The sequence below is a fragment of the Entelurus aequoreus genome, linkage group LG22 (assembly GCF_033978785.1).
Source record: "Entelurus aequoreus isolate RoL-2023_Sb linkage group LG22, RoL_Eaeq_v1.1, whole genome shotgun sequence".
Classification (NCBI taxonomy): Eukaryota; Metazoa; Chordata; class Actinopteri; order Syngnathiformes; family Syngnathidae; genus Entelurus; species Entelurus aequoreus.
This window is the reverse complement of record NC_084752.1, coordinates 21,404,283-21,476,371: the sequence shown is the minus strand read 5'-3', so window position 1 is coordinate 21,476,371 and position 72,089 is coordinate 21,404,283. Positions and strand designations below refer to the sequence as shown.

Genomic DNA, 72,089 nt, shown 5'->3' with positions numbered 1-72,089 from the left:
ATGCGTTGAGTAGTTTCTTGTAATAAATAATATTGAGTTAAGTAAAACTGCAGTTGCATTAAATATTTTCTGTCAAAATTAAAATACCTCGATTAAGTGCTTTGACACACATCGTTTCCCAGACGATGTTGAGGGCCATTCAACATGTTGTAAATAACATGTCACTATCTTACGCCTGTGCTAAAGTGGGTTTATCCCAAATAATGTATTCATGATTATTGAATGTTATTTTGTAAAAATCCTTATGATTTTTTTTTTTCCACTATGGCAAAACTCAACAGCCAGAAGCAGGACAGACTAACTTCCAATCAGGGCTGCAACAACTAATCGATTAAAATAGATTATTAAAATAGTTGGCGATTAATTTAGTCATCGATTCGTTGGATCTATGCTATGCGCAGAGGCAATTATAATAATTTATTTTTTATTTTCATAAAAATGTATTTATAAACTGCAACATGCTCAAACAGCTGAGAAACAATAATCAAAATAAGTATGTGCCAGTATGCGGGTTTTTTTCCAATAAAATACTGGAAAGGATAGAAATGTAGTTTCTCTTTTATCCGATTATTAATCGATTAATCAAAGTAATAAGACAGATTAATCCATTATCAAATTAATAGTTTGTTGCAGCCCTACTTCCAATGGAGACAAAGTTGCTGAATGCAGTAGAAGACGACGTTCAGATAAAGAAGAGACATCAGAGAAGCGACCGTCTGACAATTTAGACAAACTAACATCAAGCGATGAGGTGGAGACCGGCCTAGTTACACTGTTCCTTACACCCACCCACCCACTTCCCCGTCCTGCCGCCTGTCCCGGGAAACGCTCCCTCCCCCTATAGAGACAACACCTTAGCTAATAAACTTTCTGGGGGAACCACTGCATATTGATTTTGTAAATGACCAGACCCCAAACACATATTGACTTTGACCAAAGCCACACAACATTGACCTTGTAGATAAATGGGTTATACTTTTATAGTGCTTTAATAATAATAATGATAATAATAATAATAATAATAATAATAATAATAAAACATTTGATTTAGTATAGCGCTTTTCAAAGCACTCAAAGACGCTTTACAGGAGAAAAAATTAAAATATGAAACAGTTTAAAGTAATATAAAATACAGGAAATATAAAAGCAGTACATTGTAAAATACATAATACAGGACAATTACAAGACAGGACAATTACAAGACACAGAACACTAATCACTGGTTAAAAGCAGATCTGAAAAGGTGTGTTTTGAGAAGGCTTTTGAAAGTGGGAAGGTCTGGGCAGTCACGGATGGGTTTGGGAAGAGTGTTCCGGGGGGTGGGAGCAGCGATGGAGAAGGCTCTGTCAGCCCAGGTCCGGAGCTTGGTTCTGAGTGGTGGGGAGAGGAGGTTGGCATCAGAGGAGCGTAGGCTGCGTGAAGGGGTATGGCGGTGAAGCAGGTTGGTGAGGTAGCAGGGGATCTGGTTGTGAGGGCTTTATGGGTGAAGAGGAGGATTTTAAAGTGGATCCGGTGAGGAACGGGGAACCAGTGCTTTTCTACCTTCAAGGAACTCAAAGCGCTTTGACACCATTTCCACATTCACACTGATGGCGGGAGCTGCCATGCAAGGCCCTAACCGCGACCCATCAGGAGCAAGAGCAAGGGTGAAGTGTCTTGCTCTAGGACACAACGCGGTTGGTAGAAGGTGGGGATCGAACCAGGAATCCTCAGGTTGCTGGCACAGCCACTCACCCAATGGCGCCACACCGTCCCCAAAATGACAAAAACCAAACACTGACTTTGTAGAGGACAAACAAAAATATTGAAATCTATAAAGCAACACACACCCCCACAATATAAAATTAGCAACTGTCACACCCCGCCTCAGGTGAAGGTAATGTAACCATTGTAAACCGGACTTCCAAACCAAGGATGGCAAAGCATGCAGTTGTAAACACTTTGCATTTATTTAAACCCCAAAGTGTCAAAAGGTGAACAACAACAACAACAACAAGAAACCAAGCACCAACATCTCCGCAGATGTTTGGTGATGCATGGAGACCTGAGCTCCTGGTCAGGACAGAGATCTTTTTGTAAATACACCTTAAATAAACCATCACAAGTCTAGAAGTATTCACATAGTACTTCTAACACCCAGCTTTGACAACCATAGTTGGGCCCAACTTGGGCCTAATCAGTGAGGGCAGGTGTGTTCACCTGCATCAAACACTCAGCCCCACCTTGACTCTCTTAGCCAGCAGTAGAGAGCCATGGTGAGTGACAGCTTGTCATTTGTTTGTTAACTGCATGTTTGAAACTGACTCAAGTGATTGAATGTGTGTTGTTTGTTCATGTTGTGTTCATGTGCAGTGCGGGGTCAAACTGTCACAGCAAAGCAACACAAACACAATAGAAAGCAGCAAAAGCACACAATAAAACAGCAAAAGCACACAATTGAAAACAGCCAAGCACACAATAGAAAGCAGCAGAGTGAAAAAGACAAAAGTATTACTCACTGTGAACAAAAACGGTCCAGTCCGCCTCAGTGTCAAAAGAATATTGATGAAGCACTGAAGGAGGGACTCAGGTGGAACTAAATAGAACTAATTAAACCGGGAACAGGTGTGCTGACGGGACATGGAGCAGAAAGTAAAGGTGCCGCAAATGACAGAGACCAAACAGGAAACAGTGACAAAACAAGAGCACCAGGACAGGAAGTGATTTCAAACACAGGAAAACCCAAACATAACCAAACTGTCCGTAGCACTTCTGACTCATGTCTACATATACATATATATACATAGTGTATATATATATATATAGATGTACTCATATACATATATATATATATATATATATATATATATATATATATATATATATATAGATGTACTCATATATATATATATATATATATATATATATATATATATATATATATATATATATATATATATATATATATATATATATATATATATATATATATAGATGTACTCATATATATATATAGATGTACTCATATATATATATATATATATATATATATATATATATATATATATATACATACTTTATATATATCAATCAATCAATCAATGTTTATTTATATAGCCCTAAATCACAAAAGCCTCAAAGGGCTATATATATAGATGTACTCATATACATATATATACATACTGTATATATATATATACATGTACTCATATACATATATACTGTATATATATATATATATATATATATATATATATATATATATATATATATATATATATATATATATATATATAGATGTACAGTGTGACTCTTATTCTAATGAATGCATATTTGCAATTGTTATTTTTTAAACCTCCTATTGTTCCTATAAACCCTATGATAACTACCGTATTTTTTGGAGTATAAGTCGCTCCGGAGTATAAGTCGCACCGGCCGAAAATGCATAATAAAGAAGGAAAAAAACATACATAAGTCACACTGGAGTATAAGTCGCATTTTTGGGGGAAATTTATTTGATAAAACCCAACACCAAGAATAGACATTTGAAAGGCAATTTAAAATAAATAAAGAATAGTGAACAACAGGCTGAATAAGTGTACGTTATATGACGCATAAATAACCAACTGAGAACGTGCCTGGTATGTTAACGTAACATATTATGGTAAGAGTCATTCAAATAACTATAACATATAGAACATGCTATACGTTTACCAAACAATCTGTCACTCCTAATCGCTAAATCCGATGAAATCTTATACGTCTAGTCTCTTACGTGAATGAGCTAAATATTATTATTTGATATTTTACGGTAATTGGTTAATAATTTCACACATAAGTCGCTCCTGAGTATAAGTTGCACCCACGGCCAAACTATGAAAAAAACTGCGACTTAGAGTCCGAAAAATACGGTACATGCATGTGTGTTTTATAGCCTACAGCAGTGGTCCCCAACCTTTTTTGCACCACACACCGGTTTAATGTATAGGCATTATTTTCAGGGACCGGCTTCCCACTTGTGCAAAATACAACTCACTATAACACTGATTAATGGGAGCCCTGGGCTTGTTTCTTTGCATTGAAATGCTGATGGAAATCAGCCTTTGGCTACAATCTGTCACATTTATATTTGATATGTTCATTAATGTGCATTGTATCATGTCACAAAGTTATAACAAATGGCAACTTCCAATGAGGAGTTTTATTGTACATCATTGGTGTGTCTAGTGCACAGGTGTAAAACTCAAGGCCCGCGGGCCAGATCTGCCCCTCCACGCCATTTTATATGGCCCGCAAAAGCCTGGAAATTATATGTGTCAATAAAATACCTTATATTTTATTTCTTTACGTTCTTATTTTCTTACTAAAGGTATTAGGTTTTTTTCTAGTTTGACAGGGAAAAAATAGGGTCCAATATTGCAACAAATATATTATCTAACTTTGTTGGTCAAAATCCAAATAAATACTTAAATATGTGCTTAACTTATGGTTTCGAAGCAAGTTATCCATCAAATTGTACACTATAAAAATGACCAATAGATTTTACTGTAAAAATTTAGGGAGTTTTTTACAGCATATTACTGTAAGTTGAAAAAAAACCCCACCAATGTTAGTTTTTTTACAGTAATATTCTGTCGACTGAGCTGTATAAACAACTTTAACACTGTTACAAATATGCGCCACACTGTGAACCCACACCAAACAAGAATGACAAACACATTTTGGGAGAACATCCGCACCGTAACACAACACAAACACAACAGAACAAATACCCAGAACCCCTTGCAGCACTAACTCTTCCGGGATGCTACAATATACACCCCCGCTACCCCCTACCCAAACCTCAACCCCGCCCCACCAACCCCGCCCACCTAAACCTCCTCATGCTCTCTCAGGGAGAGCATGTCCCAAATTCCAAGCTGCTGTTTTGAGGCATGTTAAAAAAAATAATGCACTTTGTGACTTCAAAAATAAATATGTCAGTGCCATGTTGGCATTTTTTTCCATAACTTGAGGTGATTTATTTTGGAAAACCTTGTTACATTGTTTAATGCATCCAGCGGGGCATCACAACAAATAATAATGTGTTAATTCCACGACTGTATATATCGGTATCGGTAATTAAGAGTTGGACAATATCGGAATATCGGATATTGGCAAAAAAGCCATTATCGGACATCTCTAATTATAATTATAACATTGCCAAACTTTTAAAGATTAAATGTGCTTTACAAATGCATCCAATTGCACGAAGAGTAGTCTTAATTTTCTAAATTTTCTTTGGGCTTTTGCATGGCAGCACTTGGCACTGATAGAAAATTTCCTTTTTTTTCTCTATTTTTCTCAAAGGGGGCTCACGTCCCTGCATATAGCTAAAGGCAACATTTGTATCAGACCTAGTTAGAGTGTGCAAAATTACCCGACAAATTTGATGGTAGGTCAGATGTTTGTTTATTACAATAATGCTAAAGTCACGACTATGCAAGAGAGCATGTACTATAAATAGATACATGCTTGCCTTGCTTCATTTGATACAAGGGAAAATATTAATAAATGGCATATTGCAGTTAATTAATAACGTGAGTTATCTCATATCGCTATTCCACAATGACTATCCTTCTGCAGATTCTGAGCTGTGTGGGTCAGCAGATATGTTTTCTGGTGCGGATCCGAGCACAGATCCATTTAGGAATGAACCTCTGGCGAATCCCCAAGAAAACGGACGGGACTCGACCAGTCCGGAGATGTTTGATCTGTCTCGACTCGCACCTCCCGTCAGTGCTGCACGTGTGTGTCGGACGCCTGAGGCCTTCCTCGGACCGACTGGGGCCTCCCTGGTCAATTTGGATGCCCTGATACCTGCAACGCCCCGAAGCAAAATGAAGAACAACCCCTTCCTCTCAGGTATTCCAAAACTTACCGGGCCTGATCTACTAAAGGTTTGCATGTACTAAAACACGTGCAAACTTGATGACGCACGCAAAGCTGATCTGCTAAAAGTGGGCATCTCTTAAGTGCACAGAATAAGGTCTGCAATCCATTTAGCGTGTCTGTCTTCATTAATATGCAAAATACATGCAGATAATCAAAACTCCCTGTCAGGTTTAAACACTGATGACATCTATTAAACAGACGAGAAGCAAGGAATCATGCAGAGACATAGTTCAATTTAGCTCATATGAGGAGAGACGTGTTTTGGGCTGTACTCTAGTTACAGATCCAAACTACGTTCTAAAAGTCCAGCCCACGTGCTTCCTCTATTTATTTGGGAGGTCCCTGGTTACATCACTGAAGCTGTTGCTGAGGGAAGGGGGGTAATCTCAACAGCTCCAGTTAGACACAATATATGACTATTAATAAAATGCAAATGTCTTGACGCTGGTGATATCGCCCTATCTCTGCTTTGTCTGCGTCCCGGTACTCTATGTCCGGCCTTGGCAGTCAGCAGGCCGAGTCTGGACACAACACTGATACGAGACTACATGCAATCTTTTGGATTGCCAGCTTTGCACAGATAGAAAAATACAGCTTAAGCACAATTGATAATAACTATAGCAACGGCCCTTAAGCATAAAGTTGTGTGATAATATATACATGATTATTCTAACACGCCCACAATGCTGGGAGGAGACGATGCAAATGTAATTATTTAGCACACACAATATGATTTCCACGCTGGAAATCACTGAGCTCCTGAGAGCGGCTCATTCTTTCACAAATGTTTGTAGAAACAGTCTCCATGCCTAAGTGCTTGATTTTATACACCTGTGGCCGGGCCAAGTGATTAAGACACCTGATTCTCATCATTTTGGATGGGCGGCCAAATACTTTTGGCAATATAGTGTATTTGGACGGTCAGAAATGTAAAAAAAAGTTTGAGACATATTGTCTATTCAGCAATTGTCTTTTATAATTTTATTGCTGCTGGGTGACTTAAGGGGCTGATTAAAATTAATTTATTTTGATGCATTTTGGTGTCGGCTTTGCATATGTTTCTGTTGTCTAGATTGCGATTCAGAAAAAAGTGTTACAGATTATAGATGTGTGCAGCTGGCTCAACACATCGCACACAGGTAGGAGTGTGATAACATGAATGTGCAAAAAATGATCAAGTGTATTTTATGGTAAAAGCCCCATATGCGCGAAAAATCCTCCTGTAAGTAAGGCGGTCTGCACAACTTTTCAATTGCACATGCAGTGTTAGTAGATAACACGGCCACTAATAGTACACACCATTTTATCTATATCTTAATCAGTAGTAAATCAGGCCCTTAGCATTTCTGTCTTCATGAATATGCAGAATATAAGCTGGGTATCAAAACGCCTTCACTACTGGGAGGAAAAGATGCAAATATATTACTCAGCATGCGCAATCAACACTCATCATTCTTTTGCGAGCACTATTTTGCGTTTTATTTAGCACATCTAAAAAGTACGTGCTAACTGACAGTTATGCACAAAGGACGTGCTCATGCTGCAAAAACAGACGATGGACAGAGAATCCTCCGTCCTACGTGTGGGTGTCAACATATTTGGACATATATTAGCCATATTGTCTTTTTAGCAACATCCTTTTATAATTTTATATCCGCATGCTGGGTGACTTAAGGGGCGTATTAAAAGAAATTCAATTTATGTGTTTTGGTGTCCTGCATGATGTTTGTTTTTTCACATAGAATTTATATTATCTATAAATATATCTCCTATCTGAAGAAAAAAAAATAGGATGCATTTTTTTCATCTTGAGTGCAGTAATTGCAGCCTCTCTCTCATGAGCGCACCTGGGTTTTAATGTAAGTGCACTGCAGGACTGCTTCTAAAATGCCCATAAAATGTGGTACATGACTCCTGCTTAGTTGGTCTGCACCAGTTGTAAAATGCACGTGCAATATTAGTAGATCCATCACTTACGTGATCTAGACAAAATTTGTTGAACGCTGGCCTGACTCACTGTTCCTCTGGCGTAAACACGGGTCGAGGACACGATCAGGAGCACCGAAACAAACTCGCTAGTTAGCATAGTTAGCATCATCGAGGTAGTTGCTTGTTGTTGCCTACTTTGCTGCTAATCATATTTGGATGATTACAATTCGAACAATGTTAGTTCCGAAGCAGTTGTAGTTCTAGATCATGGGTGCCCATTACGTCGATCGCGAGCTGCCCGTCAATCGTGGAGGTTGTGTCAGTCGATCGCCAGTCAGGCATTGAAAAAATAGACCTAAAAATTTGCGATCATCAATCTTCACTAAGACGTCACTTTTGTCTCTTGATTGACATTCACAACACCCGAGGGTCTTGTGAGATGATGCTGCCAGATCATTATTAAGAAAAAATGACCGACAGGAAGGCGAGAAACCCTTTTCATTTAAACAGACTCTCGCGCCGTACCTGCCGTCAAAACTCTGAACACCGACTGCACAGTTCCTATCTTCACAATAAAAGCGCTGCTTCATCCTGCCTGCACTAACAAAATAAGAGTCTCAGAAAGCAGTATTTTTTGTAAAGTGTATAAAAAGGAGTATGGAAGCTGGACAAATAAGATGCCAAAAACCAACCACTTTATTGCGGTATTGGACAGAAAGGAGGGTTTTTTTTCTTCTCCATTTGAAAATGTGGGCAGCACGGTGGAACAGGGGTTACTGCATGTGCGTCACAATACGAAGGTCCTGAGTAGTCCTGAGTTCAATCCCCAGGCTCAGGATCTTTCTGTGTAAAGTTTGCATGTTCTCCCCGTGACTGCGTGGGTTCCCTCCGGGTACTCCGGCTTCCTCCCACCTCCAAAAAAACATGCACCTGGGGATAGGTTGATTGGCAACACTAAATGGTCCCTAGTGTTTGAATGTGAGTGTGAATGTTGTCTGTCTATCTATGTTGGCCCTGTGATGAGGTGGCGACTTGTCCAGGGTGTACCCCGCCTTCCGCCCAAATGCAGCTGAGATAGGCTCCAGCACCCCCCGCAACCCCGAAAGGGACAAGCGGTAGAAAATGATTGGATGGATGAACGTTATCAGCACTACTGTTTATCAGCACTACTGTCTGATTCCAATCAATGCAAGTCATCAGAATCAGGTAATACAACAACTTATATTCTTGTCTTCATAGGAATCTATATGTGTTAAGCATGCTTGTATTATCATCAAACACCTTTAACTTGTTAACAAAAACATCTCTTTCATGAATAAATAACAAATAAATTATATACATGAGTGAGGTAGATCTGGACTTGATCAATTGAAAAGTAGCTCGCCTGCAGAAAAAGTGTGGGCACCCCTGGTCTGGAGCATTTATTAGAAGCCAGCGAGAAGGTGTATTTTTGACAGATTGTAAACAAAGGTCACAACACAGGAAGTATATTACCTGAGAGGGCGTGGCTACAGGATAGAGTTGCCAAATAGGTGATGTTTTCTGAGTAATCCATCCACCCATTTTCTACCGCTTGTCCCTTTTTGGGGTCGCGGGGGGTGCTGGAGCCTATCTCAGCTGCATTCGGGCGGAAGGCGGGGTACACCCTGGACAGGTCGCCACCTCATCGCAGGGCCAACACAGATAGACAGACAACATTCACACTCACATTCACACACTAGGGCCAATTTAGTGTTACCAATCAACCTATCCCCAGGTGCATGTCTTTGGAGGTGGGAGGAAGCCGGAGTACCCGGAGGGAACCCACGCAGTCACGGGGAGAACATGCAAACTCCACACAGAAAGATCCCGAGCCCGGGATTGAACCCAGGACTGCTCAGGACCTTCGTATTGTGAGGCACATGCACTAACCCCTGTTCCACCGTGCTGCCGTTATCTGAGTAATTTCCATGCATATTATAGAATTTGACATTACCCTTTTTAGTGATAATAATGTTAGTAAAGTATCTACTAAAAAAAACTTATGATTCTGTGTGGGACATGTAAATATCAAAAAGGCAGCCAAAAGAGGTTTGTAGTTCAGAGTAAATCTAAAGGTAAAATATAATGTAAAAATGCAGGAAATGTAGTCTTGATTTTCAAAATGTTCTTTCAGGGTTTGCGTGCCAGCACTTGGTGCTAAAGTAAATGTTCTTCTTTTTTTCGTCAGGTTTCCTCCTTTTTTCTCAAAAGTTGCCTGTCCATGGCAAGGAACACGCCCACCAATAATTTCATAGACTGAACACGCTGATCTTAGTCGATCAGGCCCTCGCTGTATGAAATGTTCACGTGTAGTTTGCTAACTTCCTGAGTGTCCTCCACAGGTCTGAGCGCCCCATCTCCCACAAACCCCTTCCACTGTGACCAGCCTCGCCTTACCCTCAATCAAATGCGTCCATCCTCTACGTCTCCTATGCCCCCCCACATGATATCCTATAGTCCCTCGCTTCCACTCCCTCTCCCGCACAGGGGGGCCGCCCTACCCTCGTCGCTCACACAACCACCTGCCGGACTCATGGACCTTCCCTCCAACCTCCCCCGGCCCCTACTCCCTCTTTCGCCCAGGCCGGGGGCCCGTACACAATCCCCAGCACAGACACACGGCCACAACCCCTTCCTCTGAGACTCATTTCATGTGGACGAGGATGTCATTCTTCTCTGCGTGCACATGGAAAAGTGGACTGGATGTACTCAACATATCAGCTGCTATATGTAACCTGAACTCTTGAAGAAATGCACACGCACTCACCTATCACTACGCTGTCCTAAACATATTTGTTTATCAGTGCCAGCTGATAAACAAATATGTGAACGCAGCTTGTATTTACAACTCCGTACAGTAGATGGCAGTGTAACTCTGCTTCTTATCACACAGGCATCAATACCAGTGATTGTTGTTGCAAACTATGTAATGTAAATTAGACTGTACAAAACCCAAAACCAGTGAAGTTGGCACGTTGTGTAAATCGTAAATAAAAACAGAATACAATGATTTGCAAATCCCTTAACCTATATTCAATTGAATAGACTGCAAAGACAAGATATTTAATGTTCGAACTGAGAAACTTAATTTGTTTTTGCAAGTAATCATTAACTTAGAATTTAATGGCAGCAACATATTGCAAAAAAGTTGGCACAGGGGCATTTTTACCACTGTGTTACATGGCCTTTCCTTTTAACAACACTCTGTAAACGTTTGGGAACTGAGGATACCCATTTTTTAAGCTTTTCAGGTGGAATTCAACAGTCCAAGGGTCTCCGCTGTGGTATTTTAGGCTTCATAATGCGCCACACATTTTCAATGGGAGACAGGTCTGGACTACAGGCAGGCCAGTCTAGTATCCGCACTCTTTTACTACGAAGCCATGCTGTGGCTTGGCATTGTCTTGCTGAAATAAGCAGGGGCGTCCATGATAACGTTGCTTGGATGGCAACATATGTTGCTCCAAAACCTGTATGTACCTTTCAGCAGTAATGGTGCCTTCACAGATGTGTAAGTTACCCATGCCTTGGGCACTAATACACCCCCATACCATCACACATGCTGGCTTTTGAACTTTGCGCCTATAACAATCCGGATGGTTCTTTTCCTCTTTGGTTTCCAAAAACAATATGAAATGTGGACTCGTCAAACCACAGAGCACTTTTCCATTTTCCATTAGTCCATCTTAGATGAGCTCATGCCCAGCGAAGCCGGCGGCGTTTCTGGGTGTTGTTGATAAATGGCTTTCGCTTTGCATAGTACAGTTTTAACTTGCACTTACAGATGTAGCGACGAACTGTAGTTACTGACAGTGGTTTTCTGAAGTGTTCCCGAGCCCATGCGGTGATATCCTTTACACACTGATGTCGCTTTTCGATGACGCAGTACGGCCTGAGGGATCGAAGGTCTGTAATATCATCGCTTGCGTGCAGTGATTTCTCCAGATTCTTCCTTCTGGTGATATTACGGACCGTAGATGGTGAAATCCCTAAATTTCTTGCAATAGCTTGTTGAGAAATGTTGTTCTTAAACTGTTCGACAATTTGCTCACGCATTTGTTGACAAAGTGGTGACCCTCGCCCCATCCTTGTTTGTGAATGACTGAGCATTTCATGGAAGCTGCTTTTGTACCCAATCATGTTCCCAATTAGCCTGTTCACCTGTGGGATGTTCCAAATAAGTGTTTGAAGAGCACTCGTCATCTTTCTCAGTCTTTTTTGCCACTTGTGCCAGCTTTTTTTAAACATGTTGCAGCCATCAAATTCCGAATGAGCTAATTTTTGCAAAAAAATAACAAAGTTTTCCAGTTCGAACGTTAAGTGTCTTGTCTTTGCAGTCTATTCAATTGAATATAGGTTGAAAAGGATTTGCAAATCATTGTATTCTGTTTTTATTTACGATTTACACAACGTGCCAACTTCTCTGGTTTAGGGAATGCAGTAGATGCAGTCCTCTAGGACAGGGATCCCCAACCTTTTTTCTAGCAGGGACTGGTTTAATGTATGCACTATTTTCACGGACCGGCTTTCCACGTGTGGCGGATAAAAACAGCAAAAAAATGAGCATGAAAAATAAAACCACCATAACTTTGGCTACAATCTGGCACATTAACATTTTATATGTCCAATATTGTGCATTGTCCCATGTACTGTAACAAAGGAGTTGTAATGTACATCTATTAACAAGTTTATTGGTGTGTTTAGTGGGACAGGCAAAAGTTAAGTCAGAGAAAATGTGGTAGTCTATAAATTAATTCATGTTTCTGTGCGGCCCGGTAGCAAATGCGTCAGGGACCGGTACCGGTCCCCGGACCGGTGGTTGGGGACCACTGCTCTAGGATACACTGGATTTGTGGTACAGTAGTACCTCAACTTAGGAGCTTAATTGGTTCTGTGACGGAGCTCTTAACTCAAAATAATTGTATCTCAAATCAACGTCGCCCATTGAAAATCATTTGTGGTGATTGGCCCTCCAAAACAGCACAATTTTATCATGTTACATGCCTTTTAAAAAAAAAAAAAATCATGTTCAGATAAGAAATATCGTACAAAAAAATACAACAGAATGTACTGCTAACAACTACATTAGTTTTATGAAATAGTAATAATGATAATAATAATAATAATAATGATAATAATATACAGCATTTACCTTGGAGAGTGGACTTATATCTAGTATCTCCTTCCAGCTCAATCAAACACACCATCAGCAGCTTTTCCACCTATTTTCATGGATACATGTCCACCATTTTAATACTATTTTAACATTCTTAGCTGGCATGAGACTCAATCTGTTTAATCATGGGGCAGACGAGCAATGATATACGCTCAAATTGCTTTGCCAAGTTGGCGACACGCTCCGTCGTGTTTTTGATGATTTCTTCCTATAATTCAGTCAATATCATCCACCTTATTTGTAGTTGACTTTATTAAATATTTGGGCAGCATTTTACTAAACAAAACCAGTTTTCTTTTAAGTAATATAAAAATGCATCAGAGCTGTTTTGTCTATTTTATGGAGGAATTTTGAATTAAGAATCATTTTGAATCGAGAATAAGTTCTGAATGGAATCGTTACCCCCAAGAATGGAATGGAATCGTGTGTTGCCCAAAGATCCCCAGCCCTAGTCTGCACACATCTTCATACACTTCAGCTCCCAACCTAAGCACCGCCTGACATGATTGTTTGTTCTTATTAGTACAAAGTTACACTTTTAGCGTATTGTTGCTGCTTCACCGACAAAAGAATGAATGCAAATCTCCGCCATGGAGAACCCACCTCTTCCAACACCTTTTTTATCCGTCATATCTTCAGCTTCATTGAACTATATGTGATGAGGGTCCAAAATGTATGTATTTTGCATAATGTATTTCCCTTATTGTTATGGTTGCAGTGGCCATTGAAAACTGGACAAAACCAGCCTGCTCCTTCAAATTGATCACTGATTGTACCCTAATGGGCCTGCATGCATGTCCCTGCAGCAGGCCCATAATGCATAAATACTTGCTTTGTCTATGTGGTTGAGTCGGATCTCAGGGCCGCTCTATTGCTCTCTTATGGAGAGTGGGATTTCATTTTAGAGGAATAATGTCAAGTGTTTGTGTTAGTACTGTGTTTGTGCCTCTCTTTGCTTATATTGCTGAAGATTGTGTTTCAGAAAGAGGTATTTGACCATCACTGCACTGAACCTGGACGTGAATGTGAAAAACCTGCTTAAGTCACACACAAGCCTAATACATCTGTATTTATTAAAGTCATACCTATTCAATATTATGAGACATTATGCCAATAAATCAATAGATTTGGATTATAAACCGTGTTGATTTCATTCATTCAAGTATAATCTCATGTAGGAACATATTTTGGGTCCATCTGAGGCAGGGGTGTCAAACGTACGGCCCGAGGGCCGAATCAGGCCCGCGAACAGGTTTTATCCGGCTCGCGGAATGAGTTTGCTACATATAAAAATTAACCGGAAATTTTTGAATGAAAGAAAATGCTGTTCTAAATGTGTCCACTAGATGTCGCAATAGCAATTCTTTGTATCTATGTAGATGATGCTACATATGTACAAAATAAACCACATGATGTTAGTACATCAGTCGAGGAAAAAGATCAAACTACATAAATAACATACTGTAATTTGATTTTGATATAATTTTTTGGTAACACTTTAGTATGGGGAACATTGATTGATTGATTGATTGATTCACATATTCACATATTCACCATTAATTAGTTGCTTATCCATCCATCCATTTTCTACCGCTTATTCCCTTCGGGGTCGCGGGGGGCGCTGGAGCCTATCTCAGCTACAATCGCGCAGAAGGCGGGGTACACCCTGGACAGGTCGCCACCTCATCACAGGGCTAATTAGTTGCTTATTAACATGCAAATTAGTAACATATTGGCTCCTAATTAGTCATTATTAAGTACTTATTAATGCCTTATTTTGCATGGCCTTATTATACAACCTAACCCTAACCCTAACCAAACAACTCTAAATTAAGTCTTTGTTACTTAGAATATGTTCCCCGAGTGTCCAAATAACTCTAAATTAAGTCTTTGTTACTTACAATATGTTCCCCATACTAAAGTGTTACCAATTTTTTGTGTCTTGATAGATTGAAAATTAACACCAATGAGTTGACTGATGAACATTATCACATAATTTGATCAGAAAATATAAATAACGACAAATAAAGATAGAATACTATTAACCGCAGCATGTAAGTGTAAAAAAAACAACATTATGATTTGTACAATTTCAGAATGTGCTTGTTCTATTTTTAAAACAAATAAAACAATCTTAAGTTGCCTTTATTTTTAAGTTATCGTGCCGTGATTTTACCAGTCCGGCCCACTTGGGAGTAGATTTTTCTCCCATGTGGACCCCCATCTAAAATGAGTTTGACACCCCTGAGGTCTATCCTTGCAAAAACCCATACTTTTAATGACCACTAGATGGCAAAAAAGGCCCATTGGGCTATTTTCTTCTTCACCCCTCATTTATTTTATTTACAAAAATCACACATAATATTATTTTAATAAAAGAACAGCCCCAGCCCAATCCAGAGCCTTACAATATTTAGGATAAAAATTATCAAAACAAATGAGCAGAAAAAAAGTAACAACAAAAATTAACAATATCAATAGGTTGATTGGCAACACTAAATTGGCCTTAGATGTGAATGTGAGTGTGAATGTTGTCTGTCTATCTGTGTTAGCCCTGCGATGAGGTGGCAACTTGTCCAGGGTGTACCCCGCCTTCCGCCCGAATGAAACTGAGATAGGCTCCAGCACCCCCCGCGACCCCAAAAGGTACAAGCGGTAGAAAATGGATGGAGGGAATAACAATTACATCAACATGATAACAGTGATTAAAACAGTGTGCCCAAACTTTTTGACTAGGGGGCCGCATTGGGTTAAAAAAATTTGGCCGGGGGATCCGGGATTTGTGTGTGTGTGTGTGTGTGTGTGTGTGTGGGTGTGTGGGTGTGCGTGTGTGTGTGTGTGTGTGTGTGTGTGTGTGTGTGTGTGTGTGTGTGTGTGTGTGTGTGTGTGTGTGTGTGTGTGTGTGTGTGTGTATTTATATACATATATATGAATATATTCCTCACAAACTAATTGACTAAAACAGGCATGTGATTTGACCACAATGAAAAAGACTGGAAAAATTTCCGGGGGTCTGGGGGACGAAGGCCCCCAGCCAGGTCCAACCAGACAAGGGGGGCAACGCCCACCGAAGCTCCTGGTTTTTCACCAATTTAACATGCTAAAATTAACAAAGACAGCACCATTTGAAGAAAATATTTTAGTGTCTAAAGACATGAAAACATCATTAATAGAACATACATAACCCAATTATCCTAATGAATCACTAAAATTTACATCTTGTGTTCATTTCACATCCACAGGTGTCAGTGTTATTATCTACAGTTTATTTACAGTATTACCACATTACTTCAGTTCACATTAGCTTTCTCGGAGAGCCCAGCCCTAACATGAGCTTTCCTTGCAAATGTATTTAACAAAATACCAAATGTAAACATTTCATTCTTTTCGCCAAAATAGGATATTATTTTATGAAAATAATTAAACGTGTTTAGTATTGTTTACTCATATTTGAATATAGGAAATAATAATAATGTGAGGACACTGACATATTGCATGAAACAAGTGTGAAAATATTTACCTTCAAGATTGTTACACCACTGACAATAGTTTCAAGAGACTACATAAGAACTTAATATTACAAAATAGTATTATATGCAAATTTATTCAAAATAAATTGTTAACTGTATTCAATAATGCGACTCTTTGAATTTCTGTAATTTCATAATATATTTTCACGTGGCTTTTTATTTTTAGAAAACCCATTTATATTTCGCAAAGCAATAATTGGTTAATATTTAAAACAAACATGCGTATTTCGCAAGCAAATATTTTTTAGCTTACCTCATTATTAACAACCCTGTCTGCAACTGAAGTGGGTTGTTTGGGTGGATCTTTCCTCTCCATGCATAGGTGGATTAATGACCGGGCCTACCGGGCCCAGGCCCAGGGGGCCAGAGGCCCCAAGGGGCCAGGCCAACTTGGCCCCGCGGCCGCGACCCAAGCAAAACTACTTTTGCAAAAATAATAATCTTAAGCCCCAAGGGGCCAGGCCAACTTGGCCCCGCGGCCATGATCCATAGAGGGTAAGAGGCCCCAAGGGGCCAGGTCAACTTGGCCCCGCGGCCGCGACCCACAGAGGGCCAGAGGCCCCAAGGGGCCAGGCCAACATGGCCCCGCGGCCATGATCCATAGACGGTCAGAGGCCCCAAGGGGCCAGGCCAACTTGGCCCCGCGGCCACGATCCATAGAGGGTCAGAGGCCCCAGGGGGCCAGGTCAACTTGGCCCCGCGGCCACGATCCATAGACGGTCAGAGGCCCCAAGGGGCCAGGCCAACTTGGCCCCGCGGCCACGACCCACAGAAGGCCAGAGGCCCCAAAGGGCCAGGCCAACTTGGCCCCGCGGCCGCGAGCCACAGAAGGCCAGAGGCCCCAAGGGGCCAGGTCAACTTGGCCCCGCGGCCACGATCCATAGAGGGTAAGAGGCCCCAAGGGGCCAGGTCAACTTGGCCCCGCGGCCGCGACCCACAGAGGGCCTGAGGTCCTAAGGGGTCAGGCCAACTTGGCCCCGCGGCCATGATCCATAGAGGGCCAGAGGCCCCGAGGGGTCAGGCCAACTTGGCCCCGATCCATAGAGGGTCAGAGGCCCCAAGGGGCCAGGCCAACTTGGCCCCGCGGCCACGACCCACAGAGGCCCCAAGGGGCCAGGCAAAATTGGCCCCGCGGCCATGATCCACAGAGGGCCAGAGGCTCTCAATCATTATTATCAAAGCTAATTCTCAAATTGGATGGATCACACAACCTCACTCACATATTCTTTATCAATTATTAAAGGTTGTTTCTGAATTTTGATCACAGAACTTAATGCAAATATTCTTGATTGATTGACAAAGCTCATTCTCAAATTTTGATTACACAACCTTACTCTGACAAATTATCATTATCAAAAAGCTCTATCTCGAATTTGGATCACAGAATCTCACTCAAGTATTCTTAGCTGTGCCCCTCCCCCATCGAGTCTTTCATAAACCGGTCTGTTCTTTTAGAATCTCCTCATTTGGTATTTTGAACTCGTGAGAGACTGCTCAAAATTTGGTTTCCTTTCCCTCAGTTCAGACTCAGAGATAATTTGAAATCATTCAACAAGAAGTTTAACGCGCGCACACACACACACACACACACACACACACACTTGAGTTGAGCATTACTTGGAAATTCTTATATTTTCCATTTTGCTGTTATTATCAGCATCTTCCCATTTTGTCCTTTTCTTTCGAGAAAGTTTACAGTCTGACATTTGTCACTGCTGTCAGTTAATAACTTTTTGGTCTTTGACCCATTTTGTCATTTTCTCGATTCGATCGTCACTGACCACTCTCTCCTGTCTGGCAGACATCGTTGCTGCCATCATAGCTAGCAAGCTGCCTGCAGCGGGTCATCCCTATGTTCCCCGTCCCTATGTTACCCGGGTCCTATGTTCCCCTCTACCGGGGAACTAAGGACCCTTTTTAAAAAAAAGGGTTCTATGTTCCCCGCTGCGGGGAACGTACAACACTTTTTCCAGAAAAGGGTTCTATGTTCCCCGCTGCTTCCAATGCGCGACTAAGTAAGACGCACGCAGACACGCATGACAGAGACGCGTTTAAGTTGTCGAAGGAAGGAAGTTCGCGTTTGAGTTGCTCTATCTGCTGCCGCACGCCCTGTGACAGGTTAGGTTTAGGGATGGTTTTGGTCAGGGCACAATTTCGCCAAAAAAGTGCTCCACAACGCCCTGTGACAGGTTAGGTTTAGGGATAGTTTTGGTCAGGGCACAATTTCGCCAAAAAAAAGTGCTCCACAACGCCCTGTGACAGGTTAGGTTTAGGGATGGTTTTGGTCAGGGCACAATTTCGCAATTTCGCCAGATACAATGCAGGGAACATAGGACCCTTTTTTAGAAAAAGGGTCCTAAGTTCCCCGGTCGCATACAAAGACCCAGGAACAACCGGGGAACATAGGACCCGGGGAACATAGGACCCGGGGAACATAGGCACGCTCCCGCCTGCAGATAGCAACATTTTGGTGTCCTTTGGGAAAATATTTAGAAAGAAGACAAAAGTACACACAGTTGTACAACTATTATCTTTATGATCTTTTTTTTGTTAGTTTCTCTGTTACTGTGTGTGGCCAATTAAGCGACTTTTGGCCATACCTGGCTGGTGACATTTAGCGACTTTCTGGTTGATGTTAAGATTAATAATAGCAACAGTTCTCTTCATCTTAATGCAATTTATTGTGTCTGTCTCTCCACATTTTGCCATTAGGTACTTTGAGCTCTTGTTGGTCAGTCACTCTAAGGTACATTGTTGCTGCCATCATAGCTAGCAAGCTGCCTGCAGATAGCGACATTTTGGTGTCCTTTGAGAAATATTAAGAAAGAAGACAAAAGTACAAGACATTGTACGATTACTATCTTTTTAAAATTATTTGTTTCACTGTGTGATTGACCGACTTTGCCGCTAGATTTCGCGTCTTTTGGCCATACCTGGCTAGCGACTAAAAACATCATTTAGCGACTTTTTGGTTGTGAAGATAAGTGGTAAAAGCAGATCTTCCTGTTGGTCTTCCCACATTTTGCCATTTGGTACTTTGCACTCTTCTTGGTCACTCCAAGGCATTTGTCCCTGCCTTCAGCTAGTCACTTGGCTCTTTTGGAATATATTTCACTGTAATTGGCTCTCTCTCTCTCTTTCTCCTCAGTACAAATCAGCCTGTTCCCTTGCCATTCATCACTGACCACTCTGCTCTCCTGTCTGTCAGACATTATTGCTGCTTGCAGATAGCTTGGGGTCCTTAGAGAAAATATCAGAAGAGAAAAGTACACAATTATCTTAATTATCTTTTTTATTCAGTCAGTCCTTCAGTGAGTCCCAGTGTGTTGGCGATTAAGCAACGTTGGCATTCAATTAGCGACTTTTGGCCATACATGGCTGGCGACTCAAAAAACTAGAAAAAAAGTACAAAAAGTTGTACAATTAATATCTTTATTATCCTTAATTCCCCTGAATCCTAGAGTGTGTTGCAATTAAGCAACTTTGCTGCTAGGTTTAGCGACTCTTGTTTTGGGCATACCTGGCTAGCGACTACAAACATTATTCAGCAACTTTTTGGCTGTTAAGATTAACGTTAATAAATTAAATCCTAATACAATTTATTGTGTTGGTCTCGCCATCTTGCTATTAGGTACTTTGAATTCTTGTTGGTCTCTGCTAAGGTATCTGGCTGTTGTCTTTGCCTTCAGTTAGTCACTTGGCTCTGGAATATATTTAACTGTACTTGGCTCTCTCTTTCTCCTCAGTACAAATCAGTCTGTTCCCTTGCCATTTAGACATTTTCTTGATTGGATCATCACTGACCACTCTGCTCTCCTGCTGTCTATCAGACATTGTTGCTCCCATCATAGCTAGCAAGCTGCCTTGGTGTCCTTTGTGAAAATATTTAGATAGAAGACTAAAGTGCACAAAGGTGTACAATTATTATCTTTTCAAAATATTTGTTTCACTGTCAGTGTGATTGACCGACTTTGCCGCTAGATTTCGCGTCTTTTGGCCATACCTGGCTAGCGACTGAAAACATCATTTAGCAACTTTTTGGTTGTGAAGATAAGAGGTAAAAGCAGATCTGCCTGTTGGTCTTTCCACATTTTGCCATTTGGTACTTTGCACTCTTGTTGGTCACTCCAAGGCATTTGTCCCTGCCTTCAGCTAGTCACTTGGCTCTTTTGGAATATATTTCACTGTAATTGGCTCTCTCTCTCTTTCTCCTCAGTACAAATCAGTCTGTTCCCTTGCCATTTAGACATTTTCTTGATTCGATCATCACTGACCACTCTGCTCTCCTGCTGTCTATCAGACGAATCAGTTGATTCTCTGCTCTCAATTGTCTATGCTAGTAAGCTGTTATTCTCTGCTTTGGAGTGTTGATGCTGGGTTGCTAGTTTTCTAAATCACCTCACACACTTGAAGGAAGCAGCACCGATCATAAACACACAAACAAACTCACACACACACACACACACACACACACATAGTTGGTTTATCTGTTGTGATAGGCAAAGAGCCAATGTGCAAAGAAAGAAGGGAAATATGGATCATAAACGTTTAAGTGGAGGAGCTAGAAAAAAAATTCAGCAAGAAAAGAAAAAAAAGGAATCAGTTTTACTTGAGAGTGTTCCAAATATCTCCAGCTTCTTCAGTACAAAGACATCTGCTGAAAGCAATTCTATAAATGCTACTGCAAATTCAGCTAAGGTTAGCAATGCACCTGAGCTAGCATGTAGCTCCCAAGATCCTGAGACCACTACAAGTGTAGACAGTGAACCAAATGCTTCTGATGCTTATGATTCAACCAATTCAGCAGTAGCCAGTTGCTCGGATGAATGTGAGGTCACTGCACCTCTGGACAGCATAGAAAATGAGCTGAATCTTTCTTCAACACCATCTACAGTGACAACTCTACCTAGTGATCCCGCTAAATGGGCTGAGACCCTCACTGAGTCAATGAAGGAAGTTCTTATTCAAAGAGGTGCAAAATCATTTCACAACCGTCACAGCCATTATCCAGCTTCTGTGAGGAACAGTGGGCTAGGAGGCAAAACCCGATGCCTAAACAATGAACATTTTACTTCACACTTGCCCAATGGACAACGAGTACAAAGAGAGTGGCTGATGTACTCTCCCTCTACTGGTAATGTTTACTGCTTTGCATGCAAACTGTTTTCCCCAAAAACGCATTCTTTTGTGACAGGCTATTGTGATTGGAAACACTCAGAAAGATTTGGTGAACATGAGCGAAGTGCTGAGCACATAACCTGCATGCAAGCAGTCTTGAACCGCGCCAAAGGTGCCACAGTTGATGCAGACCTGTTCAAACAGTTTCAGGCAGAGAGCAGCTATTGGAGGCAGGTGTTACAAAGAGTTGTTGCAGTCATTAAATTCCTTGCAGAAAGGGGCCTTGCATTTAGGGGTAAAAATGAATCGTTAGGGTCTCCTCTCAATGGGAACTACCTTGGTATTCTGGAGGTCCTGGCTGAATTTGATCCCTTTCTAAAGGATCACATCAGAAAGTTTGGGCAGATGGGTCGAGGTAATACCTCATATCTGTCCTCCACCATTTGTGAGGAATTCATTGAATTGATGGGTGCAAAAACCAAACAGGCTATAGCAGATGAACTGCAAGCAAGCAAATACTACTCTATCATTGTGGATTCAACCCCAGATTTATCTCATGTGGACCAATTGACATTCATATTCCGTTTTGTTAGCAAAGAGGGCAGTGTTGTTGAACGCTTTGTGGGTTTTGAGCCCATTACTAGCCATACAGGTGAAAGTTTGGCTAACTGTGTCATGTCTGTGTTGGAAAATCTAGGGTTAGAGCTGTCAAATTGCAGGGGGCAGGCTTATGATAATGCCAGCAACATGTCAGGGAGGTATAATGGGTTGCAGGCTCACTTAAAGAAAAGCAACCCATTAATACACTATATTCCATGTGCAGCTCACTCTTTGAATTTGGTGGGAGTCAACAGCATTGACAGATGTGGAAATGAAGTCTCTAAGTATTTTGACTTGATTCAGTCTATTTACAACTTCACAACTGCATCCACACACCGATGGGACAGGGTATTTGGCAATTCCAACATAGATCTCACACTTAAAGCTTTATCCAACACGCGTTGGAGTTGCCGTGCAGAATCTACCAAAGCACTGTGGCAGAACTACAGTAAAATAAAAGCAGCACTACAGGTTATTTCCACTGATGACACAGAGAAACGAGACACACGAACTGAAGCTGACAGTCTAGTGCGGAAGCTGGATTCACTTGAGATGGCCTTCATGGCAGGCTTTTGGGACACTGTTCTGTCCAGATTTCAGGCCACAAGTCTGCAACTTCAAAAAGCAGACATGGACCTTGGTACAGCAGTTAGATTGCTGGAATCTCTGCGCACCTTTGTTCTCTCCCAAAGAGATCTATTTGATCATTTTGAGCAGAAAGCCTTAAACATGTTGGGTGGCACCCCATCTTACAGGGCTGAACGGACGAGGAAACGTAAAAAGTTTGCTGATGAATCAGCATCCCCAGATGTTGTGCTTGAGGGAAGGCAACTGTTTCAAATAGAGACATTTATTGCCTCTATTGATCAACTGAGTTCAAGCCTTAATCACCGTCTGGAGGCCTACAAACATCTGAACAATTTGTTCAGTGTCCTTTTCTCTTTGGATACAGAGTCCAATGCTTCAGTCCTTCACAAGGCCAAGATTCTCACTGAATCATACCCATCTGACCTCAATGAAAGTCTTGGACAGGAGCTTATACAGTTCAAATCTTTTATACAGCTCAACAACACTGATGAGGAGAGGACCCCTTCAGGACTGCTCAAAACAATAATACATTTTGCTACAGCCTACGTTTCCTAATACATACATTGCGCTACAGATTTTTCTCACTCTACCGGTCAGTAACTGTGAGGGAGAACGCTCATTCTCTCTTTTGTCAAGAGTAAAAAATGAGCTGCGCACAAGAATGACTCAGAAAAGATTAAATGCGTTATCTCTAATGGCAATTGAGAGTGAGCTGACAAGAGAGTTGGACTTCAATGATGTGGTGGATGATTTTGCAAAATTGAAAGCACGAAAGAAACCCCTTGCTTAAAGGTGCACTGTGTAAGATTTTTAGGTTATTTCCAGAATTCACCCATTCACTAATGTTAGGCTACCTGTTTTCATGAATACTTACCACCACCATAAAATTCTAAGTATCCATTATGACTTGGAGAATTGCACTTTTGCCATTTCTGGGAAGTGTCACCTGGATTGTGAAGATAGGATTGACTTTAGGCAGAAGCTTGGTGCTTTCTCTGGCAAACTGAACCTCAAGCTTCATTCTCTGCAGCTTTGCATTCTTGTGCAGACTTTCATCCACAAGGAACTTTTCAACTTCCCCACTATCGTGAAGGGGCCATCAAAAGATTTCAGTGTGTCCAGCATGTCTAGTCTCTTACTCTCCTTTCTTTGAGCCATCTCTTGTTTCTCATCTGCCCTACTCTCGAATTTTGCCTTCATGAATTTACTCCAGTTGAGTTCAACCTCCCTTTTTGCTTGTGCTGCTGCCTTGAACCCTCTGAAGCTCCTGGCTCTTCTGTAAAATTATTGACCTATTGACTGCGTTCAGTGTGCCCAACTTCTTCAGTTTGTAGTCCACCTTGCCACATTGTCTCTCCATCCCAATGTTGTGCACAGGGGTGCCATCAATGTTACTAGCCTGTTCACTGACAGGGTCCATTGGGAAGGTCTCCTCATCCATCCTCTGCCTGGCCAGGACAGTCTTCAGATGGGGCAGCATGAGATCTGTCAGCTGCTTCACTTCATCCAAGTATTCGGCAGCCACGTCTGACACTGAGTTCAGGACATGTCCAGTGCCTGTCCAGCCACTATAGCATTCTTGGAAATGGGCTATCTTGACCTGCATGCAGCCCTTGTACCATGAACTGGCCTACACCTTTCTTTGTGGTGCTCTCCGATGCATGTTATCATTTTACCTTTCTCCTTCTCCTCAAGCTTAACCACAAATAGATACAGACTTTGAGCCTCAATTTGCTGCACAGCTGCCGTTATGCCAATGTGTTTTCCTAAGATATTATTTTATTTTTAATGATAGAAGGGAGGAAAAGGGGGCAAAAATCATGTCCGATTTAGTTTTTTGGGTGGGTTGGGGGGTTTATTTCATGATAGCTACCAACTTCCAATACATAATATCTCTCAAATGACCCAATGCACCATCACTGAAGTGGGCGTAATCATTTTCAAAAATGTTTATTTTTAGGCCATTTATCCCCTCCCCCTGTGTCTGTGTGAAACCTGTGCTTGTCAGTGTCTGTGTGGTATACCTAATAGTGTGTGTGCAGTATGTGCACTCTTCTGTACAGTACAGTGTGCATGTCTGTTCACAGTATACAGTATTTCTTGCATAGTGCGTGCGTGTGTGTGCGCCCACACGCGCGGGGGGTTGAGGGGCCAAGACCATGTCAGGCCCAGGGGGCCAAAATTTCTTAATCCGCCCCTGTCTCCATGTAAACAAAGGATGAAGTCCGTAAGGTTTGCTCACTTTCGGTTGACATCCAAAAGTACCAGCTAGTGAAAACTTTGTTTTCCTTGCTTCAAGTTGTTTCGTATGTTTTTGGCGTTTCACATGTACTTCCAAAGCCTTGAAACCTCGTGATCCATAGTCAATATTATCATGACACCACGTGCACAAAACCTTTCCGGGACGATCGATTTTCCAAATAAAATCACCGAACAAAGTCGTAACTTCCTTCTTCCCTTTCCATCCAGTCTCATCGAAACTTATTTTTGACATGTTTATCAATTTATTTTACTCGTAAAGCGTCCTTTCTCTCAAGAACCGACATCGTTTACATATGGAAAATGGCGGTATGATTAACGTCATCATTCATAACAGATGTCCTGATTGGTCACAAGGAACATATCGACCAATCAACTACGGCGTAATATAAACTACGTCTCGAATCTTGAAAAAAAAAACGAAAAACGGGAGATAATTTTTTTCCCCCCGAGATTAAAAAAGACGGAATTCCGACTTTAGACGGAAAAATCACATGCCTGCTAAAAGAGTGCGCACTTGCCGCGCAATGATGTCACGTTATTGATGGGAAAATGCATTTTTAGACAATATGATTTGCCTGAGCGGCTAGGAGACCCTGAGAGTAACAAGCGGTATAAAATAGATTAGAATGGACAAATACATTTTAAAAAAACTTAAACTTCAAGCGGGCCGGGCTTTGGAAGCCGGCGGGCCGTATTCGGCCCGCGGCCCATAGTTTGGGGACCACTGATCTAACTATTTTCAGAATGTGTTTGTTCTATTTTTGTCCGAAGAAAACAATCTGAAGTTGTCTTTATTTTTAAGTTTTAATGCCATGATTTTTTGAGCGCAGATTTGCTCCATGCGGCCCCTGATCTAAAATGAGTTGGACATCCCTGATGAACAGTATTACAGTATATGTAATATCTGCAACAACAAAAAAAGGGCAGCATAAAATAGAGAGTAGATCCAGCAGAAAATAAACATTATAAACAAAGAGAGGTAGCTAACATAGAAGCGGTCGGACCAATTTTTTTAAAAACTTGAGACTTCCCGGATGCCGGATTTTGGACCCTGGTTTGGGGACCGCTGGATTAAAACAAAAACAAAAAAACATTAAACAACAACCAACAAAATAAATGGCGATAACAGTAATTGTACTGTATCATAATTGTTATTATCACTTATCATTTCCATCACAATCACAGCCATGAATAATAAAAATTAAAAAAACAACAGTCACAATAATTGGCTTCCACTTGTATTTATCTCATGAGCTTGACAGCCACACTGTAGCATTTCTTCATAACAAGGAAGAAAGAGTCCCGTTTTAAGTTAATTAGTAAAAACAAATGCGTATAGCAGATCCCATATTTTAACATATAACTATCAAGATTATTTAATCTAAATGCAGTTGTTTTTTTTTACTTTTCTATTGCATGTGCACACCTTCCTAAAAACTGAGTAAAATGATATCATTGAATCATGCACTTGCAATGACCAACCCTTTTTTCTAACATCTGGTTCCATCTAAATATGAAAAAATAATAATAATAATAAGGTGCAGTCTGAGCCCAGACATCAACAGCTGCCGCTTGCATTGCATGCGACAGTGCTGTATAGAGTTAGTTTGGTGAAGAGAACAGACAGCAAGAAAGTGCCTGTGAGAATTGACACTTAATATTTTGTAACGTAAGAACACATCCGGTGCACAGTTCAAAGGGCACAGCCATCATAGGAACACATTTGGAATTATTCCTAAATTAAAACAAAACCCCTGAGAGAAGAATGTAAACAATAAAACTTTGACATAAAATATTTTTCCATCTCTGTCTGCTACTGTCCATCTCCATTAGTCCAAATTAGACATCTGGTTTGCTTCTCTTGCCCAGGGCCAAATTCTAATGGTTTGTCTGGACCCTTGCTATTTCTTTCCAAGGCCAACCTGTAGCATAACCCAGCCAAAAGTTCTCATGATTACACTTATCATGCACTCAAGCATGAGAGTATAGTTCCTAGGTTTGGCATCGGTCCTTTGTCCCATGGAGAGGCGAGTTATTCCTGGCCGGCAATAGGATGAAAAGTCTAAAGAAGCATTGTAATAAAAGACAGTCTGGTCAATGTGGAAAAAAAGTAGTTTTATGCACATGATTTTATATGCATAAACATAAGTTTTTTTTTATTCAAGTCTATGCCTCAAATGTATATCTAAGTGGTGCCCTGATTGAAGTGTACATATTACATGTTTATGTGCATGTGGAGGAAGATGTTAATGAGAAACAGGCTAGGAAGCAGAGAGGATGTTTAACTTCCTTGTAACAAATACAAGTTACTTGTTTTTTTTAACTTTTATTCTGTAGCTGAGCCTAAAGTTTGCTTTTAAGTGTCAAAAATCAAAAACATTATGGAAAAGAATACAATAGTACAGGAAAGGCGCCTCAAATGATTGACAGGAGCAACAGCAAATCCAGTGTTGCAGAATGTCTTCGATTAACCAATCAGCGTGAAGAGGTTGGTTGCATGCGGAAGTCGTATCACGGTGTGAAGTGGCGTTTTGAGGCTTACTACTGTTTAAAAGACATGATATCAATTTAGTAAGTTGGACATTTAAAGTAAAAAAAATACCAAGTTGTTCCGTAATCGTACGTGTTTCTGTCAAGATGATATGAAACCATCATTTGATTGACAGTAGCATCAGCGAAACCAGTCTTGCAGACGTTCTTCGATTAACCAATCAGCGTATGAGGTTGGTTGCGTGCGGAAGTCGTATCACAGTTGTCTCCCTATGTGTGAACTGGCGCATTGAGGCTTACTACGGTTTAAAAGACATGCTATACATTTAGTAAGTTGGACATTTAAAGTAAAAAAATAACAAGTTATTCCGTAATCGTACGTGTTTCTGTCAAGATGAAATGTTAGCGTCATTTGATTGACAGGAGCTACAGCCAATCCAGTCTTGCAAACGTTCTTTGATTAACCAATCAGCGTATGAGGTTGGTTGTTTGCGGAAGTAATACAACTGTTGCCGCCTTATGTTTGAACGAGCTCTACGCGTGTAAAAGTGGCCATTTGACGCTTACTACGGTTCAAAAAACATGAAACAGAGTCGGTGAGTTGTAAATATGAAGTAAAAGTTAACAAGTAACCTTTTCCTAGTAGTTTGTAATCGTTCGTTTTGCCTGTCCAGGTGAGCATGGAGAGTCCCAAGGGTTCAGAGGTGGAGTCGGGAGTGAGCATGAACCCACACAAGCGCCTTTGCACCGCTAACAATAGACCAGGAACAGCATTGAGTGAAGTAGTGGACGTGGTGGGTGTATAAAGAGCAAACTTGTTTTTTTCTAAACCCCATGAGTCCGCCAACTTTCCCAGCTATAGTTTATTTTGGACATAAAGTCACGCCTAAGTACACTATATTGCCAAAAGCATTTGGCCACCTGCCTTGACTCACATATGAACATAAAGTGCTGTCCCGTTCCTAACCCAAAGGGTTCAATATGATGTCGGTCCACCGAAGGGGCCAAGCCCAACTCCTGAAAAACAATCCCACACCATAATTCCTCCTCCACCAAATTTCACACTCGGCACAATGCAGTCCGAAATGTACCGTTCTCTTGGCAACCTCCAAACCCAGATTCATCACTCTACTGCTCTAGAGTGCAGTGGCGACATGCTTTACACCACTGCATCCGATGCTTTGCATTGGACTTGGTGATGTATGCCTTAAAGGCCTACTGAAACCCACTACTACCGACCACGCAGTCTGATAGTTTATATATCAATGATGAAATCTTAACTTTGCAACACATGCCAATACGGCCGGGTTAACTTATAAAGTGCAATTTTAAATTTCCCGCTAAACTTCCGGTTGAAAATGTCTATGTATGATGACGTATGCGTGTGTCGTCAATCGTTGAAACGGAAGTATTCGGACACCATTGAATCCAATACAAAAAGCTCTGTTTTCATCTCAAAATTCCACAGTATTCTGGACATCTGTGTTGGTGAATCTTTTGCAATTTGTTTAATGAACAATGAAGAAAGTTGTAGGTGGGATCGGTGTATTAGCGGCTGGCTGCAGCAACACAAACAGGAGGACTTTGAGGTGGATAGCAGACACGCTATCCGACGCTAGCCGCCGACCGCTTCGGTGATCGGGTGAAGTCCTTCGTCGCACCGTCGATCGCTGGAACGCAGGTGAGCACGGGTGTTGATGAGCAGATGAGGGCTGGCTGGTGTAGGTGGATAGCTAATGTTTTTAGCATAGCTCTGTGAGGTCCCGTTGCTAAGTTAGCTTCAATGGCGTCGTTAGCAACAGCATTGTTAAGCTTCGCCAGGCTGGAAAGCAGTAACCGTGTTGTTACAGGTCCGGGGTTTAATAGTATTGTTGATTTTCTGTCTATCCTTCCAGTCAGGGGCTTATTTCTTTTGTTTCTATATGCAGTTAAGCCCGATGCTATCACGTCAGCTCTGTAGCTAAAGTGTTTCGCCGATGTATTGTCGTGGGGATAAAAGTCACTGTGAATGTCCATTTCGCGTTCTCGACTCTCATTTTCAAGAGGATATAGTATCCGAGGTGGTTTAAAATACAAATCCGTGATCCACAATAGAAAAAGGAGAAAGTGTGGAATCCAATGAACCCTTGTACCTAAGTTACGGTCAGAGCGAAAAAAATACGTCCTGCACTGCACTCTAGTCCTTCACTCTAACGTTCCTGTGACGTTACGCTACTTCCGGTACAGGCAAGGCTTTTTTTATCAGCAACCAAAAGTTGCAACTTTATCGTCGATGTTCTCTACTAAATCCTTTCAGCAAAAATATGGCAATATCGCGAAATGATCAAGTATGACACATAGAATGGATCTGCTATACCCGTTTAAATTTAAAAAATTCATTTCAGTAGGCCTTTAAGAGCCCAGCACTAATACTGTGCACCACAGGAGACAATAAAAGGAACTGGAAAAACTTGCCGTTACATTCTTATCAATGACAGAGCAGGAAGGGGCTAGGAGAAGGAATGCGTCTGCGGTAAAATTTCATATGAATTACCCCGTCATTCATGAATTGACATTTTACAGTCAATTAGCAACGCAAAACGAGCCCCCATGGATCGTGGATGCCTGGCTCTTGCAGAAGCTCTCGCATGACCTTTATGAGAACAATTGGTACAGAAATTAACTATCCATTTTCTATACCGGTCTTGTCCTCATTAGGGTTGCGTGAGAGCTGGAGCCTATTCCAGCTAACTTGGTGATACACTCAGGACTGGTCACTAGTCAGTAGAACATGGGTGTCCAAAGTGAAGCCTGCAGGCCATTTGTGCCTTGCAGCTAGTTTTTTTTATGCATCTCTGTATCCATCCAAGAGTGGACAGTTGTACCAATGTCGTGATCGGCAAATCTATAAATTGCTTATAAAGTGGATTTTCCACTTTAACTGCTAAAAATAGCGGCGACGTTCATATTCAAGATATATATTTAACAGTGTGTATTTTGAAAATATGAATTCTGATACTTTTGGAGAGTTTCATCTGCATTTTGTGAACGCCTCCACACAAACATCTTGCAGACAGACTCAAAAACCGGGTGTGACTGTGAAGAAAAATGTACGCAGTTTACTCCAGAGCATATTAAATACATATTATATAGACCACAAGAAAGTGTTTTAAAGTACCGGTAGATTAAAATCATCATAGGTCCCCTTCATTGCCAAAAGTGTTTGTTTTCTCTGTCTGATACAAACAAACAATTATTCACTCCAATTATGTTTTTGGAATTGAAACTTGGGTACATAAAGAAAACGCACATGCATATATATTTGTGTATATAAATATATGTGTATATACTGTATGTATGTATATATAGATGTGTACATATATACATATTAACCTATATATGTATTTATATATGTATATGTGTACATAAATAGATATATTATTATATACATTTTTAGTATATTATCTATATATATGTATGTGTGTATGTATATACATGTATATGTGTGTGTGTATACATATATATATATATATATATATATATATATATATATATATATATATATATATATATATATATATACACACACACACATATATAGCCTAAACATATGTGTACATATACACTACCGTTCAAAAATTTTGGGGTCACCCAAACAATTTTGTGGAATAGCCTTAATTTCTAAGAACAAGAATAGACTGTCAAGTTTCAGATGAAAGTTCTCTTTTTCTGGCCATTTTGAGCGTTTAATTGACCCCACAAATGTGATGCTCCAGAAACTCAATCTGCTCAAAGGAAGGTCAGTTTTGTAGCTTCTGTAACGAGCTAAACTGTTTTCAGATGTGTGAACATGATTGCACAAGGGTTTTCTAATCATCAATTAGCCTTCTGAGCCAATGAGCAAACACATTGTACCATTAGAACACTGGAGTGATAGTTTCTGGAAATGGGCCTCTATACACCTATGTAGATATTGCACCAAAAACCAGACATTTGCAGCTAGAATACTCATTTACCACATTAGCAATGTATAGAGTGTATTTCTTTAAAGTTAAGACTAGTTTAAAGTTATCTTCATTGAAAGTACAGTGCTTTTCCTTCAAAAATAAGGACATTTCAATGTGACCCCAAACTTTTGAACGGTAGTGTATATATACATCCATCCATCCATTTTCTACCGCTTGTCCCTTTTGGGGTCGCGGGGGGTGCTGGAGCCTATCTCAGCTGCATTCGGGCAGAAGGCGGTGTACACCCTGGACAAGTCGCCAACTCATTGCAGGGCCAACACAGATAGACCTATTAATATAATATTATACACATATATAGTATCATATTTATATATAATATAATATATATACTGTACATATATGTTATATATGTATACAAACAAACATACACACAATTTATATACAATATATATCCATACAGTTAAAAGGTTAGTGTACTTATATAGATATTAAATATATGTGTAATGTAATTAAATAAGCATCTAAATAAATTTGATATCGAAATCACTACGCTAACTTCAGTTGTTATTTTTATTTATTCCAACTCTGTCTGCTGTCTCAGAGTGATCTGTGATCACATTTACACAGCTGTTTTTACACGTAATTGGCCATCGCAATGCTTTAAGTCTGCATATTAATTGCATACCAAATTTAACAGAGACGTATGCCAAAGATTTAAAAATACAGAACAACCTTCAATAAAGCCATAATAATAATTGGGTAATCGCATATATGCTGTTTTATGGATGCATGCGCGCACGCACCCACATGGACACGCGTACACAAATACAAACATTACAACGCTTTTTTCGCCACACAGCAGAGAGTTGATTGTGACAATTGTAACAAACATCAATTGTACCAAAATAACACTTCCGTTTGCATTGATTAAAGCAAGCTGTAACAGACTGAACAATAACACATAACTTCAACTACTTCAACTTTAAAACCCCCAACCCCCACATCAGGTTCTGACGACAATATGAAGTATAAACGATTAAACATTGAATATTAAGAGCCTGTAAATGTTCGACTCATAACTTATTTCCCGGACGACCTCCATAATGTTTTCTAATCAGTCAATGATCAAGCAGCCAAAATGTGCCAAACATGGGGAACTGTATTTTGCATATCACCCATCAGGGACTGTAATGGATTTTGTATATGTGCAATGAAACAAATGAAAACACATGGTCATTGACCAACAATTCTACCTTTGCCCGCAAGAGTGTGGCAAGTTTGCAGCGATTTAATTCACAGGTGATCCAATCTTCTTGTTTAACGTGTGATGTCTCGCGGGCCGCACTGAAGACTTGGCCCGCGGGCCGTAGTTTGGACACCCCTGCGACTAGCCCCACTGTGCTGCGCTCTTGTAAACTATAATGAATGAAAATCATCAACTCTTCTGTGTTTCTCAGAGTATCATCATGCCAATGTACAACGCCTCCCTTTGGCTGGACGAGTGTCTGCAGGCCATATTTGACCAAGACTTCACCGGGTCAATGGAACTTTCTGTTTTCGATGACGCCAGCACTGTATGTTTGACTTGGTGTTTAAATAATAAGTACACTGTTTGGAAATGTGAGTGGTATTTTAGATATTGTATGTTTTTTCTGTGCTTTAGGATGACTCCAGAAAAGTGGTGGAAGCTTGGAGGCAGAAGTTGGAGGGGAGGAGCATCTCAGTGGTGATCAGTGGCCACAACTCACAGCAGCCAAGAGGAGGTCTGTTGTGTCGCGATGAGCTATCAGTGTCTGTCTCAAATAGAATTTGCCAAAAGATAAGCGATAAGATCAGCTCTGTCTTTGGATTTATCCCCCCACCTCAGTTTCCTACATACTGTAGTTTACTTGACATACCGGTACTATCATGGTGAAACAAATAGCCCCTTGGAAACAATTAAAAGTGCAAGGGGCATGTTTTAAGTAACATTCTACCATTTTCAACTGTGATGTAAGTATAAAAAAGTTAACTGCTGTATAATTACAGGGGTCTTATGGTTATTTTAGTCTACAGTTAAAACAATTCCTTGTGGTCTGGATAATATGTATTTGATACGCTTTGGTTTAAATTTTGCTCCACAGTCACTTTTTAACCCATTTTTATAATTTGTCTGCAGATTGCAAATGAAACCATGCCCATCCTCTCCAAAATGATCATAATTTGTCTTTTGAAAATGTATATTGTTTAAATAAAAGCCTATAAGTCGTTACCGCTTTTTTTCGGACATGGTCGAAAATAAACTTCATAAACATCATATATTGTAGATTCACCCGGTCACAAAATAAGGTACACTTTCACACTCTCTGATCGATTCAGACTCTGCATAAAAAAACCTGCTTTTTTTCCAGCATTTATATCACTGCATGCCTTACATCGTGTTATTATGCAGATGCCAAGAATATACGATAATACTTTATCCTACCATGTTGTATGTGGGATTCTCTGAGAGTTTGACTTTAAAGTCCATATAAGCATGTCCACCTCGCTGTGACATCACAACGTAGCCAGACTGCAAAACCCTGCAAACAGAGGCATCCAAAACTGCCTGCAAACTCACATCAAAATGCATGAACCATATGACTTGACACTTTGGCCTTGTCTATTGCGAGTATCATTGTAACAATATTTAGTCAGAAAAGATTAAATCAGATCAAATGAAATTTATCATAGACCCCTTTTTCAAATAAGGGGGAAACGAGTAACTCTTTGACACAACAAAGTAAAACCTACTGTTGGAATTTTAGGGCATGTCCGAGTCATGAGAGCGTACAGGTAGTGCCAAATCTATGTGTTGCTCTCCTTATTTTTTTGTGAATGTATGTAAACATTGGAACATTTATTAAGACCACTGTAGGTGTGAATCAGCAAATAATGAAAAGAGATAGTTCCCAAACACCAAAAAAACAGTGGTTTAGCCCCAGAAACTTTCTTTCCTGGCATAAGATCATGTTTAATGGAATAATAATTAACTTTAGGTAAACACTGATGCAAAAGTAACTAAAGTCATGTTTTAGTATGTTGAACTACAGAGGTCTGCAAGTTCTGCTTTCATTATTTTCCTACTTAAATGCGTAAATACTCAAAAGACATTCACTGTAACAAACATAAAGAAACATTGTTAATTTGTCTTTCAGTGGGATATGCAAAGAATAAGGCAGTAGCGCAGAGCTGTGGAAAATACTTGTGCTTTCAGGATGCAGTAAGTGTGTGCATGTTTGTGTTTGTTGTATTGATACGTCTGTCGTCTTCTAAGGTCAAACTTGTGAAAACTTTGAAATCCATAGGCCGCCTGTAGCCTCATGACACAACCCAAATTAAGTTAACCTCTCGTTGCTGCTACTTAGTATTGCTTTCTAACTGCATGTCGAGGAATTTATCTTATTTTCTTACCAATAGACCGTTTCCAGCATAAAAGAGTGCCTGACAGTCAGATTGCTTTCTCAGAAAACAATGTCCTCCATTAGCTCGCTTGTACTTGTCTCTGCTCGGCTGCTCGTTACACTTCAAGTCCTTCTGCTCAGTCAAGAAGTAGTCTTTCTTTTGGACGTCGTCTGGCACATGTTAAATGTTTTTACAAGTGTGATCTTTTCCTCCCACATGCATGATTACATACATTCAGAGACAATCAGTTCCAGATGAGGCGATGCAAAAAAATCTGCTCCGATTCCTTCCTGAAAGGTTTTTGTCCTCTTAGAGCAAATTAAGGTCGAGATGATTTGGAACCAAGATACTCCTGCAAAGAAAAAAAATATATAATACTTTAAAACAGCAAATATTATACATTGTAGGCCGATTGTGTCCTGACTTTCAATTGGCATGAATTATGCATTACTGATACTGTGTGTGTTGCAGGATGACGTCATGTTGCCCCAAAGGGTTCAGCTGCAGTACAAGGCATCTGTCTTTCACTCAAACTCTGTAAGTGATTTTTACATTCACTTCCTTCCTTTTTCCTCACCTTGTTTTTTTTTTTAAATCTACTCTCCTTTCTCTTTCCATCCACCGTCTTTCACACAAACCCCCAGCAATGTGGCTTCATTTTTATTTGCATTATGTTTTGATGTGCTTCGCAGAACTGTGTGCCGCAAGCGCACCAGATCCAAACATTAAGACAATGTGAGCAACTGTGTCGGGTGCCACGATGTTGGCACGCAGAGCGGTGTGCGTATCCGGTGTTGATGCTTTTTGTGGCCTTGCCGGGTCAGGGGTCTAGGGGTCATGTGTGTGAGGGAAGTGAGAGAGACTGCACAGAGACAGCAGGCTTGCCGCTCTGCACAAACAGCCTGTCCCTTTCTGTTACGCCTCTCATTTTTCACGAGACGGCACTGAGTCAAAATGTAAAACATCTTTTTTAATGGTCTGATTGTAGACTAGGTCATTAGTTAGCAGTAAGAAACAGCACTAAGTAACAAAGCCAAACAAACCCAATAAGAAAGAGAGAAAAATACTAACAATGCGGGTAATTGGAATTGGGTCTATTCAGTCCATAAAGCAGTCTAAAAAACATCCAAAACCCTCTGACACCATTCCATGAAAATGCTGTAAGTATGCATATAACGTAGTAACAAACACATTCATAATACATTTAATACTTACAGTGTTTTGCTCATTTTAAGCATTACCGGAACATCTTTTTTTGGCTGCAGTGATTTCCCAAAACACATAGCACCGACGCTACCATTGCTATGAGCAACAACAACATAGAGAGAACGTTCTGTGTTTGTTACACTAACGGTAGACTTTGTGAGAGCTTTAAACCATTACCATGTAGCAGTATTGCTATGGATAAATAAATAAATGAATGAAATAAATAAATCCAACAATGACTTACAATGTCCGCTCTCACTGGGATGTTGACCGATAGGATGCTGTATCTTTCAGCTTGTGCTCTCCTTCACCTGCTAAATTCATTATAAGCCTCACTTTTCCGATAAAATCATTATTTCCAGTATGTCGTGATGGTCTTATGCTGCGTTCAATTTGTTAAAGTAAAATTGCACTTTTTTTGAAATTTTGCGAAGGGAATAAGCTGTAGAAAATGGATGGGATGGATGGATTAACAATCACTATTAAAGACATGATGACAGATTTTGTTTGTTGTTTTTTTTAATGCATTCTAACTTGTAAATAAAAGTCCACCTATAGCGGAGCTAATGGATGGTCCTCTATTTCGCCCATAAAATCCAATAAATAACCATTCAAAATCCGCCAACAATACTCCATTTACATTTCGTGACATGAATATTAACCAAGTATTAGTGATATTATTATTTTAAACACTAACACAGACAAACTATTTATAGTGGCGCCGTGATCACTACCGTGTGTGCCTATGCTTACATCATCAATGGGTCTGCTGCTTTCTTGCTTCCTTGCTCCCTGGAAGTTTATTGTACATCATAAATTATGCCTCTCACATGGACAGAAAAAGTCTGAGGACGTATTCTGACAAGTTGGTACACTTTGACAGCCGTTTAGGACCGAAAAATGGTGAGAACGACGCGAAAAAACGCTCGGTCCACCCCCCAACCCCGTTTTTTGTGATGATTATGGTCATTCTTCATTTAAATGTGAATATATGAACATCCTAGCAGTCGGCATCCTAATGACAGCAGACATAGTACTGTAAGTGATGTTTTATTATGTTTGTTGGCTCTCAACAAGTCTGCAGTCCTTTAAGAGTCAAGTTGTTAGCGTGTGGATTTTCAAAGTTGGCTAACTTTTCAACTTTGTGCCACAACTTTCAACAGCAAAAGCTCCGTCTTCTTTTTTATTTCATGGCTGGTCAATACCAACGTTATTAGCAGCTCAAGCTAGCTTTTAGCGAGTAGCTACTCGCAAGTGATCAGAGGAACAGTGTGAACAAGGCAATGTGTTCCTACGCCAGAAAAGTAGTTCCCCAGTGTTTGCACTTACAATAAAAATGTTGCTATTGCTTAGTCAATATTCCGGTCACTGCATGTAATAGAAGCATTGTTGCCAGTTTTTAGACGTTTTTTGGGAGGGCTTTATTGGCGGAACAGTTGAATCCCATATACCTGCATTATTGGCTGCATCTTACTGTCAGTTTTTTGCTATTTAAATGCACAGAAAAGGGAAAGACAAGTGTTCTTGTCTCACATAAGTATTGTGAATGATGGGCAAAATAATTAAAAAGTGCAATTCCTTGTTACCCTTCTGCTGCAGAAATGCCTGACATTAGTCAATAGGAGTCATTAAGAATCATTAATTTGAGATATTGTTGAGGCCAAAATATCCCAGCTTTTGATATTATAAATTTACTGGATTTTATTCTTTTAGGACATCTGAATATCCTGATAATTTTTTTCTATTTCACAATCACACACTAAAGGGCCATGCATGATGCAATATTTGCTTCAAATGTTTCCACGAGTTACTGAAAAGAAACCATGTTAACCTTCTCATAAATGTGTGTTTTCATTATAGCTGATCGGCTGTAGAGTCCAAAGGCTTCCTGAGGGATCCACAGAACGTTATACCCGCTGGATCAACACGATCACACAGGATCAGCTTCTCACACAAGTAAGCACGATGGGCATGCTGTCGTGTGTATGAGTGTCTCACTTTCTGAGGGGTCATGTGCCAGCCTACTGGCAGGTCGGTCTGAAACCGGATACAAACAGCACATCCCTGCTGTTTCCACGGAAATGTGGCAGCGGACTGGACAAAGCCTAGAGTCACTAGTGGAAAGTGTTGGTTTTTAAACTGGAATCGTACTGAAAGTTTACTAAGTAGTGGGATAGTATTCCAGTTGCAGGGGACATCTGGGTGTGCTTACTTGCTGCAATAGTACATGACGTTCACATCCACCATGCCAAAATATTCAACTCTATTCCAGCTGGCGTGTATTTGTCTTGATGGATACGGGGTGAGTGCGGTGAGCCAATTAAACTAGAGATCTGCTGCAGGAGACCGATCCTCCAGCACTGATTAGTAGTGAACACATTGAGTGAGGAAACAAAACACTGTCTTTCTCCCAGTAGATGCTGACAGTACAAACTGCTAAGTAGAGTTCATCTAAATAAATACTGTTCTTATTTTGACAGAACAATAACTCCAGTAAGTTGTAAGGTAGGTGGAGAATTGTGATTAGAGGAGCAATTTAAAAAGAATCTGCCCTTTGTTCGCAACAAACTTAGCCATCAGAGACAGATATCCAATATATTGTATTACAGTAAAGGTCTGACTATTGGCACCATCCATTGGAATTGTGAAATCAGAACATGGTGCATTATGGGTAGGTAAGGTCTAAATGTTGAACTAAATTGTTTTAAGGGGTTGCATTTCCAGAAAGCTAAGGCCAGACCAGACCAGACTTCTCCTTTACTATTAGTCTCAATTTGCATGTTCCGGGCAGCCAGCATCCTCTACAGTAGACATTTGATTTTGGTCTATTTATTTTGTCAAAGTTACCAAAGCAATATGTTGTTTTAAAGACCTTCTGCAAAAAAGCTACTCACAGATAATCTCTTTAAGCACTCTAGTCTTTTTAAGAATCTGCTGTATAAATGTGAGTCCAAATGATGAAAAAGACAGGACCTAAAATGGAACCTTGAGGAACACTACGAGTATAACCAAAGAAGTTGAAAAAATTACTACTGACTGCATCTGAAGTAAACAAGCTACAGCAACACCTTAGATGCCAAAAAAGAGGTGCCTTTAAGAATGCCTCAGTTTCGTAAATCATTGGTTTGATATTCTAGCAATGTTAAATGTCAATGGAAGGATCTGCCAATGTGTTAGTGGTCCAAGTTCCTCTATACAACAGGAGCACCCTAGAGTTTTTAGGAATTGGCGGCCAAAATTTTGGTCTCCCAAGTTTTGAACTGAATTCCAGGGCCGGATTTGGCTACCGGGCCGCCAGTTGAATAGGTCTAAAATGTTTTTTGTTTGAGTTGCAATAGTTTCCAACTGACCCGCATGGGGACGAGTTGGCTTCACAGTCAGGCGATCGAGGGTTCAAATCTCTGTTTGGGAATGCATGTTAGGCCGCCTGAATCCTCTAAATTGTCCATTGTTGTGGTTCAAAGTTTAAATGTAGTGCAGAGGACATAATTTAGTAGGCAAATTATGAAGGCCCTTTTGTAGTACAATATTTTTTTTTTGACTGTATTTGTCTTGATGAACCACTTTCAGATGTTGTGCAGCAAATTTCATTTTACATTGTTATGCAATGACAATAAATACATTAAATTCTATACTGGTCTATTATGTACTTGTGTACAATTATTTATCAGGTATTTACAAAGCAACAAACGACCTACCTTGATGCAATAAACATTGTGTATACTGTATTTCCATTTATGAAGCATTGGAATGTAGTGTTAGAGCTACTCTTGCTGTCTGAACCAAACACATGAGTGTCAACAGGGCTACAGGTCGCGCTCCTGCACACACACACATAAACGCCATAAGTTCTTACTAGGTGTTCTGGGAATGAGATCATTCTTTATTCTGCAGGCTTTAAAGCAATTAATTTTACTTCCACTCTTAGCTCGCTTCACTCCATTTCTACACCTCCACTTGCTCGGTCAAGAAACAGAGTGTAGGTAAGAGGTAAAGCAGAGATTTACTCAGGGTGGTGCTTGTTTAACGTGATCCAGGCAGGACTCTTGAATGTGCATCTGCAGGACATTAGGTATGGTTATCAATAACCTTCCAAACCCAGTTGACTACTCACATCCACAGCCTTTCTCATGCTTTCCCAAGCATTCTTATTTATCCTACTCATGCTTTTGGCCATAGCTTGCACGAGCAAAGAGTTGAAATATTGCAACAGAAGAACCATATGTACGTAGGTGGATGCACATGCACACACGTTCAAATTTAGCAGATTCTATCCAGCTGACTCGCAGAGCCCAGATGTGTTTTTGCAGTGTTCATCATCTGCGATCCTTTTTGAGTCATGTGAAGAACACACACATTCACACGTGTGACATACAGTAGGAATGACAAGATTAACCTGGAATGACCCCCACACACAAAACACAGCAACTGTCACAGGACACCCAGAAGATGGAAGTAAGAACAATGAAGGGTTGTGAAACGAATGCGGGTGGGGGTCTATGACGATATAAATATAGAGCTTGTAATGAGGTCCTGGTTTGTTTAAAGAGATGAAAAGTCAGTCAGATTGTTTGTGCCTGTTTGTATTTACCCTGCTCACATCAGGAAGCATGCACCTCTCTGGATTTTGTTTAACGTGGTTTGTGGGAATGAAAATGATCTTCGGCACATTCCCAACTGAGTGGTCTTTTTGAAGCCGCTTCCTGCTGATGCTGCAGCTCATGCAGATGATAAGTTTACTGTTTAAAAGACGATTTGTATTTTAATTAGGGATGTGTGTAATAATTTCACTTTTAAGTAACAGTTTTAAAATAATGTTGTTATACTTTGTTCAAATCGAACAAAATCAGTCTGGTCAGATAACAAACATGATCCTAGATCAATGGCTAAAAAAGAGGTTTTGTTAAAAGGGAACCGTATTAAACGCTTGATCCGACCGGCAAGTTGCACTGTCCAGATGCAGATAATTTAGCATCCTCAAGTGATTCAGTCTGTTACGGGGTCCAAAGAGAGCAGCTTGTCATCACAATTACCAGCATGAAAGTGAAACTGTGTGTCAACACGGAAAATCCCACACTAAAGAAAGTACTTCCCGTTAAAAAGAGAAACCACCAAAATGGCTTTGAGTGGATCAGGAACACATTTGAGGGACAAACAACACATTGAACTTGCCACTTGTACTAAAATTTCTAATGGTACCTCAACTTATTTTAAATCAGCCTTGCCCATTGAATTGAATTCAAATCAATTTAATCGGTGCTTGGCCCACTAAACAATTTTAACATGAAAAATGCCTTTTAAAAAGAAAAACTAACTTTTGGATAAGAAATATTGTATGGAAAACAATATGATAGAATGTAGTACATTCAAAAAACTACAGTAGTTTTATGAAGTATTTTAATAATAATGTACAGCACTTACCTTGGAAAATAGACCTCTACAAACACAACATCCACAGCTTTTCTATATTTTCATAGGTAGTGTTTATATACTATTTTATGTTTTGGCTGGTGTTAGACTCATTCTGTTTCAGTATGGTGCAGACTAGCAGTGTTACGCTCGTACTGCTTTGTCAAGTCAACTACACACTCTGTCACATGTTTTTTGAAGATGTCTCTCTTTAATTTAATGAAGATCATTCACTTCTTATCAGCACTGTTCTTCACCCTCATGGTTGGAAAACAAAGCTATATTAATCTTCAGCTATAAGTAAATGATAGTGAGTAAGACCAGATGTTTTGAGCGGATCTTATGGAGTTCACTGTGACATTTGCTAAGCCAGCTAATGGCAGTGATACTTGCACGCAACTTAAAGCATAACAATCAGCCTACTGAAATGAAATTTTCTTATTCAAACGGGTATAGCAGATCCATTCTATGTGTCATACTTGATCATTCCGCGATATTGCCATATTTTTGCTTAAAGGATTTAGTAGAGAACATTGACGATAAAGTTCGCAACTTTTGGTCGCTGATAAAAAAAGCCTTGCCTGTACCGGAAGTAGCGTGACGTCACAGGTTGAAGGGCTCCTCACATTTGCACATTGTTTACACCAGCAGCGAGAGCGATTCGGACCGAGAAAGCGACGATTACCCCATTAATTTGAGCCAGGATGAAAGATTAGTGGATGAGGAAAGTGAGGGTGAAGGATTAGAGTGCAGTGCAGGATGTATCTTTTTTCGCTCTGACCGTAACTTAGGTACAAGGGCTCAATGGATTCCACACTCTCTCCTTTTTCTATTGTGGATCACGGATTTGTATTTTAAACCACCTCGGATACTATATCATCTTGAAAATGAGAGTCGAGAACGCGAAATGGACATTCACAGTGACTTTTATCTCCACGACAATACATCGGCGAAGCACTTTAGCTATGGAGCTAACGTGATAGCATTGTGCTTAACTGCAGATAGAAACAGAAGAAATAAGCCCCTGACAGGAAGGATAGACAGAATATCAACAATACTACCAAACCCTGGACCTGTAACCACATGCTGTACCGCCTGGCGAAGCCTAGCAATGCTGTTGCTAACGACGCCATTGAAGCTAACTTAGCTACAAACCTCGACAGAGCTATGCTAAAAACATTAGCTCTCCACCTACGCCAGCCCTCATCTGCTTATCAACACCCGTGCTCACCTGCGTTCCAGCGATCGACGGCGCGACGAAGGACTTCACTACGATGATCGGTGCGGTCGGCGGCCCGGAGACGGAGGAAGTCAACCCAAACAGGTGAGGACAGCGGCGCGGCGGCGGACGGCGTTGTAGCTTTCGACGACACCCCGGCCGCCATCAGAGTCGGCAAGAAACATATATCTCCCCAAAGTTACGTACGTGACATGCACATAGCGGCACGCACGTACGGGCAAGCGATCAAATGTTTGGAAGCCAAAGCTGTACTCACGGTAGCGCGTCTGCTATCCAACTCAAAGTCCTCCTGGTTGTGTTGCTGTAGCCAGCCGCTAATACACCGATCCCACCTACAGCTTTCTTCTTTGCAGTCTCCATTGTTAATTGAACAAATTGCAAAAGATTCACCAACACAGATGTCCAGAATACTGTGAAATTATGTGGTGAAAACAGACGACTTAAGCTGGCCACCGTGCTATTCCAAAATGTCTGCTTCAACCCGTGACGTCACGCGCAAACGTCATCATACCAAGACGTTTTCAGCCGGAAGTTTCCCGGGAAATTTAAAATTGCACTTTATAAGTTAACCCGGCCGTATTGGCATGTGTTGCAATGACATGTTAAGATTTCATCATTGATATATAAACTATCAGACTGCGTGGTCGGTAGTAGTGGGTTTCAGTAGGCCTTTAAGTTAAAGTACCACTGTATTTCGATTCAAGACACTGACAAAAAAATGTCTTTATGTCCAATTTAGTTTGCAGATTTCTATATGTTTGATATTTTCTGGTATTTAATGTTAACTGTCTCTCTATCTTAGGTGTACACCTCGCATGGACCAACTGTCATTATGCCAACGTGGTTCTGCTCAAGACACTGGTTCTCCAATGTTGGATGGTTTAGCGAGGAAAGCAAGGTAAGAAAGGGACTAGTGTGGCACAGACCTCCATGTTAGTGTAATAGAGGCCAGCCAGTGTGGCTGTGCAAGTGTCCGCTGGTAAACCTCACTTCCTGACGCCTTGAGAGGTTGCGGTGGATATTTGGTTGACAGTCGCGCTCTCATTTGGAGGACCCAGGTTCAAACGCTGGGCAGAATGAAAAAGCTGGACCTGGCAGATAATTTAAGAACAAAACAAAGTGATCAAGCTGATACCTACTGTATATCAAAACTTCCTGCTTAGCTAGACCGATATCGATTACAGATAACTTATTGTTCTAAATATAGATTGAAGTAATTTGTGAACATTTGGTGGTAATAAAGACTCAAACAAAGGTGGATATGACAAATTGTACTTGTAGATTTGTCCTGACCAAATATGACATCACTACTGAGGTAGAGCTAACATCACGTCCAAAAATCAGTGAATCTTGTGTCCTGATTTCCAACTGTGTGTGAGGGATTGTGGCGATTGTCATATTTTGCTAGCAAACTAAAATAGCGGCTGTTCAGAATAACAAACTGAGGCTCCAGGTAGTCTGGTTCCGACAGGATCCGTTGTCTCCAGCGATAGTGGAGGTTATCTCTGCCTCCGTTTATACTGAACACCAAATCTGATTTTTTTTTGCCCTCATGACATAGATAGGATATTTTTGCCAGTCTAAACATTTCAAAGTGCTTTATATCTGATATTTTCACATCAGATTTGGGCCACATCAGGAGGTCGGCCGAATCTGTTTTGAATCTGATCTTTTAAAATGTGACTGCAGTCTAAACGGCAATACGACCTGTTAGCGACTTTTGCGTCATCTTTGCGAGCTACGTCATTCGTATGCGCAGGAAAAGACGTCTGAGTTTTATCTTGCACAAACCACCAATAGCTTAATTGATCCCAACAAATTCTGGAAAGTCATAAAAATGTCTTATGGAAGTGAAACCACAAATGAGCTGCCAACTTGTTTTGTGAAACACCCCTGTTGTCTAACTGATAAATCAGCAATACTTAATTGTTTTAATGAACCTTTTATTTATTGTGGTTCTTTATCTGACTCCTTATCTCCACATCCAAATCAGCCAAATATCCGGAAGGTCTGCATGTCACCATCCTTAAGAGAGCCTTACAACAAGTAGATCCTGGTAAATCTGCAGGTCCTGACAAACTTGAGCCCTTCATTTTAAGGGCAGCAGTTGATTTTATTGCAGAACCTCTCATGCATGTTTTTAAACTTTCCTTGTCCATTAATGAGATTCCTAACGTGGAAATCGGCCTATGTTTTACCTTTGTTGAAAGGAGGTGATCCCACAGCTGTTAACAACTATAGACCCATCTCCAAGTTAAAGTTAAAGTTGAAAAGTTTGATAGTGAACAACTTAAATAATTCTTAAACCCCTATGGTCTGCTCAATCAGGTTTTAGAAAGACACAGAGCACCTTAACCGCTGCTATCAATGTTGTGAATGACGTTATTGAGGCATTGGATTGTAAAAAATATTGACCTTTCAAAAGCATTTGATATGGTTAACCATATCATTTTGGCAGACAGACTGCACAGGATTGGCTTATCTCACTCAGCATGATGTAAAGTGGTTTTCTAATTATCTGTCCGATAGAATCCAAAGCGTTCAGTTTGCTGCATCCTCCTCGTCTTTCCTCCCTGTATTAAAGGGTGTACCTCAGGGTTCCATATTAGGTCCGTTGTTGTTTTCATCTATGTAAATAATCTATGTGTTAATGTGACAGAAACCTTTACTGAAAACCCATACTGATACGATCCGATATCTCAATTTTATGCCAATATCGGCCAATAATATTGTTCAGCTGATATTATCGGACATCCTAATATGTCATTTTTGGTCATTCTGATTATGACATACTTTATGATTCGTGTTCGTTAGGCTTGCTGTGTATTTTGACATATGTTTTTAATGAGACAATATTGTAATGCACCAAGCGTTACCTGAACTGAAGTTGACTTGAATTTTTTCCCCCCTCATATTGAAATGTAATCATAATTATTTATTGCGTCCTCCAATCTCATCTTCTTCCACTTATCATTTCCACCTTTCTCTTTCACCAGGGAGTCCCTGAGGACTTGATCTTCTTTTACCAGAGTCTTCGTCAAGGAGGGGGTGTGACCAGAGTTGACCAGTGCCTGGTGGTGTACCGTTACCATGAGAAGGCCACCACACACTCTGTGAAAGAGTCAGTTTTACTGTACACTCCCCTCCTCTTAGCTACACGTATGCTCAGTCTAAAACACACACACACACAATACATGTGTGCGGAGGGTCATCAAATGCTCCAAATTGCAGTTCTATCATTTTCCCAGGATGTTAATCAAGAGTTTCCAACTGTGCTCTTTGAGAAAATCAGTTTCCCAGATTTTCCCTTACTCCTACACCTTCTTTCTTTCTTCTCATCTTCTTTTTTTGGATCTCTGTCTTCCATTGCTCCTCCTGTATACATATATACAGCATATTGTATCTCTGTGTGTTGACTCGAACCTTTCCCAATCATCCTCCTTTCTGTCATCGTCTATCATCCGTCTTATTTCTGGAAGCCTATTTAAAGCTCGCCTTGCCTACTTTCCCCTCTCCCCCAACTCCTTGACACCTCTTGCTATCCCCTACTTCTGACAAGTGAAAGCAACATTTTCTTCAGCACTGCATACATAATGTAGGCCATGTCCACACGAACAAGGATACCTAATAAACGCATACTTATATCTGCATTTAGGCCTTTTGTCCACATGCAAACGCATATTTTTGTCTTTAAAATCTTACACTTTTGCAAACGCTGGCAAAGGTGAGGAGTTCCAAAATTTTCCACTCAGCGTATGCGTGTACATGGCTCAAACGGAGACTTGTACTCATCTTATGACATCACAATTTTTAAACCTCAACAACACTGCCTTGCTGGCTTTAATTAAACACACTATATAGGTGTGAATGAATGATGGGTTCCCTCTTCTCTGTGAGCGCTTTGAGTATCTAATAATAGAAAAGCGCGATATAAAATTTCATCCATTATTTATTATTATTATTATTATAAAAGGACTTACTGTCTGTGTAACACATAAACATGCTGCTATTTTCATTCAACATTGATACAAAAAGATTCATCAAAATAGGCTTTGTATATAAATATAATTAACTTCACTAATTCACTTGTTTCAGTGGCCGCAACCATTTTTCTCTTCCTGTTGCTTGTCAGACACTGTTTGCACTCACATGCATGTTTGTTTCGTCCAGAAAAACAAGAGCGATGGCGTCACGACTATTAAAGACATGAATTATCATCATATTATCGATTTTTACTGGTAACCTTGGTCGGGACCGAATTAATTTGATTTACGTTATGTCTTTTGGGGGAAAAAATTCTGTTTTTGTACGATTTGGAAAACCAAGGTACCACTGTATTTATTAAATAGAATTGGGTGTCTTTGAACCAATTTGTTGAGAGACATAATTTATTGAAATATATGCACATGCTGTTAGAGTTTTCCTCTTTATGCCTCCTGTTTGTCAGGGAAACCATTTGGAACCTGCGAGTTGGATTCCTTCAGGAGAGGGTTATTAGCCAATGGGAGAGTTTCACCATTTGGAATGCTGGCAAACAAGGCCGCAAGCTGTACCGATACCTCAACGCCACCAATCAGAAGAAAGTATGTTTCACGAATGAGAATTGAGGTGGTAGACATAAGAGCCACCATTGATTTGTTTTGTTTTTCAGGTCAAAGCTTTCTGTGATGTGGACAAAAACAAGATTGATAAAGGCTTTTATACATATGAGGACTCCAAGGTGATGTCACATTATACATGCATTATAGCATTAAGTCTAATTAAACTTCTGGGATGTGGTCTGTTAAGAAGCAGATGTTTCGTTTTTTTGTAGGTTTGTGCGTTATAGACAATAAAAACCAGAAGGTGGCGACTTTTCCAGTACCCCGCCTTCCGCCTGTGTGAAGCTGGGATAGGCTCCAGCATCCCCCGTGACCCCGAAAGGGACAAGCGGTAGGAAATGGATGGATGGAGGGTTCTTAACCTTTTTACCCCGTATTTTTACGTCCTCAATGCACTGCAGCATTCTTGCTAGCAGAAAATGTCCTTCCACAGTGCCAAGCCACGTATAAGTCAGCAATTACTGCCTCCATTACAGCAAATAAACTAAATTTCTTACAAATATCATCACTAGAGGACAAGGAATAGCTAAGCATGCTACACAACTACACACACAAATTCTAACCACTAAGCTAGAGTTCTTGAATGTAAACAAAGGTTGCATCAGTATATGGGCGATACCAAAGCAGCGAGATTAATGTTTTTTATCATTAAAAATCTTTTGTAGTAAGGGCTGTAAGGCAAAAGAGTTAAATATTTAAATCTGAGCCAATAATAGGAGTATTCAATTGATATTGTTACATCACCATCCTGTGTTTTTTGGTCTGATTATAAATGTGATCAAAATGTTACCATTCATTATCTTGATAATTTGAAGTATCAGTATCCGCATTGGTGTGGCCAATACGTCCCCTGTGAATACTTGGTATTAGATCGATACTTAAATTAGCACAATCGTCCGCAACTATCCATTCATCCATCCATTTTCAACCGCTTGTCCCTTTCGGGGTCGCGGAAGGGCTGGAGCCTATCCCAGCTGCACTTGGACAGAAGGCGGGGTACGCCCTAGACAAGTCGCCACCTCATCCCATGGCCAACACAGCTAGACAGACAACCGTTTACACTCACATTCACATGTGCAGTGTGAATGTTATTACATTTTAACAGATGTTTATTTAGAACAGAAAGTAACGAGATAGCAGTAAATTAACAAGTAGATTAATAATAGTTTAAAAAAAAAACAATTTAAACCGAAAATGACGCTATATGTTAGCAGCCTAATTTGGAGCCTTTGTAACCTGTTTTGAAATTGTTATATAATAATTGATATGCCAAATAATATATTGTGATATGTATGTTTATTACAGGAGGCTGCAATCTATGTTGCAATGTTGATTTTAGGCCATATTGCCCATCTCTATTTTGATGTAAATAAAATCAACAATTAGTGCAGTGAGACCCCAAAACCTGAAAGGTTTTACAGATAGCCATTTACCCTACTCATAGTTTCCCCATGTTTTTTTCACACATGTTGTATTTGGCTTGGGCCAACATCACAGATGAGTGCAGGTTCACCCTGAGAACATGTGACGGGCGTGAGAAGACATGTAGAACGTTATGCTGCTTGTGCTTACACTGCTTTAATTGCCCACCCCCATAAAGTTGTTTTAAATTTCTAACATCGTTCAGCATGTCAGGTTTGAGGCTAGGTCAGTGAAGTTCTGGGTAGAGATATCATTGATGAAGAGCTGTAGATATCAGTATCAATTCTTTGAGAAACTGTTAGACCTTATACGGGTGCAGTACTTCTTGGGTTTCTCCTGGCACAATCTCATTTATGAACATCCCAAACATTTCATTTGAATGTCTATGCTTCCGATTGCTCCCAATAAGGTATGACGAGCACTGATCTTCCTTTTTTATGACCCCCCTTAGGAACAACCGAAGCCAAAAATTCAAATTCTGCACTACAAAGATGCGTCCCCACCTTTTATCATCTGTGTCAAACTGGTAAGCAGAAAGTGTTTTTTGTCTGTTTGCTGTTTCTAACACCCCCACCCCGCTCTGCAATCTGCATTAACGACATAATGAGCAAGGGCGTGTGCCCGGCACAGGACATAGCACACAGGAGGCCTGCAGGAAATGGGTAGAGACAGCAGGCTGATCTTTGATCACATTGCGCTTGTATAAACATCAACATAGATGGCCATTTGGTTTTGTCAAAATGTACCTTCCAAAATGAAACCATTTATTTTGTAACGTGCACACTAAAATCCATTCAGGCTGCCAAATTTCAAATGGCCTTCTTATCAGTCAGATTCAGACATCGAATCTACACTGACTTCACCAGCACACCATACTAATTGCTCAATTAAAAGTAATTAAAGTGTAATTTTCTCTTACAAACACCTGGACTCTATTCTACATTTGTCAGCCAAATGTCACAAGGCTCAAAGCAACAATAGGATGTCTTTGACCTGTGCTCACAAGCCAAAGTTGAAGCAAATTTCTACAAGCAAAGTCCTCACAGAAAAACACCAAAGATAACATTAAAGCTAGGAAGAAGTGGCCTTCATTGCACAAACAGCTGCTGAAAAGCATAGTCAAGCTAATGAGACAAAGCAGAATGACTGTTTTGGAGAAACATTTTCAAACTTTTTTCCCTTTTTTGATGTTTGCGATGTGATGTAGGACATGACAGGCGGCATTCTGGAGGAAAACCTCAAGTCATTGCAGTTGAAAGAAGGAACAGATTTCTTCCATTTCAACTGACAGCTTGGAGAAGCATCAGAGAACAAGACTGGTGTGTCACTGCATGGCTCTTGGGCATGAACTTCACCAGAGTTGCATAGGTTCGTAATGGAATCGTCTTTCACTCCTTAATGACAGGGCTGTCCAAATGTTTTCCAACCAGGACCGCATACAGAAAAATTGAAGGATCCAGATGCATCATGCCCCATTGATAATTTTTTTAAATTAAAGATACAAAAACCAATACAATGTAGGTCAGTCAATATATAGTTAACTATTTCAACAAAACATCCAATTTTAGCTTTGTGTTCAAGGTAACAAAGCACATTAGTGTAATATCCAAGTAGAGATGTGACAATATGAAAATGTCATATTTCGGTCATAATTCGGTTATCATCATCACTGCATTGTTGAATGTGCTAAAAAAAAAATACTTACACACACACTGAAATCTTTTAACCAAGTTGTATTATTTTAAATAAATTAAAAAAATAAATAGACATATACTTTACTTGGCCGGGAAAAAAAAAGTTCAATATTGTTCTTGCTTCTTTGGAGCCATTTAGTGTTTCAATATGTTTATCTTCTTCCATTTTAATTTGTTAAGGTTTTATAGTGTTTGTATGCGTAGTGTTTTATAGTTAAGATAGCTAATGATTTCCGCACTAGCTTGCTTTTTCGATAAATGAGCTGTATCAGCGGTCCGTAAGTTTATTGAAGTGCAGCTATCTATCCCGGTTTTAGGATCTTTTTAATACTAAACAGTGAGTTTATCATTAATACCATACATTTCTACATCCCTACATCTAACTTAACCCCCTTGACATTTAAATTTTTTTCTTCTTATTCATTGCTAATATTATTATTATTCCGCCATATAAACCTTTATCCAATGCTTTAGCACACTCAAAAACCACTGTAGCTTGCAAGGAATTTGTACCAATGTTCATTATGACAGAAGGCCCAAAATCATCAAAGACTATATAAAGTAAGACTCTCAGGTCCTCAGCCATTTTGGTTTTGAGGTCCCGTTTTGGGGGGGATATGGGCCTGTTCCATTTTTTTCTTTGTTTTTAGTTAAAATTTTCTATTCCAGAACGTATTTATTTTGTCTGTAGAATGTCACAGGCCAATAAAAAATGGTTAGGCCACACTTTGTACACACCTGCACTATGACATAAAAAGCTTGTGGATGTTAGGCACCATGCACTCCTCCACCTTCTGCTTGAGGATACCCAACAGGTGCTCAATTGGTTTCAGGTCTCGAGGAGACATACTTGGCCACTTCATCACCTTCTTGGAGGTCAGTACCAAGGGAGGGATCATGCTCTGCTTTCCCTTGTCCAGTACATGTTAGAATTCACGTTTCCTTCCAGTTAACCACAACTCCCCAGTGCCAGCAACACTCATGCTGCCCCAGACCATGACTCTACAACCACCGTGCCTGACAAATTGCCTTGCTACTCACTTGTGTCCATCTTTTTAGACAATGAAGGCTGTGTATTGAGTAATTTTCAGTGAGTAAGAAATCTATACTGCAACACAAGCTGTACACTGACTACTCTAAGGTAAATTAGAGTTACATTTTTATTTCTTTAGTATTGTCCTCTTTAAAGATATACTGTAGTAAAAATTGTTGTGGAAATGTTAGTATACTGTTGGAATAGGAAATATGTGCTCATTGCAATTGTTAAACAGTCTTTTTAATGGGTTTATGTGAATAAGTAGCTCTTTCCTACAAGTGTGGTGTGATGATGCATGTACTGCTGGCTTTTTGCCTTCAGCTGATTTAGCGTGTACATTAGAGCTGCAGCTATCAAATATTTTAACAATCTATCAATTAGTTTGTTCGTGTAATCGGATAAAACCCACTTTATATCCCTCAATGCAACATTGAAATTGCATTTTTAACGTGTACATTAATAAAAAATTTAAAGAAAAAAACTTTCCATTCTTAGCCGCAACACAGATCTGGGAACCCACACACAATTGCTCTCATGTGCGCTCTATTGCAGCAGCCGTGCAGGAAACTCTGTTTGGGTATTTAAAGTTACGGGCACTCCATGCGGTGCAGATTTTATACATTTTCATAATAATAATTATTGAATAATCGAATCAACATAATATAAATCAATCCTTTTTTTAATCGATTAATCGTTGCAGCCCTTCTGCACATTTTATATAGTGCATATTCTCCTGAAAACCAGTGTCCTCTGTAGTGGACATTTGTGTTTTGCTGGACAAGGGTTTTTTCCCTGACATTTTGAATTCAGATAAAAGAAATAGACAGAAACAAATGTCCACTGCAAAGGACGGTGGTTTCTTATATTAATGGTGGCCCAATGTTGTTAGATGACATGATGACTACATATTTAAATGACTAAGGGCATCAAAGTACAGTGTTGACCTTCTCACTTGAACTTGTAGAGATGTTGATGAAAGTTGTGAGCAAGTGAGTATATCATCAGAACATTGAGGTTATAATGGGTGTGGTCATACACAACATTTGCTACACAGCCCACACATCTGCTCCAAACATGGACACAGTTTGTTCTTGTTTCTGAGTTGCCTATGAAACAACATTCCCTCCAAGAGAGAGCACAGCCCTGATACATAAACACTCACAAAAAGTTTATTTTGCCTCACAGAGCGTGACGCTTTTCAGCCTGCAGCCAAACAGACCTTTGACCACAAATCTTCACAAGTGTTCCTGCCTTTCTTTATATTTACAAGCTGCAGCAACACTACAGGATTGTGTTTAATGTAGGTCTGATACTGCTGATAGTTTAACACTTAAAAAATCATGAGTGTGTTCTTCAGATCTGACATCAAAACTCTGCACCTATAATTGCTGTTATTGTCCTGAACAAGTTTATTTGTCGTTTGATCTCTGAAACCTACTCCTATCAAAGATAAAAATACAAATAAATATTAGTATTGTCTGTCATTTAGCCATTCCATTTTTTTGGTCCTAAAATAAAGGGGCTCTATTATGCAAAACCAACTTTTCTTACCCGTTGGCACCTGTTTTTTGTGTATTTGGGATCTCCAAAAGTCCAGAAAATTGAAAATCTAACCATTAAGGCATGATGGATTTACCAGTATTTATAGAGCAATCTTGCCTTCTTCAAAACTTGCTCCAAACGACCCGTTTGGAATTTGAGACGATAGTGACGTATTTTGCCTTAGTTACGTCAGCGGATATCTCCATATATGGTAGAGGTTTACCAGAAAAGCTTTGCGTGAGTCCACCATATTTATTCAGCTGTAGTCCGACATTGTAGTCACAATGTTCCTTAGTTTTCTCTATCAATCAATCAACCAATAAAAGTGTAATTATATAGCCCTTAATCAGAAGTGTCTCAAAGGGCTGCACAAGCCACAACGACATCTTCGGCTCAGATTCCACATCAGGGCAAGAAAAAACTCAACCCAATAGGATACAATGAGAAACCTTAGAGGGGACCGCAGATGTGGGTTGTTCTGCAGATGATGTCAAAAACGTATTGATATTATAGGAAATGACTGCCAGATTAATTTTTAGAAGCAAAAAATACATTAAGACAACTTGTCATTTGGACGCTATGGGTCTTTTAACTGCTGAATTATCTTGGAGCAAAATTATCTACCCCTCTCCTAAACATTACTGAATATTTGAATGAAGCTACAATGTTGGCAGTTCTCGTTCCCTACTGGAATCTCTCAAGGCCAGAGTGTACAGATTGAAGAATAAGGTGCCTGGGAGAAATTCCTCTGCCAATGTGACACAACAAGTATCCAACCAAAGCCAGTTGTTTGAAGAGGACCTTACTCTGTCTAAATACACACCAGCTGTGATAAAGCACTTGGTAGGTGATCACAATGAACCCTAATGGAGAATCTATGAAAAAGACTCAAGTAGAGAGTAAACAGAGCTTTACTGTGTGTTTACACTCCATCTCTGCCATGATAACACACTCGCACAATAAATGACACTGACCCCAGAGGCAGCTTGCCAAATAAACCTGGAGCAAGCAGGGCAGCTGATAAGAGTTGGGTGTGTTTGGGTGAGGAGAGCGTGTCGAGGTCAGACACTGAAGGCCTTGTAACGCATTCCTTTGTTTCTTCATCTTTTTCCCCTTTCCTTCTGCTATGCTAACCTGCAAGGCCAAAGTACACAACTGCTTGTACTGATATGATGACATCTGCCTTTAAAAAGACTCTTCATGTTTGATATAGGACAGAAAGTAGCTCCAAAAAAAGAATTGTTTGGATCTATCACATCAAATTATTTTCTGACATGTTTAAGGACACTCCCCACACAAACTTTCAATGTTGCATATTAGTAATTTAATCATCAATAATCAGCTTAGATCATGATACCAAAAAAACCTTTTCAGAGTTAAAGGAGAACTGCACGTTTTGGAATTTTGCCTATCGTTCACGATCATTATGAAAGACATGACAACGGATTTGATTTTTTAATGCATTCTAACTCGTAAATTAAAATCCACTTACAGTGGAGCCAATTGAAGGTCCTCTATTCGGCCCATAAAGCCCAATAAAAAAACATCCAATAAACCACAAAAATACTCCATTTACAATTTGTGACTTGAATATTAAACCAAGTGTTAGTGATGTTATTATAAATGCTAACGCACACAAACTATTTATAGCAGCGCCGTGATCACAAACTTGTGTGCCAATGTTGACAATATCGACAGGTCAGCTGCTTTCTCAATTCCCTGTTCCCTGTAAGTTTATTGTAAATCATAAATAATGCCTCTCACCTGGAAAGAAAAAGGATGAGAAACAAGTTGTTGCTTTGACAGCCAATGTAGATCCAGTAATGGCGAGAATGACACGAAAATACCCCATTTTCTTTGCGAGGATTATGAAACATTCTTCATTGAAATGGGAATATATGAACATCCCAACAGTCGGCATCCTAATGACAGCAGACATTGTACAGTAAGTGATGTTTTATTGTGTTTGTTGGCTCTCATAAAGTCTGCAGTGAGTAGTAATCAGTTAAAAAAAAGCGAACGTTTAATTTATGCGCCGTTTATGCTTAAAATGATCAAAATACGTAAATATTAAATGTTATTATAAATGTGCCTGTTACTGCATTACATACAGTATATACTTACATCATGTATATAAAACCTTTATTGAGGTGTTTGGATGTTTTTGTAAGGGCTTTATAGGCAGAATAGAGCGGCTCCCATTGGCTCCATTGTAAACAGACTGTAAACAGACTTTTGATCGCATTTATTTACTAGTTAGAATGCATTAAAAAAAAAATGCATACGTCGTCATGTCTTTAATACGGATTGTAAACGATAGTCAAATTCCCCAAAAAAAAGTGCAATTACCCTTTAACTAATTTGTGGGTTTTGCAACAAAAATCGATGTAATATCCTCCAGTGGACATTTTTGTTTTGCATAACTGGGCTATTTTTTCCGAAATGTGTAACTCTGACAAAAGAAATCCAAAAACAAATGTCCACTGCAGAGGACACTGGTTCTCATGGAATTACAGTCGTCCCTCGCCACATCACGCTTCAAACATTTCAGTTTCACCACTTTGCTTATTCCCTTTTTTTTGTTTAGCATACTCTACAACATGTTTGCCCCAAATTAAATATTTTCGAGCATACAAATGGCTACATTGACTACAAATATCAGTTCTATAGTATTATTGGCCACTAGATGAGATTAAACCAATCAGATCATACTGTCATGCAAGTATTGTGGCCTAAGGCAGTATTACTATATTGCAGTGGTTCTTAACCTGGGTTCGATCGAACCCTAGGGGTTCGGTGAGTCGGGCTCAGGGGTTCGGCGGAGGTCAAGACACACCCGACTCATCGTGTAAATAAAAACTTCTCCCTATCGGCGTATTACGGCTACGGCAACAGCAGAAGTCACACTGATTTGCAGGTGTGTAATTTGTTGCGAGTTTATGCACTGTGTTGGTTTTGTACTTTGAACAAGGTGATGTTCATGCACGGTTCATTTTGTGCACCAGTAATAAAACATGGTAACACTTTAGTATGGGGAACATATTCACCATTCATTAGTTGCTTATTAACATGCAAATTAGTAACATATTGGCTCTTAACTAGTCATTATTAAGTACTTATTAATGCCTTATTCGGCATGGCCTTATTATAACCCTAACCCTCTAACCCTGGCCCTAACCCTCTAACCCTAACCAAATAACTCTAAATTAAGTCTTTGTTACTTAGAATATGTTCCCCTAGTGTCCAAATAACTCTAAATTAAGTCTTTGTTACTTAGAATATGTTCCCCATACTAAAGTGTTACCAAAAACATATAACTTTGTCTTGAATTTGAAAAAAAAAACATTTTATTTTTCACTAAAGAAGGGTTCGGTGAATGCGCATATCAAACTGGTGGGGTTCGGTACCTCCAACAAGGTTAAGAACCACTGCTTTATTGGATTAAAACAGTGTTCATGTCTAAGGATTTTTCTAGTGTTGAAAAATGTATTTAGATCAGGAGTGTCCAAATGTTTTGAGCTAAAATATTTGGCCGGGGGCCAAAAGCCTACTCCATGTACTGTAAGGCAGGGTTCCCCAACCTTTTTTTCCACCAGGGACCGGTTTAATATATGCATTATTTTCACGGACGGGCTTTCTACGTGTGGCTGATAAAAAACAGCCAAAAAAATGAGCATGAAAAATTAGCCTTTGGCTACAATCTGGCACATTAACATTTTATATGTCCATTAATGTGCATTGTCTATAATAAAGGAGTTGTAATATACATCTATTAACAAGCTTATTGGTGTGTTCAGTAGGACAGGCGAAAGTTAAGTCGCAGAAAATGCGGTTGTTCATAAATTAATTAATGTTTCTGTGCAGCCCGGTAGCAAATGCATCACGGCCCCCGGACCGGTGGTTGGGGACCACTGCTGTAAGAAAACATATATATATATATATATATATATATATATATATATATATATATATATATATATATATATATATATATATATATATATATATATATATATATACATATATATAATTAATATAATGGATATACATTTTATATAATTTGATAATAATAATAATGGATTAGATTTATATATATTTTTTTTTATCAGCTAGATACTCAAAGCGCTCACAGAGAAGTGAGAACCCATCGTTCATTCACTCCACATTCACACTTCGGTGGAAGTAAGCTACGTTTGTAGCCACGGGTGCTCTGGGGTAGACTGACGGAAGCGTGGCTGCCAATTTGCGCCTACGGCCCCTCTGACCACCACCTATCATTCATTCACCAGTGTGAGCGGCATTGGGGGCAAGGGTGATGTGTCTTGTCCAAAAACACAACGGCGAACCTGGAACCCTGAAATTTCTGGCACGGCCGCTCTACCCTAACTTGAGTCTTGTAGTTCGCTGAGCTGTGGAGCTCAGTGAACTACAAGGATCTGGCGAGAGTCAGACCTCCTTAAAGTTTTGTAATCAGTCAGAAATATCAAGGAGTTAAAATGCGCCAAACATAGAGAGTGTGGAGAGAGTGTTTTACATTTTTCCCGTCATGCATTGCAGGGAATTTAAATGGGTGTAATTTTAAATCATGTGTTGTGTTTGGATGTTTTTATGACATCCACAAAGTTCAGTGAGTAGGTTGTGTTATGTGTGTTGACTTTTTGTGTCAGTTTATCTGCAGCGTGGGTGGGAAAGGTTGTTTGCATTGAGTCATATATAAAAATGCTGTGCTGTCTCCCCTTCAATGTACAATTCATGGTCATTAACCTGAATTACTGAAGTTGTCCACTAAATGGTTGAACATTTTCAGCAATTATACCGTCAGATATTGAAAATTAAGTTGGAGGCCCCCCATGGGCCAAATTCCTGATTAAACTCTTGACCTACGGGCCATAGTTAGGACACCCCTGATTTAGATGGTAGTAAACAGGTTTTGTTATGCTGTAGCTATGAATATATTTGATTTATAGTTAATAATTCCAACTTCGCGGAAATTCATAGAGCATGGATATGTCCGAAACCAATTAAAAGTGATGAAGGATAAATTACTGTATTTAGGAGAAAAAAATACATAGTTATTACATAGTTGCCATGTTCGCGCTGTGGATGTGTGGATTTTCTCCAGTACTCCCGTTTTCTTTCACAGTCCAAAAACATGCATGCTTTGGAGAATCTAAATCCTCCACACTGCAGATGTGAATGTGAGAGCGAATGGCTGTTTGTCTGCCTCTTGGCCAAAGACAGATGTGAACGGCTCCAGCTCACCTGTGACGCTAATATGGACAAGCAGATTAAAACATGAATAAATGGATGAATGACACAGACGTACCTCAATTTACAAGCTTATTTGGATCTGTGACGGAGTTCTTAACTCAGAACACTTGTATCTGAAGTCAACGTCTTCCATTGAAACGAATTGAAATCAATTTGATTAATGCCGCGCCCCCTAAAACAACCCAATTTTAATATATGTTTTAAAAAAGAAAATCAAACTCGTAAAAAAAAACAATACAATAGAATGTACTGCTAACAACTACAGTAGTTGTATGGTAATCAAAATATAGCATTTACCTTGAAGATTGCACTTCTACGGTAGCTCCTTTCAGCCTTTTTGCCGTCAAACACATCATCAGCAGCTTCTCTATATTTTCATGGTCAAATGTTAGATATTAGATTTTATTTTAACATTCCCCGGTTTGTGTTAGTTATTCCACTTCAGTATGGCGCAGACTAGCATTGATACGCTCAAATTGCTTTGCCAAGTTGGTGACATGCTGAGTCACGTTTCTGATGATTTCTTGCTTTAATTCAATAAACACCAACCACTTCTTCTTCTACGCACTGTCCTTTCCCACTCACTTTCTTCCTTCCCATGGTTAAAAAAGCAAAGTTTTGTCCATTTGTCGATGCTAGCGAGTAAGACCGGATGTTTTAGGCAGATCTTACATTTGCTACACTAACTAATATCGGGGTTGCTTATAACTTAATTTTTGCTCACAACTAAAGGTAACCAATTAGCTGAGAAACAGTGCTTATCTCACAACACTCTTAAATTGGGGCATTCTTAAGTTTAGGTACTACTATAATTGCCATTTGTATAGAGTACTCATCTTGCTGTTTTACAAATTAAAATCTTCTTTGTAAGGTTTATACTAAATGCATCTTCAAATGAGATCTTTTTAACTGTAGCAGGGGGTGTATTTGATAGGGGGAACTGCGGGCGTCTCAAGGTATTTCTCAAAATGCACTTCGTTGCTGTGGCACTCAGTGGGAATGTGACGAGAGCGCAACATGCTTGCCGTTCCGACTGTTTTCTCACGGGAAAATCCAAGAGGCGTTTAGAGCACACGTGTGACTTTTCTTTCATGCACCAGTCTCTTTTTTTTTTTTTTTTTTTGCCCAGCCCAGCCACTCAGGCAAATCATATTGTTGATGTACAGATTTTCTTTACAAAAGAAGAGAAGTGTGGGATACTTCTCTTGTTGCCTTATTTGTATTTGACTTTATTAAATAGATTTATATTAATGTTTGGTGCAGCCAGACCGGAGCAGGAGGGAAAGGAAAGAAGAAGAAAAAAGGAAAACAGAGGGGGAAATTGCGGGTACAAGAGGGGGATAAGACAGAGACAACAACAACAGAACAACATCAGCAAATACGATATGTACAAATATGATACGAAAAGTGATAGCAAAGAAGGAGTTAATGAAGTAAATATTAATAACGCAAAAATTACAATGAACATTATTGCACTACAAATGGAGTGAAAAAAATACCAATAGAAATAGCACTATTGAGAATGAATAATAATAATAAAAATTACCTCAAATACCAACAATGCAACAATACATATACTACCGTTCAAAAGTTTGGGGTCACCCAAACAATTTTGTGGAATAGCCTTCATTTCTAAGAACAAGAATAGACTGTCGAGTTTCAGATGAAAGTTCTCTTTTTCTGGCCATTTTGAGCGTTTAATTGACCCCACAAATGTGATGCTCCAGAAACTCAATCTGCTCAAAGGAAGGTCAGTTTTGTAGCTTCTGTAACGAGCTAAACTGTTTTCAGATGTGTGAACATGATTGCACAAGGGTTTTCTAATCATCAATTAGCCTTCTGAGCCAATGAGCAAACACATTGTACCATTAGAACACTGGAGTGATAGTTGCTGGAAATGGGCCTCTATACACCTATGTAGATATTGCACCAAAAACCAGACATTTGCAGCTAGAATAGTCATTTACCACATTAGCAATGTATAGAGTGTATTTCTTTAAAGTTAAGACTAGTTAAAGTTATCTTCATTGAAAAGTACAGTGCTTTTCCTTCAAAAATAAGGACATTTCAATGTGACCCCAAACTTTTGAACGGTAGTGTATATGTAATGATAACTTCAATTACAAAAGAAAGCAGATAAATGGAGGGGAAGAAAGAGAAGTATATTAACTTTGTAGATTGTTATAATAACAATAGGTTAAGCTTCATCAGTGTGCTGTGTTTTACCCAGTTTGCCCTAGGGCAGTCCTTCTCAAATAGTGGGGCGGGCCCCCCTGGGGGTGCGGCGGTGCTATGCTGGGGGGTGCATGTGACCTCGTGGAATGTTTGTTTTGGCGTACCAAAATATGATGGAGCCTATGTAGCATTTGGCTTTATTGTAACCTGGGATTAAAGGCCTCACCTTTTCTCCTCCAAACATATTGCTGGGTATTGTGGCCAAACAGCTCAATTTTTGTTTCATCTGACCACAGAACTTTCCTCCAGAAGGTCTTATCTTTGTCCATGTGGTGTCAGATGAAACAAAAATTGAGCTGTTTGGCCACAATACCCAGCAATATGTTTGGAGGAGAAAAGGTGAGGCTTTTAATCCCAGGAACACCAATTCCTACCGTCAAGCATGGTGGTGGTAGTATTATGCTCTGGGCCTGTTTTGCTGTCAATGGAACTGGTGCTTTACAGAGAGTAGATGGGACAATTAAAAAGGAGGATTACCTCCAAATTCTACAGGACAACCTAAAATCATCAGCCTCCGCGGAGGTTGGGTCTTGGGCGCAGTTGGGTGTTCCAACAGGACAATGACCCCAAACACTCATCAAAAGTGGTAAAGGAATGGCTAAATCAGGCTAGAATTAAGGTTTTAGAATGACCTTCCCAAAGTCCTGACTTAAATGTGTGGACAATGCTGAAGAAACAAGTCCATGTCAGAAAACCAACAAATTTAGCTGAACTGCACCAATTTTGTCAAGAGGAGTGGTCAAAATTTCAACCAGAAGCTTGTGGATGGCTACCAAAAGCGCCTTATTGCAGTGAAACTTGCCAAGGGACATGTAACCAAATATCAACATTGCTGTATGTATACTTTTGACCCAGCAGATTTGGTCACATTTTCAGTAGACCCATAATAAATTCATAAAAGAACCAAACTTCATGAATGTTGTTTGTGACTAACAAGCATGTGCTCCAATCACTCTATCACAAAAAAATAAGAGTTGTAGAAATTATTGGAAACTCAAGACAGCCATGACATTATGTTCTTTACAAGTGTAACTTTTGACCACGACTGTATGTATGAATAATTGTGTGTACGTGAGTATACAGTACATGTGTATTTGTATGTACAATATATTTGTCTACAAGTATGTGTGGGAGCCAAAGTATGGCCCCAGCCGCCCAGAGAGCCCAACCCAAAACAGCAGGTGCGGTGCCCAGGGAACAAGGGACCACCGGCACCACACAGTCAGGCCGGCCTGCGACAGGACCCCCAGAACCGCATGCGCTTGTCTCAGCACGCGGGATACAACCTGGAAGCAGATACCATTTAATAAAAAAATAGCAACAATTGTAATGAAGAGGAAACTGTTTATTTGCTTCACAAATGAAAAGAACAGACCATTTTGAAGTGCATCGATGGTAAAAAAAAAAAAAAAAAAAAGAAAGATTTATTTAGGAAGGTAGCTAAGGAAATGTAAAATGCCGGCTAAAATCGGACTCCCGAACGAAATAGGAATGAGATGGAAGATAATGAAGCAGGTATATTGAAGACAAATAATAAAGCGTACACAAACCTCGTCAAGCTGCCTTTGTTCACTCCAAACTGATTAACCTTCCGCACAACTGGCAAGATAATCCAGAACAATAGCAACCTTTATCCGGAACAGTATCAGTCATGGCACGGTATTTTCTTTCGGATTTAAAACTCCTTTCATCAATCCACAGAGCCTTTTGAAAAAACTGCGAGACATTCAAAAGTTTTTTTTCCATGATTCTGCGTCCAAAAACACCTTCAGAAAAACCGACTGCATCTGACCTGCATACATCCTTGGTAGCGTCATGTCCGTAGCGCAATCCCAGATAATTTAGTTTTACTGTCTGCTATTTAACATTAGCATAGCATTTACAGACGTAATATTTTTAATCTGTGCCAATATTGCAGCAGATGTCACTTTAAACAACTTGTAAGGATCCGCCATGCCTAGTGGGACATCATAGGTCAACCGGAAAAGCAATACTTTAGTTCACGCTAAAATGAAATAAACGCCCTCCAATGAACGGGAGTCACATGGCGTGTGACCAATAGTCGCATTAGAGAATGTGCATGGACAGTTGGACTTCACACGATATTTGAGAAATCAGACTAATTTAGTGCATGGGAACCTAGTGACTGTTTGAATATTTACACTGGTATAGGACACACAGTTAGCAGCCTTATGCCAACAAAAATGGATTTCACTTAACTTTGAGGAAAGTTATATTTTGGTGAAAAACATAAATAAACGTGCAGATCTTGGAATTTGTTGGACTTTTTGTTAACAGTGCATGTGTTTGACATTTTCAACTTGCCACAGAATGACCAAATAATTTACCTTCTGCCAAGTCGCAGCACAGAACAGGCTCCACCCATGGTACGATGTATTGACAGTTTTATGTTTCTTTTATCTATTCTTAGTTATTTTTACTTCCCTTCTGAAAAATGGTATTAATATTATGGTTAAACAATGTGCTTTGAGAACCTGCACAAGTAACATACTTACTGTGCGTAAAAGAATGCTATGCAGACGTTAAACCTGTGGAGCCAACCTGAATAAGTTTGATACATTACTTGTAAATCAGCAGGAGGCGCCAAATGATTTCTCCCCAAGGAAATCAAGAGCTTTTTTTCCTGTCACTCACATACGCCAGTGACCTGGAGAAATACAGCCGAGACGCAGACCCACTCTCCTGGGTCTCTGGCTTCTTTCTGCAGACCAAAATCATGTGTGTTAGGCTAATTTCATTCTGTCCTCATTAGGGTAATGGGTGAAAGGGAGCCTATAACAGCGATTGACTGACGACCAGTTCAAGGTGTACCAATATCTCAGTCAATCAAAGTTTGTTCATATAGCCCTTAATCACAAGTGCCTCGAAGGGCTGCGCAAACCACAACGGCATCCCCGGATCTAATACATCCGGGCAAGGAAACACTACAAATGCCCAAAATGAGAAAAATAAGAAACCTTAGGAAGGGGCCGCAGATTTGGGGACCCCGTTCTCGGGTGACCAGCTGCAGTGGATACCAGATATGTACAGTTATTGCATTATTCATGATATTATGAGAGTTTAGTCCATTGGGGACAAGCAGAGCGTCATAATCTTCTTCCATGTCATAGAGTGGTCCCCCTCGGGCCACAACTTAGAACAGCTAGCACGTCCTCCAAACTAGTACCTCTCCAGGATTATATGTTGCCACCTGTTAACCTCTCCGTACAGGAGAGGGAGGGGAAGAGAAGCGGCAGGTCAACAGGTCTAAAACACTATATTTAAAAGCTACAGTATATAGATGAGTTTTAAGGTGAGACTTGAAGGGGAACTGCACTTTTTTTGGAAAATTTGCCTATCGTTTACAATCATTATGAGACAACAGCACGTGTCTTTTTTTTAGGATCCTAAAGATGATTAAAAATTGCCTGCAAAATTTTAGCCGTCAAAGCCCTCTCAAACAACTTCAAAACTCTCCAACATTGTTTTTATACACTGCAAGTATATCAATGATGTAGTAACAGACTGTCATGGTCTGTCACAACAGATCATGTTTGTTTATGATTTGTTGTTTGTGTTGCCAGTGCTCCTGAGCCTCCCTTAGTTATGTCTTCCTGTTGCTAGGAGCATTGAGCGTTTCTCACATTGTTCTGTTTCATGATTAGTGGTTTTTCGTTACGCTATGCTAAGCTCGTATTGAGCTTTGTGCACTTCCAGCGGCATTTGTGTATTTTGCCTTGCTTTGAATTAAAAGACTTCTCTTACCTGCAAAGCCGTTTTCCTGCCTGTCCTTCCGCATTCTGGGGAACACAATCCTCGCTACAACGTGACCCAAACGCAACAATAACAATATGTAACATGTTTCATATATAACATATTTTGGTAAATTTTTGCATTACCAGAACTTCTTTCCTCAGCGCATTTATTTCCATTTCCATAGCAGCGCACTTCCGACTTCCGACAACAAATGTGTTGTTCTACTTCCGGAAACAAATGCGAGTGTGTTTTAATCATGGCAGACTTGTTAACAGACAACGATGATGACTATTTTTGGAGAAATGAGGATTCACAACCTCATCTTTTTTAACCTGAATATAGGGAGGATGAACTGTTGGTTTTAAAAAGCGAGCACAGAGGCTGAAATGTTGGAGCAGGCGGAAGCCGAGAGAGTGAGGTCGGTGTGACTTGACTGTAAATGTCAACTTGGAAAAAACTTCCCCGGCCAGCTGGAACAAACAGACAACTGTCCATCGAGTAAGTCCCTTGAATAATGATTATGATAAATGCAGCACACAATTTATTGTATTACAACTACAGTGCATACACTATCCAGCTAGCTGGGTACAAACAAAACATGAAATGTGGGCTAATCCTTTACAGATACTGTAGTATGATTGTTCATGTTTTTCAGTCAGTTGGTGTCCTATGGCTTCGTGTTGTGCATTACAAACTCAAACACGATTCAGGTGCTGACGCAAAATAGCTTACCTGTTGCTTTAGTTAGCTCACGTCTAATGTTGTAGCATGGCGTCCCAAGACGATGTGTTACTATGCTAGAAAAATAGTACCTCAGTGCATACTCTCTCGATAACAATGTGGCTACAGCTTGGTTATTATACAGGTTACAGAATGTAAATGAAGTATTGTTGGCGAGTTTTCATTCATTCTCGAAGTGATTTAGTGACAGAATTAATTGTTCCTCGGCAGTCCGATATTATCGGCCGATAAATACTTTAAAATGTAATATCGGAAATTATCTGCATCGGTTTCAAAATTATCGGTATCGGTTTCAAAAAGTAAAATGTATGACTTTTTAAAACGCCGCTGTGTACACGGGCGTAGGGAGAAGTACAGAGCGCCAATAAACCTTAAAGGCACTGCCTTTGTGTGCCGGCCCAGTCACATAATTTCTACGGCTTTTCACACACACACAAGTGAATGCAAGGCATACTTGGTCAACAGCCATACAGGTCACACTGAGGGTAGCCGTATAAACAACTTTAACACTGTTACAAATATGCGCCACACTGTGAACCCACACCAAACAAGAATGACTAACGCATTTCGGGAGAACATCCGCACCGTAACACAACATAAACACAACAGAACAAATACCAATACCCCCCCGCTGTTCTCCATGAAGAAGAAAAAAAACCTTTCAGCAGGTATACTGCACAATCCGGTTCACTTACCTTGGCCTCAGCAATACTTGGTAAACATCGGTGGAACAATGGCAACACGGAGGGGGCTTTTGGCAGGCAGCCTTTCATGTGATTTAATCAAATTGACAAGAAAAATGGATGGACATGAAGACATCACTTTGACTGGGGCACCTTTTGTATCCTAAATATATTTAATGGGATTTTATTTATCTTTTCACTGTGATTACTCAAAAATAACAATGAATTAATATCAATTGTGTCTTGCATTATTGATCTTTTTAAGGCTCTAATTCCTTCACATCAAACATTGCTTTCTGAATGTTTTGGGCAGTGGGGGAAATACTGCATATTTCAGTTTTATTATAAAAAACAAAGTTGTCTCGACAGAAAAGGCATAAAACCTTTTTGGTTTTTTTAATTTTATATCAACCTGAAGTTGATATACTGTAGAGATTTACTATAAGCGTTAAATAAAACAAATAAAAAAATAATTTGACTTGTTTTTAAAATTTTAATAACTTAGACCCTTTATGGTACGGAGCCCCTAAAGGGACATGGGAATTTTTTTTTTTTTAGACATGTATCTCGTGGCCACGAGAAAGTATCTCGTGGCCACGAGAAAGTATCTCGTGGCCACGAGAAACTTTCTCGTGGCCACGAGAAACTTTTTATTAAAAAAAAAAAAAAAAAAAAAAAAAAATTAATATTTTTTTTTTTTTTTTTTTTTTTTATAAAAAGTTTCTCGTGGCCACGAGAAACTTTCTCGTGGCCACGAGAAACTTTCTCGTGCGCACGAGAAACTTTCTCGTGGCCACGAGAAACTTTCTCGTGGCCACGAGAAAGTTTCTCGTGGCCACGAGAAAGCATTGGATGCGTGCTGATGGTTTAGTGTGTGTTAAAATGGCAGTTTAGGAGTTAATATGGCTGTATTTCCAGATAGGACTTTCCCCCATGTGTGTTGTGGCAAAATGTGAATGCTTGATTAGTAGGTGTGAGACAAACACGTTATCTTCCTGGTTATTGTAACGCTACGTGTTTGACATTATTTAAGACGTTATCATGCCCGGGAAAGGACAGTTTTCCTCTTCTGTGGCTGTGGGGGGTGGGCGTGGCTTGCGGACCTGCAGTGAAGCGGAGTGTGTCAGTTAGTCCCATGTTGATGTGATCAAACTTCTTTCTTGCTTGGAAGATACACACACAATTGTAACTGTTATTTCTTCCTGCAAATAATAAATATGTACAACGTGTTTGGATGTATTCATTTATGTAAAATTGTCATTAAATGTAATATTGCCTGACAAAAAGTGATACGACGTACGTAATATTTTGATATTTACACATCGCATATTTACACACGCGCATCTGACTAGAATACCCTTACGTGCATTACATATATCAACATCAACTACCTACTGTACTGTTTACTTGTTGAAATACCCTTTTTAGAACAAATATCTACCCACATAATTTATATGTGTATATATAATATATATATATGTGTATGTATGTATATGCATATATATATATATATATATATATATATATATATATATATATATATATATATATATGCATATATATATATATACGTGTATGTATGTATATGCATATATATATATATATATATATATATATATATATATATGCATATATATATATATACGTGTATGTATGTATATGCATATATATATATATATATATATATATATATATATATATATATGCATATATATATATACGTGTATGTATGTATATGCATATATATATATATATATATATATATATATATATATATATATATATATATACGTGTATGTATGTATATGCATATATATATATATATATATATATATATATATATATATATATATATATATATATATATATATATATATATATATATATATATATATGCATATACATACATACACATATATATATATATTATATATACACATATAAATTATGTGGGTAGATATTTGTTCTAAAAAGGGTATTTCAACAAGTAAACAGTAACGGCAATATTACATTTAATGACAATTTTACATAAATGAATACATCCAAACACGTTGTACATATTTATTATTTGCAGGAAGAAATAACAGTTACAATTGTGTGTGTATCTTCCAAGCAAGAAAGAAGTTTGATCACATCAACATGGGACTAACTGACACACTCCGCTTCGCTGCAGGTCCGCAAGCCACGCCCACCCCCCACAGCCACAGAAGAGGAAAACTGTCCTTTCCCGGGCATGATAACGTCTTAAATAATGTCAAACACGTAGCGTTACAATAACCAGGAAGATAAAGTGTTTGTCTCACACCTACTAATCAAGCATTCACATTTTGCCACAACACACATGGGGAAAGTCCTATCTGGAAATACAGCCATATTAACTCCTAAACTGCCATTTTAACACACACTAAACCACCAGCACGCATCCAATGCTTTCTCGTGGCCACGAGAAAGTTTCTCGTGGCCACGAGAAAGTATCTCGTGGCCACGAGAAAGTATCTCGTGGCCACGAGAAAGTTTCTCGTGGCCACGAGAAACTTTTTATAAAAAAAAAAAAAAAAAAAATTAATTTTTTTTTTTTTTTTTTTTTTTTTAATAAAAAGTTTGTCGTGGCCACGAGAAACTTTCTCGTGGCCACGAGATACTTTCTCGTGGCCACGAGATACTTTCTCGTGGCCACGAGATACATGTCTAAAAAAAAAAAAATTCCCATGTCCCTTTAGGGGCTCCGTGTCCCCGGGAGCCCTAAAGGTAAAAAAAAAAAAAAAAAAACATATATTTTGTTATGATTTGAAAATGAAAACTATGAAAATGGCCCCCGCAGGCTTTAATTTTTCCGTATGCGGCCCTCAGTAGAAAAAGTTTGGACACTCCTGCCATATGCCAAATGTATGCAGATGATACGATCATTTATGTGGCAGCCGACAGCCCTCAACAGGCTTCAGAGATACACTATATTGCCAAAAGTATTTGGCCACCTGCCTTTACTCACATATGAACTTGAAGTGCCATCCCATGGAATTGTCCAAAATGTTTTGGTTTCCTGGAGCATTCAAAGTTCCTTTCACTGGAACTAGGGGGTCGAGCCCAACTCCTGAAAAAACAACTCAACACCATAATTCCTCCTCCACCAAATTTCACACTCGGCACAATGCAGTCCGAAATGTAGCGTTCTCCTGGCAACCTCCAAACCCAGACTGGTCCATCAGATTGCCAGATGGAAAAGTGTGATTCATCACTCCAGAGAAGGCGTCTCCACTGCTCTAGAGTCCAGTGGGGACGTGCTTTACACCACTGCATCCCACACTTTGCATTGGACTTGGTGATGTATGGCTTAGATGCAGCTGATCGGCCATGGAAACCCATTCCATGAAGCTCTCTGTGTACTGTACGTGGGCTAATTGTAAGGTCACATAAAAAGTTTGGAGCTCTGTAGCAACTGACTGTGCAGAAAGTCTTTGCACTATGCGCTTCAGCATCCGCTGACCCTTCTCTGTCAGTTTACGTGGCCTAGCACTTGGTGGCTGACTTGCTGTTGTTCCCAAACTCTTCACTTTTCTTATAATAAAGTTGACTTTGGAATATTTAGGAGCAAGGAAATTTCACGACTGGATTTGTTGCACAGGTGGCATCCTATGACAGTTCCACGCTGGAAATCACTGAGAGTGGCCCATTCTTTCACAAATGTTTGTAGAAACGGTCTCCATGCCTGAGTGCTTGATTTTATACACCGTGCCAAGTGATTAGGACACCTGATTCTCATCATTTGGATGGGTGGCCAAATAATTTTGGCAATATAGTGTGTTAAACAGACAGCTTGCTGAAATATCAACATGGCTTCAAAATAACTGTTTAATCCTAAATTATAACAAAACAGTCTCAATGTGTTTCTCTTTGAAGAAACAATCATTCAATGAAATTCAGGTCAACAATAATCAAAATAAAATAGAGCAGGGAAAGGAATTTAAATATGTGGGTGTTATTTTGGATCCTAAACTCAAATATTATAAAAATGACTAACACCATAAAAATAAATATAAACTGTTTCAGGCGTATTAGACCTTGTTTATCATGCAAGTTTACATGCATGCAATGATTTGATTCCATGTGTCTTATTGTGCCATGTTCTGGGGACAGGCCACGAGATGTGTAGTGAAGCCTCATTATATAAGCAATCACTAAAAGATATTTGACCGAAAATCAATGAAGCATCATCACTGCCATATTACCCAAAAATATAACAGGAGTTTTGATAATTTTATACTTTTCTCATTGTTAAAAGCTGTTTTTAAGTGTCTTAATGGATTAGCCAATAATGTGATGTGTCAAGAAATACAAAGATACAGTAGTGAAGGTGTGCAGACTCCAGCTGCAGTCGGTGGGAGCTTAAGTTAAAGTTAAAGTACCAATGATTGTCACACACACTAGGTGTGGTGAAATTTGTCCTCTGCATTTTACCCATCCCCTGGGAGGTGAGGGGAGCAGTGGGCAGCAGCGGTGGCCGTGCCCGGGAACTATTTTTGGTGATTTAACCCCCAATTCTAACCCATGATGCTGAGTGCCAAGCAGGGAGGTAATGGGTCCCATTTTTATAGTCTTTGGTATGACTCGGCCGGGGTTTGAACTCACAACCTACCGGTCTCAGGGCAGACACTCTAACCACAAGGCCACTGAGCTGTAGAGTGAAAAGGTGCTGGACCACTTTGGGTTAGTCTGCGTTCTCAGTGAAGGCCTCACATCTGTGGAACTCTTTGCCACTGCAGTTAAAGTCACAGTCGGACACTAAACTTTTGTCTACAAAATTGAAAAAGTGGCTTAAGGAAAATCAGAAGTGTGAGCACTAGAACTGGGTGTAGTATGGACACATGGGGCCAATTATTTTCAATGTGTTTTTATTTTTGTACTTGTCTTAATCCTTTTGTATGTGTTTTACACTTCTCTCATCTTTTGTTAAACGCCTAACCAGGGACAAGGATGCAAATTAGACTGTGGCTATAAGTCTTATGTACTTTGAAATCGGTTACCTATGGGTAGCAATGTAAATAAATACATGAATGAATGAGTGAGTGTCAGGGTACACCCATACATGTCAACATCTGCATTACAAAATATGGGAAATGTCCCAGAAAAATAGGGGAAAATAAGGTATTTTAATTTACCGTTATAAAAAGCATGAGTGTGTTCGACCCTGATCCTGTTTATAAAAGGATAAGACTCCCATTCTTGAAGATATTTAAACAAGTTTCTTTTTGTCAGAAACACTTCCTCCGGTGTTCTACATTTGTATTTTTTTTTTTTTACTTTCAACACTTAAATTAAGAGATCAACTTCAGATATATCTGTCAATTTTACGTTTGAACTATTATTTTGTTTGTTTTATGCTCTTTTGTCAAAGAAAACATTGATGTTTTTGTATGGCAACCACACAATATATGCAATATTTTCCACATAGAACATTTTAAAGTGAAATATTTGGAAATAATCGGAGCCTTGAATAGGTCAATAATTCATTATAACATTGATTTTTTTTTTTTAAAGCAATGGCAAAAAAAGAAAAACAAAGATAGACAAAAGAAAAAAAACAGCCTGCATGGCAGCTTTGTGTCAACATTGCAACTTTTTCTAGTTAGATTTCACCTCATTCCACTTTTTGTAATGTTTATTTTTTATTTTTGCAATAGCATTTCCAGAATGTGTGGCGGGCCGGTAAACAATTAGCTGCGGGCCGCAAATGGCCCCCGGGCCGCACTTTGGAAACCCCTGGCATATGGTATCTGTGCAAATATTGGGGAGGTCATTTATATATATATATATATATATATATATATATATATATATATATATATATATATATATATATATATATATATATATATATATATATATATATATATATATATATATATATATATATATATATATATATATATATATACTGAAAAGCAGCGGGCCCAAAATAGATCCTTGTGGCACACCCAAAATCACAAAGTATTATTTCTGATTTTATGTACAGCTGGGATAGACTCCAGCTGCACCAAATGAAGATAGGTGGTATAGAAAAGGGATTTATAATTGTATTTGTAAACAGAGACCTTGTTGGTTGGCCTTGCGATGCAGCTGAGATAGGCTCCAGCACCCCCCCGCGACTTCGAAAGGGAGAAGCGGTAGGAAATGGATGGTTGGATGGACCTTGTTGGTGGTCTTTGTCGAGTACCGTTTAATTTAAAAAATGCAATTTAAAACGAACACTGGCGTGTTT

At 39.6% G+C, this 72,089-nt stretch overlaps 2 protein-coding genes across 9 annotated transcripts in view; both read left to right on the top strand.

Annotated features, from left to right (window-relative positions):
• epn3b (epsin 3b) overlaps positions 1-12,189 on the top strand; it is a 53,253-nt gene extending 41,064 nt beyond the window's left edge. For 4 of the 5 annotated variants that reach the window (XM_062032454.1, XM_062032451.1, XM_062032450.1 and 1 more), the window contains 2 exons: positions 5,605-5,883; positions 10,206-12,189. In XM_062032454.1, the coding sequence (XP_061888438.1) occupies positions 5,605-5,883; positions 10,206-10,504 (578 nt within the window). In that variant the 3' untranslated portion in view covers positions 10,505-12,189. The remainder of the gene's footprint in view (positions 1-5,604; positions 5,884-10,205) is intronic. The other variant, XM_062032452.1, reaches the window with a different exon arrangement.
• Positions 12,190-28,077: 15,888 nt separating this feature from the next.
• On the top strand, positions 28,078-53,038 carry b3gntl1 (UDP-GlcNAc:betaGal beta-1,3-N-acetylglucosaminyltransferase-like 1). Of its 4 annotated transcripts, XR_009823774.1 has the most exons (15): positions 28,078-28,223; positions 28,302-28,421; positions 33,032-33,148; positions 33,238-33,337; positions 34,751-34,815; positions 35,469-35,534; positions 38,064-38,159; positions 43,655-43,750; positions 45,849-45,973; positions 47,300-47,435; positions 47,504-47,572; positions 49,327-49,401; positions 50,083-50,243; positions 51,403-51,445; positions 51,519-53,038. XR_009823774.1 is itself a non-coding variant. In XM_062032598.1 (14 exons), exons 2-13 carry the CDS (start codon positions 28,308-28,310, stop codon positions 50,161-50,163), a joined length of 1,140 nt encoding a protein of 379 aa, XP_061888582.1. In that variant the 5' UTR covers positions 28,078-28,223; positions 28,302-28,307; the 3' UTR covers positions 50,164-50,194; positions 50,306-51,339. The 4 variants fall into 4 exon arrangements, 3 of the variants coding, with proteins under 3 accessions (XP_061888582.1, XP_061888581.1, XP_061888580.1); XM_062032598.1 differs by lacking the exons at positions 51,403-51,445; positions 51,519-53,038 and adding an exon at positions 50,306-51,339 and having other exon boundaries at positions 50,083-50,194; XM_062032597.1 differs by lacking the exons at positions 51,403-51,445; positions 51,519-53,038 and adding an exon at positions 50,281-51,339 and having other exon boundaries at positions 50,083-50,194.
• Positions 53,039-72,089: the final 19,051 nt, after the last annotated feature.

What these genes read in the sequence shown, in the direction of transcription:
- b3gntl1 (XM_062032598.1), top strand. Translation starts at nt 28,308, where the DNA reads ATGGAGAGTCCCAAGGGTTCAGAGGTGGAGTCGGGAGTGAGCATGAAC. An exon ending in CTGTCTTTCACTCAAACTCT is followed by an intron (nt 35,535 to 38,063) that starts GTAAGTGATTTT and finishes TTTTCATTATAG; the next exon opens with CTGATCGGCTGTAGAGTCCA. An exon ending in AGGATCAGCTTCTCACACAA is followed by an intron (nt 38,160 to 43,654) that starts GTAAGCACGATG and finishes TCTCTATCTTAG; the next exon opens with GTGTACACCTCGCATGGACC.